The sequence below is a fragment of the Ichthyophthirius multifiliis genome, assembly GCF_000220395.1.
Source record: "Ichthyophthirius multifiliis unplaced genomic scaffold scaff_1120509251349, whole genome shotgun sequence".
Taxonomy (NCBI): Eukaryota; Ciliophora; class Oligohymenophorea; order Hymenostomatida; genus Ichthyophthirius; species Ichthyophthirius multifiliis.
In genome coordinates this window covers 1-70,024 of record NW_004085960.1, presented here as the reverse complement: position 1 = coordinate 70,024, position 70,024 = coordinate 1, and the positions used below count along the sequence as shown (strand labels likewise).

Genomic DNA, 70,024 nt, shown 5'->3' with positions numbered 1-70,024 from the left:
AATTTAATAAATGAAAGATAATTTGAATAAATAAGTATATATAAATAAAATTAAATTAAATTAAAATATATATATATATATATATATATATATATATATATTTATATATATATATATATAATTATTTTTAATAATGTTGTTTAATGAAAATAGTTTTAAATAAATATATAAAATTACCAAAAAGCATTAAAATAACATAAAAAAAATATGGATTGTCTTATAAAATATCGTTTCAACAAAAAGTTGTTTTATGATGTTATATCTTAATCTATATTGAAATCTAACAAAAGGCAAAGTATCTGTAAATTAATTTAAATAAATTATTTAAGAAGTAACGTAAATGAATCATCATATTATTTAAAAATTATAAAAATAGTTAACTTAAGAAAATTATTTGTTCTGGCTGATTTAAATTTTATATAGATATCTTTAAAATACAATATTTTAAAAGAAAAAAAAGTTTAATTATTAGAAATTGTAAAACTAATAAAAATATTTTCAATAACTAATAAATAAATTAAAATAATTATCTTAAAGTATAATTGAAAAAAATATAAAAATTGAAAATCGATTATAATATTTAAAAATTGTTTTCATATAAATTATAAATGTTTACAAATAATTTAATAAAATAAAATACACATTTATAAAAATTAATTATTAAAACCATTTTTTAGGCAAAAGTCTAAAAAAAATACAATATTATTAATTATTTAAGTTATTTAATATGTTTAAATAAAAAAGGTCATAATTAATATTAAATTAAAAATATTAATTAACAAAATTATTTTTTCTTGTTTAAATTATTTAAAATTCAAAATATACAATAAAAAATTACTTAAAAAAAATAATAAAAAAAAATTATTTATGACCTCCTTTATTATATTAAATACTGTTATATAGAAATTTTAGGTTTTTTATATGTAATTTTTATTCTATTTAAATCATTATTTTCTTCGAAAAATTAATTTATCTTTATTTTTTTAAATAAATATATTTAAAATATTTAGTTTAAATTTATATTATAATATTAAAACAAATGGATGAATAATTTAATGAGAACGATTTAATAAATTAAGAATTTCAAAAATTTTCAAATAATTTCAAAAATAATTTGTTTGAACTAACATCTAGGATTATTAAGGAAAAATAATTAAGTTAATATATGCGTACAATACTTTTATTAATAGAAACAATACAAATATTAAATTTTTAGTTTAGTGTCTAGTTTAAATCATCATGGAAAAAAATAGATACATTTGAAATCATTTAAAAAATATTAGGATATTCATTAATATATTAGTATTTTAAACTTGATACTTTTTAATATGATTAATTTAGATAATATTAAAGTTTATTTTATACAATAGTATTATTTTTTGCTTTATTTTTTTTAATATTGTTATTTACTCTTTTTAGTTTTACGAAAAAAGGAAATGAAAATTTATCAGTTTAAATAAAGATAATTCATATAATAACTGAATTATTATTATCTATTTTATATTTGCCTTTTCTTTAATTATTTTTAAGCCCTTTTAATTGCATTTATATTAAAAATGCAGGAAAAAATGTGCTTGTTCACTCAGTTTTTTAAACAGTAGAATGCTTTACAGAAAGTTAATTAGTATAAGTTTTTCTTGGAATAACATCCGCAATTTTAATTTCTATTTATGTTGGTGTAATGACTCTAATTTATGTTAATTCTAATGACAAAATGCATACATTCAATTCTAAAACTACAGGAAGAGGAGATTTTATATTTTTTTTATACAAATTATTAATATAAGTTTTTTATATAATATTTTAAGACAGTTAAAGATTATAAATCTTATCAATTATTCTTATTTTTATAGGTTCTTTTTTGTTAATAGAAATATATTAACTGAATCTAATCAATAAAAATTATTTCATTAATAAAGCAGTAACAGCTTAACATTCAATTAATATGTGACTACTCTAATTCTTATTTTAGCTAAATTTACTGATTAATATGAATTCGAAGGTGCTATTCCTATATGGCTTTTAGGAATACCATTTATATTTTTAATTATATATACTAAAAATGAAAATAGGTTATATTTTTTTTTTTAAAATATATTTTTTAATAAATAAATGAAATTACAAAGATTTGATATTTTACTTATAAATAGTAATAATTATGAAATTTTATAAGATAGTATAAACTAAATTTAATATTTAACGATTCTTTTACCTCAATATAATACAAATAAGCATGTTTAAATCATTTTAGATGGTTTTTTAGAACATCATAGACATACTTGTAACAAATAGGAATGTCCTTCGAAATTTAGATTTGCAAAGACAAACAAATTCACTAAATAATTACGTAATGAAAATGTGAGTGAATAGCTAATTCTATTGTATTAAGTAATTTAAAATATGTACTATTTAGCTTTGTAAAAGTTTCCTAATAATACAAAATTACGTATTATGTATGCAATTTTTTTGTTTGATATAATTTGCTCTCCTTAATAAGCATAATAAGAACTTTTAAATGCAAAAAAAGAAAAACCCAGTTTTGATGAAGAGTTTTAAATTTATTTTTTTAAAAATGAAGTTGAAAATGAACTTTATGAAAAATCGCTCCTATAAAAAAATCAAGAATAATCAGCAAACAATGATATATTTAATGAAATTACAGTTTAAAATTATTAAAAGTATATATATAAATATAAATTTAAATATATTTATATGTATTTATATATATTATATTTATATATATATTATATATATATATATATATTTATTTTATTTATTATATATATAATAAAATAAATTTAGAATTTGTTAAACTCATATTGAAAAAAGTTCTTTTCTTTATGCTGAATTTTGGTCTCATTTAAATGAATATAATCCTGATTTGGGAAAATTGAGTGATATTGGTTATAAAATATACATTTGCAAATAAAACATAGAAAACTATTGGAACAGATTAATGAAAATGAATGTTTTTATACCTAATTTGATTCTTTTGTATTCAAAATTTTTAAAGGAAATTATGAACGATAATGAAAGTTCATTATAAATACTAAATAAATTAATAGAAGTTAATTTTAACAATTAAGCTTCTAAATCAACAAATAATATAGATATATAAACTTGTATAAAAAAATTAAAAAATAAATATATATTTATTTAATAAAATTATAGATTCTTAACCAACTATTATAATAAGTGCTGATGATGATTCTTTTTGTCATATAATTAATTTAAATTTATCAGTATGTTAATTAAGTTTATATTAAAAAAAAGAATTGTTAAGTAAGAACATATCAATTTTAATGCCTTAAATGTATGCTAAAAATCATGATAATTTTATTTAAAGATATTTGACAACTTTAGAGCCTCGTGTGTTAAATGTAGACAATCTAGTTCCTTTTAAGACTAAATTAGGATATATTTATATTTCAAAAATATTAATAAAGCACGTTTCATCATTAATAAACGGTCTATAATTTATAGCGTATTTTAAATAGAGTAAATTTTTAAAAGAATAATGCAGTTTAATTATAAATAAGAATGGTATTATATAAGATATAAGTTCTTCATGTATAACAATGTTAGGTTTAGATATAAAAAAGCTTTCGAAAAAGGAAAACTTAATAACTGATTGTATAGAAAATTTTTGGAATCATCTAAAGGAATTTTAACAAAAATAAGGACTTACTGTAACTGTGTAGAATTTTAAAAAAGAATGTAGTAAATTTTAAGCTAATGTTACTTGTACTGAAATAAATTTTAAAATTTCTGGAAATTTAGGATAAATTATCTAAATATCAAAACAATTTACAGGTTTATTAAAAGAAAAAAATAATTAAAAAACATCTTAATAATTACCCAATTTTCACCTTTATATGTATTATAATGTTGAACTAAATAGTTTTGTTGGTTATTAAAGTTTTGGAAAAACTTGTCATATAAATGAAAATTCTAATACAGAGACTTATTAAACGCATATTATTTAGTCTCAAAGAAATGAAGATGATCATTATTAAAGTTCTTTTAAAAGTAGAAGTTCTTTAAAAGATACATAATAAAGGTAAAATATTAATTATTAGTAAGGAATTAAAACCCTTGTATTAGTAAATAATTAGTTAATAGATCTAGAAATTATAAAAAAAAATGAATAATAAATAGAAGATATATTAGATTCCTAAAATGAATATTAGGAAGATTTAAATAACTACGATGGTAATAATCTCTCAAAAAACATATAAAATAATGAAAATAAGTGTTATTAAAATAATGTATTCAAAAATAAAAAAAAATTTATAGAATTTATTGAATAAACTGATTTCCTAAATATTCCACTTTTTTAATATTTCAAAATTATTTCATTTGTATTCATTCTAGTTATAGTTGGATTAAGTTCTCTTAATAATATTGTTAGTTCAAAAGAATTATCTTAAGTAACAAGTTTATTTAATTAAATTTAATATTCAAACGAGTTGAATTCAGATATGCAAAGAATTGTTCTCAAACTACTTTGTTTGCATTTAGTGGAAACTGGCGTTTTTATTTAAAATGATACTTTGATAAATGATATATCAGAAATTTTCGAAAACATTAAGGTTTTATCAGATATCATAATTTAAAATGAAAATCAAATGCTTTCATTAGAAAGAAAAAATTTAATATCTAATAATGTAGTAAAAATGACTTTTTTTTAAAATGAAAAATCTACTTTTATAAAATATTTTGATTTATACGAAGCAACATAATAAATAATTAGCAAAATAAATGAAATTGTTGGTTAAAAATAAAATAAGTAATCTATTATATTTAATTATTAAAATCCAACATTCTATTTTCTTGTAAATAACCTTTTAAATGATTATTATGAAAAGCTCATCTAATAATCTCAGTATTTAGTTTTGGAGCTAGAAACTTGGTGCATGATAAAAAAAGATTCTTAAATAGCTTTGCTTATAATATCAATTGCAATTATTATTTCTTTTTTTTTTATTCTGATATTTTATTATTTCATAATAAATAAATATTAAACATAAATATTAGATGTTTTTCTTGAAATTCCAGCTGAAAAAGTTAAGTAATATATTAATTATAATTATTATAATTAATTTTATTTAAATTTTTAGGAAGCTTTTTTTAAAAAGTGAGTTGTTTTTAATGAATTTATAAAACATAGATTTAGATGAAAATACTTCTTAAGAAATAAATTAAACTTAGCAATAATAAGAGGAGTAATAAAATCTTATAGTTAAAAATAAATAGAAACGAAAAATATCAAAAACAAATTTTAATAAGAAAAATTAAATGTTTTTTTTACCTTTTTTTAGTTATTGTTATTATTAGTGAATTATACTTTGGATATTCTTATTATATTTCTATTAATACAATATCTCACTTATCTTAATTAATTCCAGAATTTAATGTTACTTCGTCAGCAGAGTAGTTTTATAGCTTTTCTTGTAATTCTCTTACTTAACTTCTTATAAATCCTAATTTTTAGGTTAAAGAATAAAACTCTTATGAATAAGTATTAAATTCGATTCCAGAAATTTACTAGCTAAATAATAATATATAAAAATAGCATTCACTTAATATAAATATACATTAAGATGAATATAACTAATAATACAATCTTATTATGATGGAACAAAGTTGTAATTATTTATCAGAGCAAAAACTACTAAGTCAACTTGGATGCTAAAATTTTGCTAATAAGATTCTATTATAAGGACTTTCAATAGGTCTATCACATTTCGCATAAAATTATATTATAGTTAAGTCTTAATATGACTAAAAAATCAATAATATTGAATTAATTAAAGGATAAGAAATATAAGATCTTTAAAAAATGTAAGATATATATCTAAGAGTAATGTATAGATTTCTTATATAATAATTTTCTAAAGATATATAAAATATTATTTCATAAATTCAAATTATTAAAATTATTTTGGTTATTATAAATAATTGTATTGTTTTTGCATTGTATTTTGTCTTATGGATGCCTATCTTAAATAATTTATAAAGGTAAATTTAAAGAATTAGAAGCATGATATCCATGGTTCCTCTTGATATAATTATTTAAATTAAGAAATTTAGATATATATTATAACCTTATATTTCAAAATCCTATAGCTTCAAATGAATTTTTTATTTAATTAGTGTATATATAAGTCTTTTCTTTTATTATTATAAAATTATTTGATTAAAGAAAATTTTTTTCATTTAGTATTTTTAATATAAAATATAAATTTATTTTTTGTAATTTATTTTCTAAAAATTTAATATTATATTATTTTATAAAAATTAACATCTTTAAACTATTAAAAAAATTAAATATTGTAATTTATCTTTTTTCAATCAATAAATAAATTAAATTGTTAGTTTATTTATAATATTTTAATAATAAAAAAAACCTTTACAAATTTTATAATAAAAAAAAATCATAAAATAGTATAAATTTATTATTAAAGCTAAATTTAGATTAATTAACTTTTTATATCATAAATAATTTATTAGTTTTAATAATTAATTAAATAAAATAAAAACATTGAAATTTTGAATTATTTATTGTTATTAAAGATTTAAAAATAATAAGTAATTATTGTAAAAAAGCATATACAAAATAATAAAATAAAAATAAATAATTACTTAAATTTATATTTGTATTATATGTATAAAAATATAATTTTATATATTCTAATCATATTATATTCTTAACAAAATATAAGCAATTATTAGTTTTTCAACTTTTTTCTTAAATACTTATACTATTATTAATTTTTTATGTATATTATTCTGATAAATAAATAATTACAAATATAATATTTTGTTTTATATAATAATAATAAAACTAAAACTCATTAGTTTATGGTTATGTTTTTTAAAAAAGTAATATTATATTTTTATCGATTTTTTTAATATTTCAATAATTTTTTTTAATAAACTTAATCAACTAAAATAAATAAGGGTTTTTCATTATCTATTTTTTATCGCTTTTTTTTGATAATTGATTATTTAACAAAAAAAAAATACAGAAATATATAATAATTTATAAGCAAGTCATATAATAAATTAAATATCTTTTTTTGTTTTTAAAAATAAAATTAAACATTTAAAAAGAAAATAATAAAATAATAAAAGCAAATAAATAAATGAAAGCCCTTATTTTAGTAGGAGGATTTGGAACAAGATTAAGACCTTTAACATTCTCTTGCCCTAAGTCAATAGTTGAGTTTGCAAATAAACCAATAGTAACTCACTAGATAAAAGCACTTGTAGATGTAGGAGTCAAGGAAATAATATTAGCAGTTGGTTTCCAACCTAAATCAATGATTGAAAAAATATAATAATTTGAAAAAGAAGTAAATTTTTAAATATTTTTGTTAACTATATTGTAATTTTATTTTATTTTTAGTTTGGAGTTAAAATTATTTGTTCTTAAGAAACAGAACCTTTAGGAACTGCGGGACCTATTAGACTTGCAAAAGAAATTTTAGAAAAAGATAATTAATCTGAACTTTTTTTGTTTTTAATAGTGATATTATTTGCGAATTCCCTCTCGAAAAAATGCTTAAATTCCATAAAAAACATGGGAAAGAAGGTACTATTTTACTTACTTAAGTAAAAGATCCTTCAAAATATGGTGTTATATTATCTGATTAAGATGGTAAAATTTAAAAGTTTGTTGAAAAACCAAAAGAATTTATTGGTGATAGAATTAATGCTGGTTTATATTTATTTAACACTTCTATGATTAACAGAATACCGGTTTAATTTATAAAACAAAATTATTAATATTTATATATATAAAATAAAGCTTGAACCAAAATCATTAGAAAGAGATATATTCCCAAAAATGTCTTCTGATGGTTAATTATATTCATAAGATTTAGAAGGATTTTGGATGGATGTTGGTTAACCCGAAGACTTTATTATTGGAACATAATTAATATTAGATTCTTATAAAAAAAATACTCCTGAAAAATTATCAACAGGTTAAAATATTATTGGTAACGTTTTAATTGTAAAACTATATATATTATTTTTATTAAAATTTTTATAAAATTAAATTATAGGAATCGAGTTCTAAGATATCTGCAAACTGTCTTATTGGACCTAATGTTACTATAGGTTCTAATTGTGTTATAGAGGACGGTGTTAGACTATAAAATGTTATTGTTCTTAGTAATTGTACAATTAAAGCATATACATGGGTTAAAGATTCTATAATTGGATGGGATTGTAGTGTTGGAAAATGGGTAAATATATTTGTGTTATTTATTTTCTAAATTTATTTTATTATATTTAGGTGAGAATTGAAGGATTATCTGTTTTAGGAGAAGATGTTCATATTAAAGATGAATTATTTATTAATCAAGCTAAGATATTGCCTCATAAAGCTATAACATCGAATATTAGTGAGAAAGGATAAATCTTAATGTGAAAAAAGTGAAAAAATTAAATATTAATTTAAAAATTTTAAATGTTTTTATTTTATATATTATCAAAGAGTTATTTAAATATGAATTATATACTTATAATAAAAATAATAATATTTAAATATATTTTATATATATGAATTAAAATTATAATTTTAATAAAATATTAATATATATATTTATAATATATTAAACTTTTATTTAGTAATATATATTTTATATAAATATGTAATAATATACCTTTAATATTTAAATTAATTAAAATGTGAATATATATAAAAATTTGAACTATTTAACCTTTATTTGCTTAAAATTTTAACCTAAAACAATCAAAATTTAAAATAAATATTTACTTTAAATAAAAATTCAATTTATTGAATATAAGCATAATTTATATTATTTTAAAAAAATAAAAATAAATTTAAATTTTAAAAAATTTTCTTTTTAAATTAGAAAATAAATTTATAATTTTATTTTTTTATGACACTCATTTTCTTAAAATCATATTACAAAAAATTTATAAATAATAAAAATCAATTTCTAAATTAAAATGATTAGAAGAGTTAATCCAACAAATTTAATTGATTTTAATTAATAACATTTGAAACCTTAAATTGTAACATATTTAGAGTCTCCTAGATAATAGACTACTCAAGTTTCTACATATAAATTATTTCGAAAATCTTATGATAGTAATTGCTAAAATATAAACGTAATTTAAAGATATAAATAAAATTCAACTATGATGGAATAAAAAAAAAATCATAGCATTGTAAATGCTCGAAATGAATATTTTTAAACCACTAATAAAATAAATCAAAGTTAATTAAATTAATAATAATATATTAATTATGCAAAAATATAATAAAGTTAAGAAAGACATAAGTTTTAGAAATCATAAAGTAATTCATAAAAAACCAAAATTTCGCAAAAACCAAATTAGGATTTTACATATAATTAATAATAAATGAATTTAACATTAAATGATAATAACTCACTTAATAATAATTAAAATTCAATTTATTCGGATAAATCACCATAGCCAAATAAAAACTAATACCAACATAATAATGCAATATCTGTATAGGTTAAATATAATATTTTATTTGGCAAAAAAATAATTATTAATATAGAGTAGTGCAATCAGCTTTAAATGCAATAAATAAGGATATAGTTAATTCTAAACTGAAAACAAAACTTAATTATAAGGTAATTATTATATAAATAAAAAATATTAAAATCAAATAACTATATACTATATAAATTTATAAATTAAAGATCAAATTATATACATAATATTATATTAAATTTTATAATAAATTTTAAATTTATATATTTAATAATGGCAAGTTATTTTATAACAAAAATATATAATTCTATTATTTTCATTAAGTTATATTTATATTTATATTCATAATTAGAAACTTATTAATTTACTGAATTTAATGATTCTTAATTAACTTAAAAAAAAATTAATAGTAGTAACGTATTAAACTCTACTAGAATATCAAATTAGATAAATACTTGTAAAAATTCTGATGCTGATGCAAATAAAATTATAAAGAATTTTATGTAAAATTAAGATTTACAACATATGAGCTAATAAAAAGGTATTTATGATAATTTAAATTATTTTTTATTAAAAAAATTTAGGAAACATATAAAAAGTTGAAAGAGGTGTAGTTAAATCTAGAATATACTATAAAGATGGATAATTATATGAAGGGTAATTAAAATGCATAAATGTACGCTCAGGAAAAGGTAGATTAGTTGAAATAGATGGAAGCTACTATGAAGGTGAATTTATAAACGATAAGAAATAAGGGAAAGGATCATTATTCGCTTAAAATAAGATAATAATATATGATGGAGAATGGGTCAATGATTTATATCATGGTAGAGGGGTTCTTTATAACTAAATATATGATAATAATTAAATTTACTATAAAAATTTTTCTTATAATCAAAACTCGTGGGTTTCTTATCAAGGATTTTTTTAAAATGGTAAAAAACATGGGACTGGATTATTAAAATTTCATGATAATTCTTCTTTTTTTGGTACCTTTTCAAATGATTTTATAGAAGGAGCAGGAGTTTTTAAACCAAATCCTAAATTAAAAATAGAATAAGTTGCAGGATAATGGATTTAAAATTAATTAAAAGAAGTTATATGAATTAATATATTGTATAATTAAAATATTTATTATATAAAGTTAATTTTTATATTACTAAATAAATATTATTAAATATATATATATATATATATATATATATATATATATATATATATATATATAATAATAATACCTAAATCTTTTCCGAATATTTTTTTAAAAAAAATTAAAATTAAAAGAATTTTTTATTAATAAAACTATTATATACACACCGAATAAATATTATATATATATATATATATATATATATATATATATATATATATATATAAAATAAATATATCCATATATATATTTATAATATATATATAATAATATATTTTTTTTGATTTTAACTTTTTTGATTTTAAATTTTTAAACTTTTTCATTCTTTCAATAATTATTTTAACTTTTTTTTACTTTTTATACACTGAAATCTTATAATTATTATTTTTAAGTTCATTTTTTTTTCCTATTTTTTATTTTTTTTATTTTCTTCTAATAATTTATAAAATCATCTATATATATATATTAATTTTCAATGTAATTTTTTTAGTAATACTATTTTATTTTTTTATTTATATGTATTTTTTAAATAAATATTTTTATAGATTTTTTTATTATTTTTTTTAAATATTGCTATTATTTTTTATTATTTATCTAATTATTTTATATATTTATTTATAGAACAAATATTTTTTTTCGTTTGATTTTTCATTCTTTTTTATTTATTTTTAAAACTTTATTTATTTTATTTTTTTCATATTATAACCCTATTAATAATACTATAATATATGATAAAGCTTTTTCGACATATAATTTCATCTACTTTTTTTATCGAATATTATATTTATTGCAATAAATCATTCTTATTATCCAATCTATTTATTCCAATATCTTTTTTTATTATATTCTAAATTAGTTCAATTGGATTGTATTACGGTGAATATATCGGCGAGTATAAATAATGAATTTTATTTTTAATTTTTTTTTAAAATTCTTTTGAATTATGGCATCCTGCTTAATCATATATAAAAATATGTTTTTTAAAATTACTTTATAAAGAAATTATTTATAACAAATAAGTTAAAAATCCCATAAATATCTTTTTATTAACCCAACCTTCAACTATTATATATTCAATAAATTTCTAATTAGACATAGCACCTAATAATGTTAAATGTTTAATTTTCTAAAATTGTTTTTCCTATCTATTCATTCCTTTTGTAATCCACATATAATTGTTTTAAATATTTATATTAAGTCCATTTTCATCAATGAAAATCGGAATAAAATTGTGAATTAAAATGTAAGTCATTTCCAAAACAAATTGCTTTATTTAAATTAATTTCAGGTTTGTATTACCCTTTCCTTTTAAAATTTAATTTACATTTTTTTTTTCAATAATTATGTAAAACCTTATAGTTACATAAATTTTCTTTTAAGATTAAATTAACTTTCTGTTTTTTTCATAATTTATTTTGAATTGTTAAATTTTTAATCAGGGTTCATTGATAATTATTTGATCGAATTAGCTATGTTATCATTAAACAAAACATTATTATTTTTATTATTAAAGATATTTGGATGTAAACCAGAATTAATTTTCATTTTTACATAATTTATTTAATTAAGTTTTTAATATTATTTATTAATTACTATAATTTTATTAAATCATTTCTTATGCCAAACATATTTTTTTATTTCTTTCATTAAGTTTTTATTGTTATTTGTTTTCTTTTTTTACTATATCATTTTAAGTTTCAAAAAGATTGCCATACATATTAAACAACATATAAAGATAAATTTGAGCTTATTTTTTTTATAATTATTTTAAAATTTTATATTAAAATTTATCATTAAAATAATATTCTTAATATTATTTTAATTATATTTCTTCAAAAGTATATTTATTATTTGCATTTATAAAATCGCTTATTTTTTATTTTACTTTCCATTTATTTTACTCCATTATATTTTTATTTTATTTTATATATAATAATATTTTAATTATTACAAAATATTTAAACCTATTTAATGTACTTAATTTAAATTTATAAAAGCCTTAACTGAGGACTTTTTCAATTTTATCTAAATTAAATTATTATGTTTTTATATTTATTAAAATGTTAAAAAAATAATTTTAATCATATGTAATTTTGGAATAAAATAATATATAAAAAAAAATACATGAATAATTTTTATTTTAATTTTTAATTACCAAAAAACAAAAAAAACAGTAAAATAAAAATAGAAAAATATATTTTGTATTATTTAAAGTAAAGTAAAATTATTTATTTGATATTATTAAATTAATGTCGATAATAAATAAATTAATAAAAAAAATATAATTTTAAAAATAAAATAATAAAAAATGTAAAAAATAAATGTGGAAAATATTGGGAGAAGTTTAAGAAATATCTCTTTAAGATATTAATGCAAAATTTGGATGCAAATATAACTTTTATTATTTGTTAGTATAATTAGGGTATTATTTACTTAAATTATAAGATAGATGTGTTACTGCTAATTATTTGCCTGAAGTATCTCTTGCTAGAAATTATTGCACTTAAAATTATTAAATGGAGGAGATTTTCTAGTAAAAAAAAAAAACTAAAATCTAACTATATGAAATTCTGCTCGAGTTAGTTAAAAAAAAAGCTTATAATATTTAGGTTTTGATAATCTCAGTCTCACAAACAAATAATTTATTACTGATCTAGTCTATATTTTAAACAAAGATAATTATATATTTAAATTTTTTAAAAATGGTGATGAACAAATAACAATTGAATTTCCACATTTCAATTATATATATATAAATAAATATATTAAAATTAAAATATAAAATTATTTTATATAATATTAAAGGATTTTTTATAATATAAATAATAATATTATATAGCAGAAGAAAAGAAAAATAATAAGTGTATTTAAGTGAAATCAAAATTAGAGAAAATAACTTTTAGAATAAAAAATAAAAAAGATCTTAATCTATAAAAAATTCACAAGAAAAACAAACAGAGAAGGAAAATAAAATAAAAGAAGAAATTATAAGATTATAATCAGAATGATTATTTAAAGATTAAGTATAAACCATAAAAATAATTATTATATAATAGAAATTATATAAAAATATTATCACATAGAATTAATAATCATATATATATATTTTACTTGTACTTACTAAACAAATAAATATAATAAAAAAATATATCATATTTTATTAATTTTAATAATGTCTTAGAAAATTATAAAATTAAAAAAAATAAAAAAATATTTTGAATTAAACAAAGAAAATTAAAAGTTCATATCTTTTATTAAATTGATTAAATATAGAAAATGTTATATAGATAAAAAAATATTTAAGAAAAAAGTAATACAAAATTTTATTAAATAAATTAAACTAAGAAAATAAATTAAAAAATTAATAATATTTAATAATTAAGTTAAGAAAAATAAAATTATATAATAAATAGAAATAATGCAAATATATGTTAAATAAATAATAAAGATATTTATTAAAAAAAATATTTTAGGATATAATAAATATAAAAAATACGTTTGAAAAATACTAATTTTTTATATAAATAATATTTGATTAATTTTAAATATATATTTTTGTTTTTCAAATTGTAACGTAATATATTGCATGATTATATAATATTTTATTTTATAATTAATACAATTTTTTTTATTTTAAATTATTATTAATATTTTTTTTTTTTTCTGAATAATTTTTAATTTTTTTTATTAAAAATTATATAAAATAAATAAAAAGTTAAATTAAAGACAAAAATAATTGTTTTAAAATTAAAAAAAAATATATTATATAAATAATTATACTTTAAAATTATTATAATTTTATATTTTTTTAAGTATTTACACATTCATATTTCAATATTAATTATTTTTAAATTATAATTAAAATACATTATATAAAATTAAGAAAAAATGAATTCTTAAGATAGTAAAGGTGATTCTGATTTATTAACAGATTCAGCTAAATCATTTACTTCAAATGTTGTTTAAAATAAAAAACTCTTCCAAAGTTTAAGTATGCCATTAGCTTATAAAGTATTTAAATAAGGATAAACAATTGCTGTAAAAAGTAAATAATTACAAGAACTAAAGGTTGATTCTTAATATTACTTAAAGATAATAAATTAATTAATTGATTTTTTAGAAAACAAAAACGTTGAAACAAAGTAAATAAAGAAAATAATACTGAATGAATAAGAAAATAAACGAGATTCTTAATGTTAATAAATACTAAAAGAAATAGTAGATGAATAGAAAATATTATATATAATAAATAATTCTGGGTATGAATAGGATAAACTATTAGACATTATCGATTTGCTAATAAGTGTATTCGATGAATATATAAATAAAGATAATTATTATGATTAAAAATCTATATTAAAGGATATTTTTAAATATTTTTCTTTAGTATCTATGAAGCATAATGTTTAATTGTTTTTTACAATTCAGATTATTTTTATTAAGTTTGTGTTAATTTTGTCAAAAAACTTATTAAAGACAAGAATTTTTGGGAGCGGGATATTCTTTTTTTATAAACACTAGGCAATATAATCTCAAATAAAGATTTTATACATTTTACTGAAAAGAAATTTTTGAAATTCTGTTCTTTAATTATATAAATATACGAATATACATAATTAGATCATACAAAGGAATTAGAAGCTTACAAAAAAGTTAAAAGAAAAGATCTTGTAAATACTCCTCCAGTCGAATTTCAATAATATAGTATATAATGTAATGAAGTACTGGCACTTTTACCTGCTTTTTTGGCTGAATTTGTGCCTTAAATAAAACTTAAATTAGCTAAAAATTACGAAAAAGAAGAAAATTTACTTTCATAGTTTATAGGAATTAATATACTAATAAAAATGTGTCTTGATGTAATCGAAAAAAATGAAATTTATTAATAATAAACCTATATAATACCAAAAATTTTGTAATATATTAATAACTCATAGCCAATAATATAATTATAATCTATTTAATTCATTATTAAATATCTAAAAATAGTTGACATGAGATTTTGGTTAAAATTAGATAATCGTTATATGGGTTTTGATGCTTCTAATACCATTCAAAATATACTTGTAAAGGGATAACCTCTTTTTTTAGACGAATAGCTTGGATTATATAATGATTGGGGCGGATATTTTGATGAAGATGATCTTATTTATATATAAAATGGTATATAGTTAGATCAAAATTCTTAGGTTCCTTAATATACTATTAGTTTATGGTTTATATACCCTTTTAAATAAAAATCAGATTTTATATAATAAGATATAGATTTTCGGGCTGAATAAAAAGCAGAAAAATAGCCAAAAAAGCCTTTCAGAACTTTTATTTAATGTGAAAAAGGAGTAGGATGTATTTTGGGAATTCAAAATGATGAAAATTTAATATTTTTTGATGACGATTTTTAAATGCATATTTATAAATTGAAATACATGTAAACTGGATGGAATAGTCTTATAATGAAAATAGATAATATAGCCTAAAATGTTAAGATTTATATTAATAGAAAAATGGTTGTAGATTAGAGTAAAGTTACTATATAAAGAAATATTTACTTTTTTGGAAATTGTGTCAATAAAAATGAACCTTGTGGAGCTGTTTGTGATATTAGAGTATATGAGTCTATTATTCCAGATGAATTGGTATATATATATATGAAATTTTATATTTAATTTTATTTTAATTTTTAAAGTTGGAAAAAATAGTACATTATCATTATTCTTTTGAGAATATGCCTGATTTCTTGCATAGAGAATTACAAGAAAAGTAAATTGTTGATGTAGTTATTAGTTTATTACCTAAAGCTATTGATAGTATTATTTTAGCGGAATTATTACAATTAATTATTTGTTTATGTTCTTTTAGACCATTAAAAATTGAATTTATTTCTAAATAATTATTTGATTTAATATTACCATTAACATATAATTAATCTTTCTAAATATAGTTACTTAGTTAAAAAATTTTATTGTTTTTATGGTGATATTGTTATTTTTTTTATTGTTTTCAAATTTTATTTTAAAATTAATTAAATTAAATAAATTAAATTTATATATTTTGTATTGTTTATTTATATTTTTCGAGCTATCTTTTATTAGAAATTCTATGTAAAAAAAAAAAAATATTTATTTATTTAGGTATTTTTTTATGTTAATTAAGTTTTTATAAATAGTTTACAGAAAAAATAAACGAATGGAAAAACAGTATATTTAATTATGTATATATTATCTTATTCTATATATAAAATTCTTTTAGTATTTTTGTAATATTTTTAGGTTTATATTAAACTTTTTTTTGTAATTTTACTTAATAAGAGTATTTATAACACAAACTTTTTTTTTTTTAAATATAAAGTTTTAAAACTTATAATATTTAATATAATTAATCAAAAATAAAATATAAATTAATTATTTTAAATAAATTTTCATATTAATTTATTATTTTTATCATATTAATTTCTACTTGATTTATATCTTTGTTAATATTAAAATCTTTAATAAAATTTATATTTTTGCTTTATTATAAATAATTTATTTCAGTATTATATTATTTTGTTAACTATTAATCGTTATAAAAAGAAAAAATTTAAATTTAAATTTGATTTCTTTAAATATTTATGACAATAAATAATAAAATTTTCATAGATAAATTATAAAAAAAAAAAAATTACAAAAAATTAATTAAAAATGAATTATTAATATGAGAAAATTTGTTAGTATTAAAATATACTTTTTATAATTTTATTAATTAATAATGTAAATTAAAAAGGACATAAAATAATGATGCAATACAAAATATTTATTCTTAAAAACCTTAATCAAACTAATAGATACCTTTATAAAACTTATAATACAATAATAATTAAATTAATATTTAACATTAATAAATGAATTAATTATAAGTCTAAGGAAACTAAATGAATATAAATAAAAATAATTTTTAAAAGAATGATAAAGAAAACAGTAAGAAATATTATAGTATTCATAATAAAACTATAATTTAAAATATAAAAAGTACCTATAGAAGAGCAAAATTTTAATTATTATCACGAATACTGTAGATTATTTACTGCAAATATAGTTTTAACGAATTAAGTATTTATTAAATAAATTAACGAAAAAAAAATATTATTTTTCTTATTAATTTATAACAGATGAAAGAATTGATTTATTAGAAATAAGAATTTTTATAAAAATTTGCTAAGTTAGAAGTAAATCAATTATAAAATATTTTTAAAAATATTAAATTCAATTTAATAGAAAAAAACTGATGAGTTAAATGAAAATGAAGAAGATAAGAAAAAAAGACATCGAAGAGTTGCCGCTTAAATAAATAGATTTTATAGATGTCCACATCCTTCATGCCAAAAATCATATGGGTTTAATATTTTATTCTATTATAATTACATAATTCGTATATTATTTATTAAATAAAAGATCAGAGGGAAGTTTGAATTAACATTTAAAAATAAAACATCCAGATATTTATTAAGGAGGAGAAATAACTAATAGTAATATAGTGATTATAATAGTGAGGATTTATAAAAATGAGTTAAAAATAAATATATAAATATAATTTTAAATAAATGTAAAATATAAATATAATTAAAGAAAATCTTCGCTAAAAATTTTATATAAAAATTAAAATAATAAATTTTTAATATTTTTAAATAATTATTAATTTGTCAGAAATGAATAATTATTAATATCAAATTAATTTTTTGTTTTTACATTTAAATAGATAATAAATTAATATGATTTTTTTTTTTATTAATATTATTATTAATGTTTTTAAAAATTTATAATATTAATTTGTTTTTTCTGACTATATTATTTTTATACATATTTTAATTTAAAAATAAAAAATATATATAATATTATTTTAATTAATTAAATTTATAAAAATATAAAATAATTTAGAAAAAACTATATAAAAGCTTACTTCTATTAAACTTCACTAATGTAATATGTCTATATTAAATCTGCTTATTATTGGATTACTTTATTTATACTAATTGCTATTGATATTTTTTCTATAAGTTTATGTTTTGTTTCTTATTAAAATTTTGAATAATTTCCTCAATAAATTAGCCCTTTTATAGAATAAATATCAAATATTAAATATGTAAAAGACTTGATTATAAAAAAACAATAAGAAAATAAATCCTGCCCATTCCCTTATTAAGATTTATCAGTTTAAAATCAAAATTTTTTTTGTAAAATTTTTCAAAAATAAAATAATATTATAGTTTCAAATATAAATAAAAAAGAATAGGAATTAATTTAAGTTTGCATTTTATATGAGTATGGATATATAAAATATAGAGAAAAATGTTAAATAGATGAAGCACAATGCTCATTCCTAATATAAAATTAAATATATGTCTGTGCTAATTCAATTCTAGAATGTCCAATAAATAATATTGCTTTAATCGAAAAGAACTCTGAAATTAAAGATCTTTAATATTTCAAAAAAATATATTTAAATGAACGTTACGATTTATTAATATCAAATCAATATCCAAACAAAAGACCTATTTATAGTATAGAATTAAAAGATGAATATAATGAAAATACTATATTAGTGGAAAAAATAATTACTTTAGATCAAAATCAAATTATATAATATACTAAGTAAATTTATTGGTCTAAAAGAAATCAGAAATATGAAAATGAATTATTAAAATGGTGGTAACATGGAAGATTTTACCAAAAGCAAGTAGTTTTTTAGTTTATTCTAGCATTTATATTCGGATTAATAGTTCAAATTTGCCATAGTTTAACTTCTTTGAGAATGTGTGAAGATGTTAAAATTTACTAAAGAGTAATACAAATGGTAATTATTTGGTTTTAATATATAATTACTACTGTTAAATATAGAAGAATGTTTGTAAATATTATTTTATATTCGACAGCTGAGCTTTTTATTTAAAATATAATTGCAGAGCTTCATTATTTTTATAAATATAATATTGATATTCCTCTTTCTCTTGCTATTGCTTTTGAATCTTTAAGCATTCTTTTATTTGTTATGTAAAAATGGTACTTTAGAAAAAAAATGAATGTTCATAATAATAATTTTTAAATATTAAATAATACATATTAAATTTGAAAATTTTCTTTTTTTACTTAAGATTAAAAATTTTAAAAAAATGTTTAGTAATGTTAAATAATAAAAAATTATAATTTTTTTATACAAATATTGTATTTATTAAATATGTTTTATATTTATAAAAATTATTTATATCTAACTTTATTTCATTATTAATTACAAACAAAGTTGATATTAGTAAAATAAAATATAATAAAAAAATAGAAAAAATTTTATATATTCTTCAAATAAATTAAATAAAGGAAAAAAAAGTAATATTTTTAATAATTTTTATATGCAATATATTTATCTTATAATATAATAAAAGATTAATATTCATTTTTTTCATACTATTTTTATTTTTATTTTTTAAATATTTTAAAAAAATAAAAAAAATAATAATAAACAAAAATTATGGGAATATACTTGGCATAACCAATAACAACTAAAAAAGTTGTAAATGGGTAAAATCAAAGATTGGAGTTCTGCGCAGCATCAATGCAAGGCTGGAGAGCATAAATGGAAGACGCTCATATCTCTTGTTTAGACTTTGATGGAGAAGGCAAGCATATATTTGGTGTTTTTGACGGACATGGTGGTAAAGTAGTTGCAGAGTTTGTAGAAAAATATTTTATAAAATAATTAGTTGAAAATTAGAGTTATAAAAATGGTTAATATGTTTAAGCCCTAGAAGAGACGTTTTTGTGTATGGATTAATTAATTACAAGCCCTTTAGGAAGAGAAGAACTATAAAATACAAATGCAGGATGCACAGCGAATGTTTGTCTTATAGTAAACAATAAATTATATTGCGCTAATAGTGGAGATTCTAGATCAGTAATATGTGTTGGAGGAAAAGCAGTAGAATTAAGTGAAGATCATAAACCTGAAAATTAAATTGAAAAATAAAGGATACATAAGGCAGGAGGAGAAATTTATAATGGAAGGGTTAATGGAAATTTAAATCTTTCAAGGGCTCTTGGAGATATGGAGTATAAAAGAAATTTAGCAGATGAAAATAATAAAGATCCTAAGTCTTTCCTGATTAGTGCATTTCCTGATGTGAAAGAATTTGAAATTAATACAGATGCAAATTTAATTGTATTAGGTTGTGATGGAATTTGGGAATGTAAAACAAATTAATAAATTGTAGAATATTTTAATGATAAAAGTTAAGTCCTTTAAAATTAGGTTGAATAATTCTTAGATTCTATTCTTGCTCCTTGCACTTAAGGAAATATGGTTGGGCTTGATAATATGAGTATTATTGTTGTTAGAATTAAACATTGAAAATTGATTTTATCACATTTTTATATTTTTTTTTTCTTCTTTATATTTGTATAAAGAAAAAAAAAAAAATATATATATATAAATATATATAATATTTTTAGTATTTACTTTATAAATAATTTTAAATTATTTTAGCTTTTCAAGTTTCTTTTTTTTCGTTTTTATCTATATAATTTAAAACTTTTTTGAATTAAATTAACCTTATTATCATATTTTTTATTATATAAAATATACTATTTTATATTCATTTTTAAAAAACGATTGAAATATTTACGACATTAATATTTAATTTGTTTGCAAACAAAAATATATAATCATTTAAATTTATATAATAACTCATAAGTTATTGAAACATTTAGTTAAATGTTTGCATATATAGTTATTTAAAAAAAATCGAATATTTTTACAATATAAAAAACATAATTTCAAAATATATGTATATATAGTTTTTATTTTTCACGGTTTACCAGTATTATATTTGATAAAGACATATTGATTTTTATCGTTTTAAAGTTCTATTTCTATTTCTTTTTAGTTTAAAGGTTTTTTCTATTTTTTAAGTTTATCCATTAAAGTCATTTTTTTCTTAAAAGTTTGTTTCCAATTTTTATTTTTAGTTGAAAATTTCTTAAAAGAAATTATTTTATGAAAAATAAATATAAAACAGTATAAAATGTAAACTATCAATGAAAAAATTAAATAAACATAATTTTCATTTTATTTCTATATAAAATATAAAGCAATAATAGCAGTAGAAATAAGAATATCCTAAAAGAGGTTTAAATAATTTACAAAATTAGAACTATATGGTTTTATTATAAAAAAACAATCGAAACAAATGAATATATACATAAAAAAGATATAAATTAATAGATGCTATCAAGAAATACAAGTAGTGCAAAAAGGACAATTTTAAATAGATAATTTAAAAGAGGAAACATTCTTCTTATAAAAGGAGATTATTTAAATTCAGCGACTAGAGGAAAATAGTGAGAAGGGATATATTCTGCAGGTATAAGCAAAGTATTTTTGTAAATAATATAAAAAAAAATAATATAATAAAATACAAGTAATACAGCAAAAATACTAGCTATTGAAAGAATCGAAGTTTAAAGGGAAAATTACTAAAACTATAAAAAAATGTAAAATATAATAGGCATAAAGAAAACTTCATTCATTTTTAGAAAAATATAATTACAAATTAAGCTTTTTTAAAATATTGATTTAAATAAAATTGAAAGGGATAATAGTATTAAATAATATAGGCTATTTACGATAAAGTTGTCTTCGTTTTCCATAATTTTAAAATTCTCAAAAAATCCAAAAACATATATTTTAAATAATTAATTGAGAATTTTTTCGTATATATTATGGTTAGCAAAATAACTTAAATGGCTCAAATAGTAAATAAACTAAAATCGCTAAAATGCAGCCCAAAATATACTCAAATCTGAATCAAAAATATAACATAACAATCCTACAAGTAAAAAAATAGCAGTCAAACTATAAAAAAGTCCTTCTTAAAGTTCTTTAATTTTAATCTAACCTTGAGGAATTATATTAACTTAATCAACTTCAACTAGAATTATTTAATTATTTTCTGACATAGGTGATTGGTCTTAAGCATAAATTTCTGAAAAATCAAAACTAACATTAAATTTAGGATGAGATTGCTAATAGAATATTTTTGCTATAAAAGTTGTATTACCATCTACTGATTATATAAAATTTTAAGAAACCAAAACTTAATTATATGAATATATTTTTAAATTTTGTCTCAAATCAAAAATATTAACTTCCTTATTGAAATTAAGTAAAAAATTTTCTTCGATATCATTAGATTTAGGTGCTTTTTAGATAATACAATAAAGATATTCTGTACACTAACGGGAAAACGCATTTGCATATTAATTTTTAGGGCAATTATTTTCACATTTTTGATCAATTTTGTAAAATCCAATAGCACATTATATACAATTATTATCATTTCTTTTTTATTTTAAAAATAGAAAAATTAAAAAAATTACTTATCATAACATGAATCACAATTATCATGACATTTTTCACAAATATTATTATTAGGGTAATATTTAGGAGGACAGTTTTTTTCGCAGTATTTTTTTTCACTACTTGCATTATAAAGTCCTTTACATTTTTTTACACATTCTCTTTCAAAGAACTTGGATTAGTCATCACTTATAAAGTAAAAATAATTTTCTGGACATGTTTCTACACAAATTTTGCTTATTTTTACATTTCCATCTGCCTCTTATTCCTCTCTTTCAAGCCTAAAATAAGGTTTTGGGCAATATTAATAACATTCGTTTTTTATTTCTAAAAAATAATTTTAGTCAGTGCATTCATTGCAAGCATGCATTCTTTCATTTTAGCATTTCGAACATCTAAAATAACATTGTTGGCACTTTCTTTAAATTTAATTATTAAAAACTGCATTATTTGTCTATGAGCAATTAGGATAACATTTATTTAAGAAAAAAAAATTATTTTCTCGGCATGAAGTGCAATTTTTATCTGTTTCAGAGCATGAAAGACATTCCAAAGAACAAGATTAGCATATTCCTGCAGCAGAATTGTATCTTTATATATCACATTAAGGTACACAAGAATTATCTTATAACAGTAAATTTTATAAGCATGATGTACATTAAAGAGATGATAATTAGCATGTTTTACATGGAAAATCACATTTTTAACATATTTTTAGTTCATAATTTTATGATTCGATAAAAAGTGTTTATGGATCATCTTCATTTAGAATTATTATTGAATTAAAATAACTTTTATTTTTTTTATTTTTTTTTTTTAAAAAAAAAAAAAAAACCCAAAAGAACATTCTGATTTACAGATAGAATTTTCTAAAAAATATTGATTCTAACATCTTTTACAAATATTTTTTTGATAACTTTTTAATAAAATAAATAAATATTATAGTTATTCAATTTTTTTAGAATTTTAAATATACCATTCAATACAAGGCTCTTAGCAAGGCTAACAAGAAAAAGAAGGTTTTTAAATATAAAAGCCACATGGGCATTAAGGAATACATAATTAATTATATTTCTATAAATCTTAAAGATTACAATCTTAATTTTTGGTATTATTTTAAATTTTGAATGAATACATTTGATAAGTTTGGCAATTTTACACACAAAATTTTTATATTTCGACAATAAATAGATTTAATATTATACATTCTTACTTAGAAATGCATTAATCTTTGAATTAGTATTTATCTAATGAACAAGTTTTTACACAAAAATATATATTTTCAGTCTCATTTTTTTCCAATAACTAATCCAAATTACATTTTTTTACACATTTATTTACTTGGATATCTAATAAATAGTTTTAAGGGCATTTATTTATACATATAGGCCCTTTTTAAAGATCTTCATATCCAAACAAATTATTAGGACAGTTATCAATACATTAGTTTTTGAATTTGAACGTGTTATTTTAGCATATTTTAACTTAAGCAATTTTTAAAATAGAATCTTTAATTAAATTTTCGTTCAACAATTTTTCCGAAATGCATTTTTATTAAAAACCGTAAAAATTCGAAGGACATTTTACAAAGCATAAATTATTCAGCTCAAAATAACCTTGAGGACATTCTTAAAGACATAAGTTTATTCCATCATTAGATAAAACTTATTTTTTATATTTTAAGCAAGCTTTTTGGCATTAGTTTTCTTCCAAAAAATAATCAGGAAAACATTTTTATGTAAAAAATTGTTTGCTAGTTTCATCTAAAGTACATTCTTGATAACCTTCAGGACATTTCTAACATTATTGATATGTCTTTTATATATAAAAACCTTAGGGGCAGGTTTAAATACATGAAAAATTACAATTCAGGTAATAATTTTCCTAACATTAAATACATTATGATTAATTTGTACATATTTTACAATTTACAGAGCATTTTTGACATTAATTATTTATGTCAGAATAATAATAGTCTGGACATTAAGAGAGACATTAATCAATATTATTTTTGTTTAATAAATAATAAGATTCGTCACAAAGTGTGCATTTTTTCGGGTCTTAATTACAATTTGAGCAATTAGAAACTTCACATGAAATCATTATTCTTATTTTAAAAGGCTAATTGTTGTTTTAAATTTCTTATTGTTATAATTATAAGGCTTTTTTTTATTTAAAAAAAAAAAAAATGCAAATTTATTTATAAAATATTTTAAATTTATAATATAAATTTTACGTTTATTTTTAATAATTTTTTTTGAAAAATATCTAAGAAAACGAAATTTAAAATGAACTTTTTCCAGACAATTAACTTATTAAAAAAAAAAATCAAAAAAACATGAAAAAAAACAAAAATCGGGACAAGAAATACACTAATTATATTAATTTAAGTATTAATTTATTTCACATTTTTATATTTCTTTTAGAGTTTGCTAAAATATCAATCTATTATAACATTTAAAATTTTATAAAAAAAAGCCTTCTTAGCATTCTAAGCATATACTTAATTAACATTATATACATCCTAATTCACATTTTAAACATTATTTTATTTTATTTTATAAGAAAAAGCCCTTTGGACATTAAGAAATACATTATTTTTATTCAAATAAATATAAGTTCTCTTCACATTATAAGCATGAAGTAGCTTATGTACATATTAAACATCCTTATAAGCATTAAAGGCAAGTATTTTTATAATTAAAAAAACTTTGCGGACAATTTTAAATAAACTTTTCGGTAATAATTAAGAATCTATTTTCATATTAAATAAATGTTTTTTTATTTTCACATTTAAATGGAGAATTTTGACAATATTTTCTGTTTTTTTTTAAAAAATATTACTAAGGACACCATTCTTATTTTAAAATTATAGTATCATTTGATTAATATAGTAATTTTTCCTATTAATAGTAAAATAAAAGACTTGAATAAACTTAGTTTCTTTATTTAAAGTCCTTACTACATTTTTATTAAGAATCTAAAATGAAACCTTATTTACATTTAATGCAAATTTGATAAGAAATGCATTCCAAACAATAAAAATGACATCTTTAACATACTTTGTTATTCTAATAATATGTAAAACTACATTTTGTTCTGCAATATCCGTTCTAATATAAAAATTAACCTTTAGAACATTCTTTTAAGCTATATTTTTAGTATTTATTTGGATATTTATCACATGTTTAAGTTTTAAGATTTGAAAATGTAGTTTATGGACATTAATTTATACATTTATTATTATAAAGAAAGAAACCCTTGTGGCATTTTATACATTGAGATGTTTTTTTTCGCATTATAAACATATTTTTTGGCATTAAGTCTCAGTTTATATATTTTTTGATTACAAAATGCATTATTAGTTAATTAATATATATCCTTTTTACTGTTTGTTTTTATTTTATTTATTTTTATATATAAAAAATAATATTTACACATTATAAGCATGAGTTTTCAGTTTAATCAAAACATTATAAACAATTAATATGGCATTTTTTACAATAGTCTAAGTATTAAAAATATTTTTAAGGACAAAATTTAACACAAGTATTTTTAAATTAAATAAAATTAGGTTAGCATTTTTTACATAATTGTATTTTTTAATTTTTAGAATTTTATTTACATCTTAAACAATTTTCTATATAACATTTTTCACATTTATTTTATATTTAAAAATAATTTAAAGGACAATTTTTCACACATAATTTTTCAAATAAAAAATATTAACTTAAGCATTCTAAACAAATCTAAAAATTAATACACTTTTTACAATTTTAAGGACATTTATAATACATATTATTAAAAATATAGTAACTTTCTAATTATGTATTTTATTCATAACATTTATTTTCTTCTATATTTAATATTTAATGCGAATCACATTCAATGCATTTAATACTGCTTTCAATACAATTTTTACAGTTTTGATTACATTTATTACATGTATTATTATTTAAAAAATATCCTTGATTCTTTTTTGATTAAAATAATAATTATATTTAAAAATAAAACAAAACAAAAAAGTTTTTTTTAATACGCATTTACAGCATTAATCATATAAGCAATATTAACATTAAAAAATATATTTTTGACATATATTTAAACATTTTTAAAATTTAAATTTCTTTAAAAATAAAAATAAGTTTAAAATAGCTAAAATAAATTTTATTTTTTACATTTTTAAATTATTTTAATTTTTTTTTTGTAAATAATTAATATTAAATAATTTTTTTATTTTTTTTTATAAAATTATAAATAAAGATTTATTTCAAATTTAAGATGAGAAAACTTTTCAAATACCATTTTATTAAAATAATATATTAGTTTATAAAACATTTATTTATAGTTAATATATATAGAATTAAATACTTAAAACATTTTTATACAAATATGTATTAACAAAAAATTAAATTATATTTAAAAATTATAGATGGATGGTCTAATGAGAGAACAAGACTTGAATTAAAATTTAAGAGTTAGAATAACTAATTATGTAAAATATAAATTAATTAATAAATTATAGTTAGGATTAAAAGAAATCTAATGTTATATTAAAATAACTAGAAAATGAATTTATAAATAAGCTTTATAAATAATTATAATGTACCTTAATAGGAGAAATATAAGGTAAATTTTTATTTTAGAATATATATTTGTAATATCTAAACTAAATTCAAAAAATTAAATAATTTAAATTATAAAGAAATCCCTATTTTCTCCTGGAGAATTTATTTTTTAAGAAAATGATAATGATAATTCTTCTATATATTACATACTTAAAGAATGTGTTTAAATTCAACTAAGCAAACTCCATTTCATAAAATTTCCAGAAAATAATATTCGGAGAAATACATTTTATTACTGGTAATTTGAGGACTTCAGTTGCTAAAGCTACAGGCTTTTGTAGAGTATATAGGATAAAAAGAGAATAGTTTATAGATATCATAAAAAATAATAAATAAGATTATGGGATTTTATAAATAATTAAAGAAGTATTAATAATAAAAAAAGAATTTAAAATTTGCATAAATAAGATTTTATTAATATAATTAAGCAAATTATATTGAAATAGAATACCCGAAAACGCATTTAATCTATCAAGGCATGTTTTTATTTATAAAAATAATCAAAAGAAAAAAAAAATTCAGGTATAATACTATTTATTATCGAAAAAAATGCAGATATTCTATATTTGAAATTATTAATTGCAAAGTATTTTAATATAAATTACAAATTATATGAATTATAGTGAATACTAATAATTATTTAAAGGCTTTGCGGAAGAAAGGAGCGTAAAAGTGAAGAAGAATAGGAAATTCAAGAATAGAAATAATATTTTAGTAATGATAGTAAAATATCAAAATAAAATAAAAATTAATAAGGAAATAATCTAATTAAAATTAAATAATAAATTTATCAAACTAATAATTTTCCTTTTGATTCTTTAATTTCTAATAAATTAAATATTGAAGCTAAGAAACAATAATAATAAAAAAAAACATTCTATTTTTAAAATAAATTCTATAGAATATAATTGTAGTAATTCTTCTAATGCTAAATTTAAACACAAAAATGAAAACACTAAAAGTTATTAAAAATAATAAGCAATTAGAAATAGAAAATCTTCAATAAATTAGCGAAAATCTAATTTACCATATTACATTTAAATCCAAATTCGTAAAAAATCAATTTTAGGTTTAATTAACAATTCTGAAAATCAAATTGTTTATAATACATGTGCTTTTAATCATTTATTAAATAATCAAAATATAAAGATAAATTGGCTAAAATGGAAATTTTAAATCTTAATAATAATCGCAATAATATTAATATTAATAATTATTAAATTATAATCCGTTCTAATTATTCAAATAAAAATTAACTCTCTTAAAGTAATTTATAAAGTCTGGAGTATTTTATTATCACATTATTTGATAAAATTAAGTTTTTTAATTATTATTATCCTCATAATAATTATGAAATTGTAATTGATAATGTTAGATATAGGCTTTTTATTGATAGAAACGCAGGAGGATATAAAAGAAAATAATAAAAAAAATCAGAATGTATTAAAAACTATTATCATAAAGCAACAAAATTTTAAAAGAGTTAAAAACTTAAACATGTATAATTTTTTTCTTATGTTATTTTATTATTTAAATATTCCAATATTTTTAGATACTTAATATTAAATTTTAAATTAATTAAAGTAAATATAATAAAATTTAATATAAAAAATCTTTATTTAAATTTGGTAGTTAATAATATTCTAAAAATTTAAAATAAAAATAATTAAAATAAATGCTTAAAATATAAAATTTTATAGTTTTGAGTTATTATAAATAAATCTATGATTACAATTATTTTATTATTGTTTTTTTTTTTTTAAATAAAAAAAACCATTGTATTAATTTAAATTAAGAATTTATTAAAAAAATAAAAATATTATACACATATTTTGTAATAATATATTATATTGTATTAAAAAAAAAAAAAAACTATTTTGTCTTTATTTTTTTCAAATATTAATTTTAAATAAATATTATTTTTTTATTTGATAATATTTTATTTTTAAATTAATTTGATAATAATAAAAATTTAATATCTAGATGTCAGGTTATCTTTAATATCTAATTTAAAATTTTAAAATATTTTAAATTCGTTAAAAAAGAGGAATCATAATATTCTGATGTTTAAGGTGGTTGGATTAGTTGGTTTTGCGCACTAGAAGATCATTAATTTTTATGTGAAGTTGATGAAAATTATATAAGAGATAGTTTTAATTTATATGGAATCAAATAAAAATTTAATCATTACAAGTTATTATTATATAATTATAATAAGCAATATAAAGATATTTATATATTTAATTTTAGTGATGCCATCGAAATGATTTTATCTTAAGAAACTCCTGATGATGATGATTTAGAAGATGAAAGGTTTTTTAAAAAAAGTATTTAAATAATAATTAAGTTTTTAGATTTCTTGAAGTCTATTAAGAAGCTACAGACGTTTATGGACTTATCCATGCCAGATTTATCACCTCTCCAAAAGGCATATAAGCATAAAAATAATAATATAAAATAAAAAAATATAAATGCAAATAATAATAATAATAATTTTTTTTTTTTTTAAACAACAACAAAAAAGGGCTTGCAATGATGAGAGAAAAGTTTTTAATGGGAGCATTTGGAATATGTCCACGAGTTCTTTGTGAAAGATAAAACGCTTTACCTTTAGGGATGAGTGAAGAATTAAAAACCTCAAGAGTTAAAGTATAATTATTATTATTTCACTTAAATATTTTTTTCTTATTTTTACTTTTCTAAAATAGCTATTTTGTCCTAAATGTGAAGATGTTTATATTCCAAAAAAGAAGTAACTTTATATTATTATTATTATTATTATTTTATTAATATTTTTCTAAATTATAGATGGTAAAATTTAGAATTGAAAATATTATAATGCATTTTTTTTATTTTTTTTTTAAGTTCTGATATTGATGGCTGCTATTTTGGTGTTTCTTTCCCTTATGTTTTACTTATGGTTTTTATTTTATTTTTTAAATAAAATTAATTATTTATTTTAAACAAATACATTTAATAAAGACTTATTAAGATTTAGTTCCACAAAAAAATACATCTGTTTACATTCCAAGATTGTATGGATTTAAAATATATAAAAAAAAAGGCTCAAAATATGCTGAAAATTAAAAACCTAACTAAGAAATAACTCATTACAGTGAGGAATATTTAAAATAAATTAGAGGAAAAGCAAGTATTGTAAATTCTGATGATGCATAGAAAAAACATTGATAAATATAAAATTATAAAAAGATATATTTTAAATAAATAAATAAATAAAATAAAATTAAATTAAATTTTGAAAATAAAAAATTTATTATAATAGCTTATCTTAATTTTATTTTTAAAAATAAAATAATTTCTTAATAATTATTATAAAAGATTGTTAATATTTAATATAAGAATTTCAACATTTAAATGATATAAATATATTTAAATATAAATCATATTTAAAAAATATTATATTTAATATTTACTATAAATAATTTTATTATTAAAATATTATGAATATATATATATTATTAATATATATTATTTCATATTTATTGAAGAAATTAAAATATTTCATTAATGTAATTATTACTATTTTGAATTTTCTTAATTTAATTGATTTTTTTATTATGCTTCTTAATAATTCTACGATTAATTATTTAAACTAGTATTCTAATTATAAGTTTCATTATAAGTATCTTCTTATATACTTTATTAAATTAACGAATAATTTTAGGCTTTTTTAAAACAAAAAATATTTTTAATTTTGTAAAAAAAAAAAAATATAATAATTTACCCTTTTTATATTTTTTCTTTTCATAATCTTTTAATTATTATTCTCTTTTTTCGTCCATTTATTTTTTTATTTATTGAGCCATTTTAATCATTAATAACCTTTCTTATCTTTAATTATTTTATAATTTCTTTTTATACAAAATAAATATATATTAAAAAACTCAATAATTTAGCATTTTAAAATATCTTATTGAATTTTTTCTTATAATTTTTATTTTTTAAGCTCTTATACAGCTTCCATTCTGCGAATATTTTCATCTTTATCAAATTCTTTTAAAATATTTTTGTTATGTTTTTCTTTTATTTCATTAAGCTTTTTTTGATTTGCTCTTTCAACTTTTTCATCTGTTTATGCAAATACTTTCAATAATGCATTTTTTTTTTATTCGACTAAATTTTCATTAATAGAAATAATCTTAATTATATATATATATATATTAAAATAATTAAATTATATTACTTGTTAAATTTTATTTTCTTTTTCTTAAAAATACTTAATTTTTTCTTATTATTACTTTTTAATGATTTATTCCATTTCTTTTTTTTTCTTTTCATATAGGAATGTTTTGTTCAAATATTTTTATTTTTTTTATTCTTCTTTTTCTTCGTTTTTCAATAAAACATTATTAATTTTTTATTGTCTTTCTTCGGCATATTTATGTAAATTAAACAAATGTTATTATTTTTATTTTTCGAATTATTTTTTTTTTCTTTTTTTTATTTATTGATAAGAAATAAAAATTATTTATTAATAAATAAATACTTTTCCGTAATAAATTGTTTTTATTCAAAACCCTATTTTAATTTTTTTTTAAAGTAAAAAAGTATATTTAAAATAACTTTAAAAATATGTGTACTGTCCTTTTATTAGCTATTATTAAATCATTTAGTGTTTTGCATTATTCTAATTTCTTTTCATGATTATATCTTTTAATATCTGCTAACTCTCTTCTTTTTTTTGCTTGAAAATCCATTTATTATATCCTTTTTTCATCTAATTCTTTCATTTTTTTTCTTCTTTCATCCAATAATTATTATTATTTATTTAAAATTATTTCTGTTTATTATCTCATTTTTTCTTGTTTTTCTTTATCTTGTTCATCTTTTAAACGAATTTCCTTTCTTTTTTCTTCTTCCCTTTATTATTATAATTTTATTCTTTCTTATTCTTTTTCAAATGCTTGTAATTATTTTTTTTTATCATCAGCTTCTGATTCTTGTTCTTTTTTAAGCCTTTCCTATTCTTATTTTACTCTTTTTTTTTCAGTCTATTTTTTTTTTTTAAATATTTTAATGTTTCTTTACTTCTATTTTTAACTATTTATTTTCTAATTATCTTTTTTATTCCCTTTCATAAGCTTTTTACATTTTTATTTCATTTTATTATCTTATTGCTTAAGTTATTTTTTCAAACTCTATCATTTTTTCTATTTCAATTTCCTATCTTTTCTTCATTTTTTCAAACATATTTTTTTCTTTTTCTACTAACGATATTGAGCCCATTTACGAAGTTGTATATATTGATTAATCAAATCCAAATCCCTTTTTTAAATAAAATACTTTTTTTTTATTTTTATTATTTTTAGAACTTAAGAAGTTTTAAGCATTTTTGACTATGAATTATTTGGAAATAGCCCATTTTTTCTTCAATTTCAATTTTATTTCTTTCTTCTTTCATCTTTTTTTATTTGCTTACAAAAATATTTATATATTATTATTTTAAACTTGTATAATTTTTTATCCTCTTCTTTCTTCTAAATGAGCTTAGAACATTTATAATGTCTCTTAGTCAGGATTTGCTTAATTGTCTTTTTATCTCATCATTTAAATTATATCTTAATTACTCTTTTTTTTCAATTCATAAGCTCTAAAGCCTAAACGACGACATGCTTCAATAGATTTAGGGGACATTTCTCTTATATTTATTTCATCTACTTAAGGTATTATATATTCTTTTTTAAATAAGATTAACTATGAATTTTTTTATAAACTCATAATACTTTTTTAATTATTTTATTCTTAATTTTCATCTAGTTATTATGTTTACTAATCATTTTAATTTTAATTATTATTATATTATTCAAACTTAATTTAGTCTTATTGATTTGTATTTTCTGCGTTTTCTTAGTACATTTTATTTTTAATTTTTTTGATTTTATAAATATATAACTTTAATAAAGCATATCTAAATATAAAAATATATTTAAATAGTTCATCTGTTATTATATAAAGGTTTTTTAATTATTTATCTATAATAAAATTCGTTTTTTATAATTATGATATTTTTTTTTAAAAAAATAATAATATAATATAAAAATTTGAGAAATATTAAAAAAATTAATAATAATAATGAAATGATTACATATATTTGAATATTTTTATTATTTTAGTTTCAAAAAATTATGATATTCTCAAAACAAAATTTAAAAAAATATTAATTAAAAAAATACCAAAACTATTTATAAATTTTTTAGTCAAAAATAAAAATGAAAATTCTTATTTAAAAATATTAAAAAAAAATAATTATTAATTATAAGTTTAATAATAAAAATTTATTATATATTTTATAATATAATTCTATTTAATAAATAAAAATTTATTAAATAATTAATATATTAACAATTTTAATATTTATAATAATTTAATTTAAAATTTTAAAACAAATATTATTTTATACAATGCATAATGAAGATAGAAAATAGAAAAATAAAATAAAAAATTATTATATAATTATATAGAAAAAAAAAAATATATAATAACTAATTACATTTATATTTTATAAACTGCCTTTTTCTTTTATTAATTAATATAAGTAAGACAGAAGAATAAGAGAGTAAAAATTATATTTTTTTATATGAAAAAAATTAAAGGAAATCAAGTTCTAATAATAAGCATTTATTGTTATTAATTGTTATATAAATTTTCTTCATCATTTGTCACATCTTTATTACCAATTTTTTAAATTATTTATTCATAATATTAAATAAAAATACTATCAAGTTATGTAGTTTGTTCTTCTATTAAAATAAAAATATAATGACTCATAAAAATCGCAGTGCTAATATCTATCATATAATGAATTCTAAAAATTAACATAACAAGAGCCATATATACATTTATAAACTAAACAATTTTAAAATGATTTACTTTTCCTATTCTAAGCCATTCTAAAGCGCACAAATTTAAAAACCCGCAATGTCCGCTATAAAAAAAATCACTTGTATGTCCATAAGGAACAACAATGCTTGGAAACTAAGGATCTTTCCAATAATAACCGTTAGGAAATCTCAATGTTACTAATAATTATGTAAAAGCTCTTACTGAATAATATACTGCTGTCGAATATATTATTCTGCCTGTTTATATGTGGAAAATCCAATAAATATAAAGTGTTAAGAATACTATATCCATTAATAATGAACTTGAAATTTATAAAAATTTGGCTAAATAAACATTAGTGTTCACTAATTAATTCATTTGCGACAATGCTTCTTATATTGGGTCATGTATGCATTCTACATCTTTACTTGGAATTGCATATTTTTTGCCTAAATACACGGAACATATAAATACTACTACTACAAGTGTTTTAAAAGCTATTTTTTTTCGATTTCTGTACATATAATTCTATTTATATTTTTTTTTAATTTATTGTTTATTTGTTTTTTTTTATAATTTTTTTTATTATGTCTTTTTTTTGATATTTTTATTTTCTATAATTTTTGTTTTCTTTTTTTTTCTTTATTTAATATAAATGAGTAAATTTTTCGTTTGTGTTTTTTTTTTTTTTATATATTTTAATTGTAATAAACAACATAATAGAGAATATATTAAATACTATTCTTAATATAGATAATTATTTATAATTTTTTTTATTTATATTTTTTATTAATTATATTTGCATGAATTATACAAATTTATATTTTTTAAAAATTTAATAAAAACTTATAAAAGTTTTAATAAATTTACTAATATTTTTCATAATAATAAAATTCAAAAAAAATAATGTTAAATTATTTAGTAAAATTAAAAAAACATTTAAAATAAAATAAAAATAATTTTAATAACAAATACACTTAAAAATATATTTAAAAAATAAAAAAAAATATGGGAAATTAATGTTGTACAACAGGCCCAAATGGGGAAAATATTGAAGAAGTACATTTTAAGCCTTAAAGTCCTGATTCTCCCTTATATTTAGAAGCAAAAGAAGAAGAATAAAATATAAATATAACAAATAAAAATACGAATTTAAATGTTCAAAATGCAAATGTAAGTGATACATCAATAGGAAAATTTGAAAAACAAGTAAAAGAATAAAGCATTTAGTAAGTTTAAAAAAAACTAAGTTTGAAACCTGTAATTACATAAAATAATCAACAAAATGAATAATAATAAGAAGAAAACGATGTTTAATAAACTCATTGTCCAAACGACAGTTTAGCAAAAAAAATTTCATAAATTCCAGTTTATGATAATCCTGCAACAAAAAAATCATATGAAAAATGCGGATAATTCATTTATGATGAAGACACTCAAGAAGATGAATTTTTGCCTAAATTAGGTCCTTATGAATTTGATAATTCTGCAGTTTACCTTGGTTAATGGAAAAATGGCTAAAGGTTGCTTTTATTTTTAATTTTTAAAAAAATATAAATAGACATGGTAAAGGTAAATAATATTGGCAAGATGGATCTTTTTATGAAGGTATTTATTTTTCTTAAAAAATATAAAATATTATATATAAATAATAGGTTATTGGAGAAATAATATGGCAAATGGAAAAGGTAGACTGATCCATGCAGATGGAGATATTTATGAAGGAGAATGGTAAAATGATAAAGCACATGGAAAAGGATTTTATGATCATACAGATGGGGCTAAATATGAAGGATATTGGTATGAAGATAAATAGCATGGGGCTGGAATCGAGACATGGCCTGATGCGGCTAAGTATGAAGGAGAATATGATATGGGAAAAAAACATGGAAAAGGTATTTTTCATTGGGCTGATGGATCAGTTTATAATGGCTAATTTAATAATAATAATGTATTTTTTATATTTTATTCTTTTTTTAAAAAAAACTATATGTATTCGGGTTTTTAGATACATGGATATGGAACTTATGAATGGGCAGATGGAAGAAAATATATTGGAGAATGGAAAAATAATAAGATGTATATATTTATTGTATTCTTTATTAACTTTTTTTTATTTAAAAAAATAAAATAAAAATAAAAAAGGGATGGTAAAGGATAATTTTAATGGGCTGATGGACGAAAATATAACGGAGATTATTTAGATGATAAGTTGAATAATTTATATTAATTTTATTTTATTTATTTATACAAAGAAAACATGGATATGGTGTCTTTGAATGGCCTGATGGAAGAAAATATTAAGGATATTGGGAAAACGGTAAATAACATGGAGTTGGAGTATATATAGGTTCAAATGGATAAGAAAGAGAAGGAGAGTGGATAGATGGAAAACGCATAAAATGGACAAAAAAAACTGAAGAAGAAGAACATGAGTGATATTAAGGAAAAAGATGATGAAATTACAATATTAAAATTATATAACTATCTGTATTTATTAATATATATGAAAAAAAAAAAAAATTATTATATAAAACTAGTTTTTTATTTTTTTTTTTTCTTAAAAATAATACGTAAAAATAATAAAAAAAATAAAATAAGATAAAAAAAACATAAGTTTCTATGGATTTTATATCAACATTAAATTGGCCAGGTATATAAAGTTCTAAGTTTCATTTAGGAAATCGGAAACATATACATCCCGTAGATTAATTAAATTCGAATATAGAAGGAGGACCAATAGAATTATAAGGAAAAAAACATTTTGAATGGCATCCATCAGATGTATTAGAATATAGACCATAATTTAAAGTGTTTCCGTAGAAAAGTAATAAATAATTCTCAGAAGAGGGTTCGAAAGTCCGATAAGGTTTAAAAAAAATACCTTTTAATGTTAAAGAGAAAAAGCCAAGGGCATAATTGCTTCATTTCGAAGAAAAAATATCAGGGCATATAGAAGATATTCCTAATGGAATTCGAACTTTTTAATAAGCAAATAAAACTACTTAAAAATAATATTTATTAGAAAATTAAATGCAATCTAAAACTAGAGTTGAAAGTCTAATGAGCGCACGAAATTTATTGCCTGTAAATAGTTTGGGTGATAAACCTTATAGGTTTCCGGAATATTAGGCTGATTTTTTCAAACCTGGGGGACTTATTCCAGGTTCTACTAATGCAGATAGAAGATAAAAAAAAGCGAGCGAAAAATAACTCCAAAGCGTTAGAGTTCCTGGAAAACTTACGTGGAAGGAAAGGGAACATTTGGAAATTATTAATGAAGATAAAAGATAGTTTAATGAATTGGATAATTGGGAAAATACTATATTTAAAGAGGCCAATCCAAATTGGAAAGACCCAGATAAATTTTTTGAAAATGATGATATTTTTAATAATTAGACTAATGCTAAAGGGGGGGTCGCTAAAGATAGCAAAAAGCCAGCAAAAAAAAAATGATTTTTTTATTATTATTATTATTATTTTATTTCTAATAAAAAAATTTTGTAACTAATTTTTTTTTTAAATTAAATATAATTTTATTAAAACTTTATTTAATTATATTATTTAAATACATAATATTGATATAAATATAGGACATAACTATATATATAATAATTTCAAAACTTTATTTTATAATTAATATTTTGATTGATATTTTAAAGTATATTATTATAATTAATTTTATTAACTTCTATTTTATGGTAAAAACATTGATATTTTGTTTTTTGTGTTTGATAATAGTTAAACTAAATAATAATTAAAAAATTCCATTAATCTAAATTTTATATTATATATGAGTAATTTTATCCATGAAAACTAAAAACATTAAAATATGTAATGGTTTTTAAAATATTAGTATAAATTTTAATAAATTAATTTTTAAAGTTATTAGATAAGTTGACTTTTCAGTAAAAAGTTTATATTTTTATTTATTTTTAGGAACTTTAGAATTAACTTTTTTTCTGTTAGTGTTTATAATTTTGTTACTAAAGCTGACTAATTAATACTAATTAGTCTTTACCTATTTATTTGTTTCCAAGGAATAAATATGAAGATTTTTTTTATCTTTTTCTTTTTAGAATACTAAGAATACAATAATTATCTTATTTTTTTATATTTTATAATATAAAAATATTTTAATCTATATATTAATTATTATAATATTTTCTTCTTTTTAATTTTTTTGTTTTTTTTTAAATATATTTAAATAAAGTGAGAAATATATTAAAAAAACTATTTTATTGAAATAAAAAAACAATAATATTTGAAATAATAGAAATAAATAAAATTAGTTTATATAGTAATAAATAATGGAATAAGAATAAAACTCATAAAATATAATGAAAATATAATTTTCAAATAAAGAAAATATTTAATATTTTGATGATTTTGATTACAATAAAATAATAACACCCCCGGAAATGTAAAAAGCAGTTATTGAAGCTCATTAAAATTTATATTATAATATTGAAGTAAAAAAATACATAAATAGAAAAAAAATATAAATAAAAAAAAGTAAGTACATAATAAAATAGAAAATACATTAAAATAAAGAGAAGATGAATTTTTGTATGTTTATAAAGAATAAATGACAAAAGTATTAGCAGAATTAAAAATATTAAATAAAAGAATGGACGAAGAGATTTTAAGGTAAAAATCAAACGATAAAATTAATAATTTAATAGAAGAAAAAAATTATTTTAAAGAAAAATCTTTAAGGCTAGATAAATTATGTAAAGAATATGAACGAGAAATAGAAGAATAATAATTCAAAATAAGAATTTTAACAGAAGATAAAAATTATTATGAAGGATTTGTTATTGAATCTCGTAAAGAAAATAACTCTTTAAAAAAAGAGCTTTTGCATCTTTATAAATAGTAATAATAAGAATTACCTATCAGTTCTTAAAATAAAAACAGTAATAATCCTTTAAATAATAACGATTAAGAAAATAGTCCTTAAGATGAAATATTTTTAAGTGAAATTAATAATGTTAATTAAGTAGTTAAAAAAAGTAATTCTTAGATAATATATTCTACACGACCTTAAACATAAAAAACTAAACCGGAAAAAGATTTATACACTGAAGTTACAAATTTAAAAGAAAATGAGGCGAAATATATAGAAACTCTAAAATAATTAAGAATATTTTTGGAAAAAGAAAAGGAAACGACAAAAAAGTTAAGATCAGAAATTGTATAAGTAAATAGTTTGAGATCAGAACTTGAAGTTATTTTATTAGATTGTATTAATGAAACAAAAAAAAATATTGCAAAAAGGAAATAATTAAATCCCTATATAGATGAAATTTCATATAATTAATTTAATTAATCTGATAAAATGTAATTTTTTATTATTCGAAATATATATGTAAAAATATATATAAATACATATTTATTTATTTAAGATAAACATTAAGAAATTTCATTAATAAAAAATCTTTCCTAAATGAAATTTATTAAATAGTATTCGGAAATAACAAAGCTTTTCAAACTTAATAACCTGCATTGATACTAGATGAAAAAATAAATTAATAATAAAAAGATTAATATAGAGTATCAGAGAATTGGAAAATCAACTGTGCTTAAGCAAAAGATATTTATAAAAAATTCAAAAGTTTTAAACTAACAGTAAAACCTTAATAAATTTCAGGAAGTAAATATTTACTTTAAAAAGTATTAAAATCTACTAAATTTAATTTTTCTGAAAAAACAAATACAACAATTAGTAAAATATATTAAATGCCTAATCAAAAGTAAGAAATATCTAAAAAAAAATTATATAGATAAACATGCGAAGAATTTTAGTAAAGTTAAAATTATAATATATGAAAGTTAAAAAATAATATTTAAATAATTTAAAATAATATTAATATTTATATTTATATTTATATATATATTTTTATTTAATATTAATTTATATTTAATTAATATTTTTTTAATATTATCTATAAATTTTTTGATTTATTTAATTATAATATCTAATAAATATTATTTATTTATTTATATAAAGTTATATTATAAATATATTTTTTTTTTTTCTAATTTTTTTTTTATTATTATTTATCATTTATTTTTAATTAAAATATATACTGATATTAAAAAGATTATATATTGATCATTTTATTTCATTTTTATACTTAAATTTTTAGAAAATATATTTTTATTTTAATTAATTTTTAAAAGAAATTATCAAATTATTTTTTTTTTGTCTGGATTTAATCAACAATTTTTTTATTAAAGTTTAATATAATAATTAACTTTCAATAATTTGCCTATTTTTAAATTATATTTAATTTTTTTTTTTTAAATAAATTATTCTTTTGAGGTTAGAATTTTATATTCATAATTACAAACAAAAATATATGTCGAAATATAAAAAAATAAAATATTAATATTATATAGAAGAAATTTATTATTAATTAGTATTTTACTATTTTTTTTAAAAAAAATATAGGGATAACAAAATAAATAAAAATAAAAAATAAATAAACTAATTTAATAAATATGTGTTAATAATATTACAAATAAATTTTTTAATAAAAATATACAAAGTATTAAAAGATAATGTATTTTTTTATATTCATAATATTACTATACTTAATATAAATGAATTAAAATAATTAAATTTTTGAATTATTAAGTATAATTGATAAACTAAAAAAATCAAATTTATTTATATATACTAATGTAATTATCTTATTTAAATTATTATTAAAAAAAAGGATAATTTATAAGAATATATATATAAAGATTTTCTAAGAAGTTAAGAAAAACAAAATAACAAAAATAAATTTAATAATTAGAATATATGTAATTTTTAAATGAGAACGAATACTGAGCGTGAAATATAAAACGAAGGAAATTATAAAAAAGTAAAATCATATAAATTAATATACATACATATAATTCTATAAATAAAAAAAGTTTTATAAAAATAATCATCATAAAATTAATAAAATTTATAAAATATTTACAATAATTATTAAAAGGTATTAAATTAAAAGTTTAATATCTAGAATAAAAAATTAATAATGATATAAATGAAGATTAAAGGAAATTTTCGAAAAGGAACAAACAATATTATAACAATAACAATAAGTAAAATATAAATTTATTTATATTTTTGTAAATAAATAAAAGTAAAGCTATTACTTAAAACAGAAAAATTAAACTATAATATAATTTTATAAAAAGAAGACTTAATAATTATAAAATTAAATAAAAAAATAGTGGGAGAAGTAATATATTTATAAGTAAAAATATCCATATATCTTTTTTTATTTAATATTAAGATAAAGTTGAATAGTTTAATATAAAAAGAAAAAGAAAAATATTTATAATAATTGGTTTAATAAATTATTTAAAAATAAGAATTAGAAGAAAGAAAGGCTTAAGTATGATCGGAAATAAAAAAGCTTCAAATGAATTAGAATTAGAAGTAAAGCTTCAAATAAATTAGATTTAGAAATAATAAATTAATACGATTTTTTTTTATTAATTTTTGTTTAAAATTTATTTAAATTACAAAACAATATATAAAGGTTTAATGATTTATACTCTATGATACCTATATGGTTTCCTTAAATTGGCTAAATTCATCCTAAATAAAATTAATTATATTAAAATATATAAATTAATAAAAATAATAATGAGAAAAAAATAAATTATAAGCATAAAGTTTTATCATTTTTTTAAATATTAAATATAATTCAATTAATAATTTTGATAATAATAGAAATATGTGAAATTATTATAATTATTCAATTTCTTATATAAATTAAAATAATATTATGTATTTAACTGATAAATAATAAAGTTTCCTAGGATGTTCTAATATTAATTTAAAATTAATAAGAAAAAATATAAGTTTTAATGAAATAAAAAATATTATGAATAATAATTTATAGAGTATATTAAAAATAATAAATATTATTTTAATAAATATATATCATATACACAAATAATATATAATAAGAATTTTTTTCGAAATCATTTATATTACTGAAATAAGATAAAATTTTATAAATTAATCGCTCTTTAAATATTAGTAAAAAATTAATGAATACTTTGAATTTAAAAAAACTTAAAATTGGGAACTATAATAAAAGAAAATGTACACCAATTAATTTAAAAATATAGAAAAATTTAATTTTCTAAATTAAAGATATCCGGGAAGTTAAAAACCATCTATTTCTGAAATGTGGAACAGTTAAGCAGATTAGTAAAATCAAAATAATGATGAAAATAAAAATGGATAAAATGATAGGATTATTTATAAATAAAAAATAGTAAATGAATGTAATGTACGAACTTATTAAATTTAAATAATTATTTAAAAATTGGATAATATATAAGAATTTATTGTCTAATTTAACCTATAGTATAAACAAAAATATGAAATAATAGCAAATAGATAATAGTCACTAACTTGTTTAATTAAGAAATAAAATAACTATTTAACACAATAATTAATGGCATGAAATTAAGATTTAATGCTGAGGATCTTTTATAATAATTGATTAAAATAATTAAAAAGGAAGTAAAAAAAACTGGAGATAAAAATTAAAGATTTAAAACTGAAGGAAGATATTGTATATATTGTAAGATGATATTTTTTTTATATATATATTTATTTAAAAAAAATTATTCTATTTTTTTTATTAAAGTTGGCTATGTATCAATTATTAAGAATAAATCTTAATACTTCATGCAGGTTCATATATCTACGAATATCTATGTTTTCTTTGGGAAACCAAAATTCATATATAAATATTAACTTTAATGATTATTATAAAAAATATATATTTTAATATATTTAAATAAAATATTTAAATCAATGCATATTTTATATTTTTTTTCTTTTTTAAGTAAATTAATTAAATTTATGTGAATAATCTTTAAAAAAAACTGCATATTAATAAAGTTATTATAAGTAATTAAAGTTAAGGAATTTTCCCTAAACTTACATAAGCAAAATTTAAGGAAAAAAAAAATACACATTAATTAATAATTTATATTTGTAAATTCTTTAATATAAATGAATCTATAGTAAATTTTTAGAAGTAAAAGTATCATAAATATAATAAAAATATATATATAAAAAAAAAATGTATTTAATAAATAAATGCAAAAGATATTTTAATTCTATTTTATTTTAAATTATTTATTTTTTTATAAAAAAAAAATAAAATAAAAGTATATACTTTAATATACTTTAATGTTTATATTCCATTTATTTATTTTTGGTAACATTTCCTCAACTCTTAATAACAATATTAGTAGGTTTACTAATAGTTGGGTCTATTTATTCGAATTAAGGTACAGGTCTAGCATATCCTGAACTAACGAACTATTCTGGATAATATTTTTTTAATTTTCCATAAGCAGCATTTAATTCTACACAACTTTTAAAATAATGTGCTGAATCCTTTTATTTAAATGGTTGAAAAAATTAATAATTAAAAAACAATAATTTTTTTGCTTACTAAACATTCAGGTCTATAAAAATCTTTAAATAAACCATATTAATTCATGCAATGTAATGTCATTCTTTCATATAAATGGCAGGCTATAAGTGAATGAGCCTTTTTATTTAGTTATAATTAGTTTATAAAATAATAATTTTTTTTACTTTGTATTCAACAAAATCGAACTTTAAATCTTTTAATTTTTCAACGTGGTTCTTAGGTAATGAAGTCAAGTTTAATTTATTTCTAAACATATAGTCTGAAAATAAATTTAATATTAGTTTTCAAAAAAAAAATTTAAATTTATAAATATTATTTATATACCGTTTTCACTCCAAGTTTCGTCAAAAATAGTCATTTTTAATAATATTTTTATTTTTTATAATTTTTTTTCCTTATATAATTTTAATATTTTATTTATCTTAAATATTATATTTAATTCTTAAAAAATTTTTATAATTACATATAAATAAAATAAATATATATGTATAATTACATAAAAATAAATATGTATATATATTTATATATATTATTATTAATATATATAATTATTTATTATTAAAATATTATATTTATTTATTTTTAAAAATAAAATTTAAACAATAATATTATTTATTTATAAATTATAAATTTTTATTTTATAATACAATATTTATTAGCTAATATTTAATACCATTTTTATAAAATTATTCTTATAAAGATTTATAAGAATAAAATTAAAGAATAATCTTTCAAATTTATTTTATAATTTTACTATTAAAATTATTTTTTTTAATTTTTTAAATGGAGTTTTATTTATATATACTTTATAATGGAGAATTAGATATTTATTTATTTAAATTAAGAAATTTTTACTCTTTATTAATAGTATTCGCGTTTTTTTATTAATAATTTTAAATATAAAAAGTGATTTTTTTTTTTTTATTTTGTTAAATACATGCAATATCACTTTTATTATATTTGTGTTTTTCACTTATTTATTTTTAAATTACACTTTAATAGTTTTCATGAGATTATAATTTTTAAATGCTTCTCTTTTAAGAGTTCGATAGCGTATTTAATCTATCACTTTATTATTATAATTATTTTACATGAAAATATTAATTAAGTTTTGGGTTATGGCAATGTACAGAATTAGATGCTGTTTTAATTAACTAAAGTATATTATTTTGACATTGTTTATATATTTAATTTATCGTATTTATTTTAAGTTTACTGTTTTATGTTTTCAATTTTAGTTTTTCTTTAGAGTTTTCCTAACTGTTTTAATTTCTGCTGGTTAAAAAAGTTGACTTATATACATCTTTTATTAACTTATTTTTTTTATTTTTTTTATTTTTTTTTTTAAAAAAAAATTACATTTTATTAGCTATTTTTTTATTTAGATTTAAAATTTTTACAAAAAACTTAATTTTAGATATTTCTTTAATAAAGATTATATATTTATGTTTATTTATTAATATGATTGATTTTTTTTTACATACTATCATTAGATTTTTTATTTTTTTATATATAATCAAAGTTTAAATATTCACTAGGATTTTCTTTTGATATTTCACAAGATTTATATTTATCATATTCCATATTATTGGATTTAAAAAAATAATTAAAATATATTTAAGGAGAACTTGGTTTTCTACTGGAAATATTAGATACTGATATTTATTATAAATTATTGTGCATCTAATAAAAATCAAGCTTTGATTTTTTTTTTTATAGAAGTATTTTATAATTTTAAGAAGGAGTAGTTTGAAGTTTTTAATAATCTTGTTTATTTTATATTTATTTTCTTAGTGGAGTAAATTGAGTATTTTAAATATTTGATTGACTTTATTTTTTACTTTTGCTAAAAAATATATTTAAATCTAAAGTGTTTTTTTAATTATTATTTATATTTGTAAATTTTTATTATTGTTATTATTATATTTGATATTATGATTATTATTATTATTATAATTATTATTATTATTATTATTATTATTATTATTATTATTATTATTATTATTGTTATTACTATTGTTATTATTATAGTTATTATTATAGTTATTATTATTGTTATATTAATTTTTATTATTACTATAATTTTTTCTAATAATTATATTATTCTTTTTTATAATATTAATATTAATATTAATATTATTACTTGTATTTATTTATTATACATTTTTATATTTATATTGTATTATTTTTTTTCTTTAGTTTTAAATATAATTACATTATATTTTATCTGATTTATCAGTATATTATTATTGATTATTTATATCTTTTATTGTATTTTTTTAATTTCTTATATATTTTAACTTTTCAATTATGTATTACATTATATTTCTTTAGTTTTATTAGTATCTTCATTATTAATTTCATTATTTTATTTTTATTAAATCTCATTAAAATTTGTTTTTTCATTTTCTTATTATATCATATTTTTCAAATTTTATTCTTATTCTATTTTTTAAAAACTAATTATTTTTTATACTGTTTTTTTTTACTAATATCTATAAATTACTTTATTTAAATATCGATTTTTTTTTATTTAAGGAATTTCTAAAAAGAATTTAATGATTTTTTTTAATTATCATCATCTTCCAACATTGTAAAACTACTATAATATGATTCTTTGGTTTAATTTAAGATTTATTTTAATTTTTAATTTATTTATTCTATTGTTACACTCTTAAAACTATTTTAACTTTCAAGTTCTCTTAACATATTTTATTATTATACGTATAAACTTTCCTTCATTTATTTAATTTCTTCCTTTTACTAAATTTCATAACATATAATTTTATTTATTTTTTAATATATATATTTTCTTTTTTAATTATGAAATTTGTTTAAAGGCATTGTTATTGGTAACATAAATAATCTAGGAATATCTGTATGATATTTATAATATTCGACAATTAATTCCATTTTATTTTAATACTCTTTTTATTGATAAAACCTTTTAAAATAATTTTAATCGTCATCATATGTGTAAAAATCAATAATTTTTATTGTATTCTTAGTTATTTAATTATATAATAAGTCATGTATATCTTTCGTATAATAATAAATTTAAGATGCTGAATATTTTTAATATAAAGCTTTCTGTATAATCAATTAATAATATTAATGACTTTTAGATAAATTACGATGTTAATAATAATTATACATATTTTTATTTATTTTATAAATTAAAATAAATAATTTTAGTTAATATGTATTTTAGATTTAAAAAAAAATAAAAGACTCTAATAAAAATTTATTGAAAGATAAAAATAAAGAATACAGATAAATGAATAAAATATATTATAAAGTAATTATTAAAAATATAAATAATTTTTTTTACTTATTTATTTGTAAAAAGATTATTTATATACTTTAATTTAAAAATAAAATAAATTTAATAAAATAATTTAAATTTTAATAATTAAATTTTTAATAATAAAATAATATGTCTAAAATAATAATAAGAAAAACATAATCATATTAAATAAATAAAAATGAGAATAAAAATATTATTAAAAGAAAATGAAAAAATCAATATAAACAAACAAGAATAAATTTAAAAAATATAAAAAATAATAATAATATGAATAAATATAATAATTTTAAAAATATTAAATATTATTTACGAAGACAAAATTAGAAAAAAATAAAAAAAATAAAAATATACATGATTTTTTAATAAAATAAAATATAAATATAAATATAAATATAAAAAATAAATATAAAATTTTTACTAAACATATATTAAATTTAAAAATTTATATTAAATAAATATCTTTAATAATATTTAAACTATTGTGATAAAATTCCAAAGTTAATATAGAATATACCGATTTTTCTTAAAAGGTAATAAAAAGTCTATTTTAAGTATATATATATTTATAGTCTAAAATTTTTTAAAAATACATCAAATAAAAATAATTTTTTAAAATATAAATAAGAATATATTTTATAATAATGACAAAATGTAAATTTATAAAAAAAAAAACATATATACTTACATATATCAAAACAAAAATAAAATTACTAAAACTAATATCATAATGCATTTTTTGTTTATATATATATTTTTTTATTTTATTTTATTTTATTTTATAAAACTCAATCAAAAAAAATGCAAAACAGCCTCTTTATTTTGATTCATTTATATAAAAAAATACAAACAAGTAATGCATAATGTATATATAAATAGAAAATCAAACAAAAACAAAATTATTTAAAAAGTTTTCTAATGATTAACTAATTAGTTAAATGAAATTTCCTTAATGAATATTTTCAATACATTTATTAAAGCTTTTTTCCAAAAAAGTGTTCATTTTATCCCCTCTAACTCCATTAATATTTAAAAATTTTTATTAAATACCTTCATTAATTTCAAAATCTTCCAAAGACCAAACCGATAATTCAAAAGTGATACAAAACCCCTTTATTCTTTAATCATTTTAGGCAGTTTAAACTGCTATTTTAGCACTTTCTTAGAATCCAATAATTGAAAGATTACATGAGAAATCAATTTTTTACAAAAATTAAGAACTTAATATAAAATTTAGAAAATTTTAAACTTCATAAAAATCTTAAGGGCAAATCGAAAATACAATAAACCCTCTTTAAGCAAAAAAAGAAGAAAACAAGTTGAAAAAAAGGTCTGTTTTTGACTAATTTTATAAAAGAATAACGATATTATATTATTTGAAAGGAATAAACATTTATGTTTTAGAATTAAAATAGAATAATTTTTGGATTTGTTTAATATTTTTTCCTTCATTTTTTTTCGGCAAGGAAAAAAAACATCGTATTTGGAATTTTAATCCTCTTCTTTTTAAATACGGTATATTTTTTGAATTTTTTTTTACTATTTTTTTCCAAATAGTGAATATATTAAAAATATGAAAGAAATAAAAATTATTTTTTTGGATATTTTTATATTCTACATTTTTAAAAATAAAACAATTTCATTTTAAATTAAAAGCATTATTTAAAATCTTGAATAGGTCTTTTTTTGGAAAAAAAATGCAGCAAATCCTATTAATAATGAAGCTTTTTAAGACTTAAAAAATTATTTATTTTCATACATTTTTATGGCAAATAATTAGAATAGTTAATATAAAATAAACAGCATGTTTGTTTTTTTTAATATTTTATTCATTTTTTTAATTTAGTTATTTTTATTTAAAAAAAAATAAAAAAATAAAAAAAATACTTTTGTTTATTTATATATTTTATAGATATATTTGTTCACAAAATTAAGTTATTGAATTGTTTTTTTTTTTAATTGTTATTTGCTTTTAATATTAATTATTATTAATACTAATGTTATTGTTATTGTTATAATTATAACTATTATATCTATTATTATTAATATTACATATATTATTATTATTAAAATTATAAATATTAATATTATTATTAATCTTTGTATTATTATTTTTATTATTATTATAATTATTATTATTATTATTATTATTATTATTATTATATATATTCTTATTATTATTATTATTATTAATGTTATTTATATATATTTTATTAATTTTTTTATTATTATTATATGTTTATGTAATCCTGTAAATCATTATTCTTAAATTTAATTTTATCTAATATTTAGTATTTTTATATTATTTATTAATTATATGGTTAATATTATTAAATTTCGTATATATTTTTATTTTAAATTTAACTTTTTTCAAAGCTTTTTTATTTTTCAATTTTCATTTTTTCTATACTTTTTCCAGAAATATTGTATTATTACAATAAATTATTATTTTCTTTTTCTTTTGCTGTTTCATATTGATATATAATATTTTTATCTTAAGTTTTACTTTTTTTATTCATATAAACTTTACTGTTATCTTATGTTTCATTCCTTTTGATGAAAGTTTTTTAAAAATTACCCATCATTTCTATATATTTTGAATTAACAAATTAAAATGAATCATAAATTTTAGTTTAGATTTGATTTTTTTAGTGATCTTAATTTATTTTATTAGAAAAAGTTCTGTTTTATTAATAATTTTATTAATATCATCAATTTAATGTTTTATAATTTTATTTTTTCAATCATATTTAAAAATTCTTTATAATCTTCTTAAATTTCATCTTGATTTTTGATATTCTTTTAAACATTTATTGACTCATGGAGAATATTAATCTATATTTATTTTATTTATATATATATATAAACATATTTTTTACTTATATGTTTTAGTTATTATTTTATATTTAAGGGTTTATATTTGCTTACTAGTTATCATAAAAATTTGTTATTTTGTTTTAAGAATAGTAATTTTAACGATTTCTTGTACTTTTTTGTTTATATTTTTCTAATGAATATAAGCTTTTTTATTATTTTATTTTAGTTTCATTTAATAATATGTTTTAATAATGTGTCATTTTATTATTATTAATAGTAGTTTAATTTCCTTAATTATTTTTATCTTTTGCTGTGCATTTACTTTCTATTCTTTAAGATAAAGGAGGCCTATCTATTACCATTTTTTATTATTATTAGTTTTTGGTTTAAATTACTGTTTTTTAATTACGAGAATCATCTATATTTAAAAAGCATAATAAACGTTCACTATAACTGGTGTCTAAAATTCTTTAATTTATTTCTAAAATCTGGGAAAATTCTTCTTATTGTTCGCCATATGTTATTATGTCGGTTTCTTTGAAATTTGGTATAGAGTCATCTATATTTTAATAATTCATTTTTTTATTATTTATTTATTTTATTTAAGAGTATGTGTTTTTTTTATTTGAATATATTAATATATTTTAATTATTTTTAGTGAGTATATATGTTTTTTTTGTTTTAATTTAAAATATATATAATAATTATTTTTCAACGAATATATAAAGAATTTTTTATTAATTATTTAAAATTATATATATATATATGCTTTTTTTGTTTTTTTTTGAAATCATTAGTTTTTTACTAAAAAAATGTAATTATGTAAATATTATCTTAAATTATTAATGTTTTTAATTAAAATTTATTTTAAATATAATTTACTTTGTTATAAAAATAATAATAATTCATTCTTTTTTAGATAATTATATATTTAATATATTCATTTATATTAAGATCACATAAATATAATTGAAATAAATTTTATATTATTATAGTTAAAATTTAAGAAAAAAAATTCTTAAATTTTTTTTTTTTTTTAAAAAAAAAGAATAAAATTATTTTATATATATTTTTATCTTAAATTTTATATTTTAAAAAATAATATAAATTAATAAATGAATGAAAATTGCTATTTTTGCTATAAAAACTAAGTATGCTATTTATAAATTAAACATGGGTTAACTGTAAATAAAGCCTGTGAAAAATGCATTTTAATATTAGAAGACAAAAACTTATATTGTCATAAATAAATATATTTAAAATAATAGTCACATTAAATAAACTAAGATCTTTATAAGTAATAATATTAATAATAATAAGAAATGTAAAAAGCTATTATTAATGAAGATAATTACGAAGATGTAAATATATATAAAAAATTATTATATTGTCCGAAAGTAGAGTTTAAAATGAAGGGAATCAAATGCTTTGAAGGGTATATATAAATATTAAAAATAAAAAAATATTAAATAAATAAAAATAGATTTAATAAAGAGTTTTTAAATCTGATAAAAAATAAGTATATAATTGTATAGTTAGATGAACTTTCAATAGAAAATTATTAAAATTTAAAAAACTTAATTTTAAATTATGCGAATTAATTAAATGTTCTATATGAGTAATTATTATAATTTTATTTATTAAATGCAAAATTATAAAAAGATTTAAAAATAATTTAGATATTTTTTAAAATATTATATGTTTAGAATATGAATATTATTAATTATATTAAAATGGGCTTAATATATAAAAATAATTTCCAAAATTATAATAAATATCACTTTCTTATATTATTTCAAAATTTACTGGTATATAATAAATATACCTGTTTGTTTTTTTTTTAAAAAAAAATAGGAAAATGTCTTGAAAATTTTAATTAATATTTATTTAATAATATTTTAAAAAAAAGGACTTTATAAAAAATATCTATTAATATTATAGAGTAATATATTTTTGTTAAAAAAATAATATTAATAATATAAAAAAAAAGTGAACAAGAAGAAGATGATGCAAATTTAAATTAAGAAAACTTTTGTTTATAAAAAGGCTAATAAATTATTCAAAAATTTTAAAATATAAATTTGAACAATTTAACTAATATTTCTTTGTAATGTGAAAACTAAATTATAAGTTAATGCGTTTTTAATAAATAATTTTTTAATATAATATCTTCAAACACAACAAATATAGTTTCTTTAAATTTAGATATTAATATAAATGATGATAATTATTAACAGATTTTAAAAGTTCTTAAAAATAATAAAAATATTAATTAATTAGAAATAAATATAGATTAAATTTAAATAGAATACAACTAATAATAAAAAATATTTCATTAATTATTTAATTATAAGCTTCAGATATTAAAAATAATGTACAAAAAAATAAAAAAAAAAAAATATATATAAATATATAAATATATAAATATATAAATATATATATATATATTTATATTTTTATTTGTATTAAATTATTTATATTTTTATATAATTTTTTATTAGTTCTTAAAATAATATTAACGATTAATAACTTTTCATCATAATAAAATTAATTTAAATAAATAATTAGAATTTAATAGATTTACACATTTATTTAATAAGAAAAAAGTTTTTTTAAAAAAATTAAAAACATTAATAATTAATAATTTTATATTAAATTTAACAATAGGATTTGCTTAGAACTTTAAAATTGTTTCTATGAAACTTTTCAACATTATAAATTTGAAAATTTAAAAACATTAATTTTATTTACAAATATATATAAAATTAAAGATAAAAGCTAATTTTTACACTATATACTTACTAATAGTAAATAATTAAAACATTTAGACGTAGATAACTATATAAATAGATACTTTAAATCTTTTTTATTGTTAAAATAACAATTAATATATATAATACAAGCTATTTATAAACTTAAAAAATTCAGAAAAGATATAATAAGCGATATAGTAGAATTATACATATAAATATATAAAAATAATTATAATGTAATTTGAAGATTTTATAATATTATATTTAAATTATTTTTTATTTATTAATAAAGAAAAAAATATTTATATATAAATACAATAATAAAATATTATTTTTTTTCATTTTAAAAATAATTCGTTAATTAAATCATATGGATTTTAAAAATTTGAAAATTTAGTTAAATTTAAGAATTTATTATTTACAATTCTAAAATCTTTTTCATGTTAAATATTTTTCAAATAATGATATAAATGAATTAATTCTTTATCACTTTAATCATCATAAAAAGGGACTATAGGTAGTCCATTTTCTAATTAAAATGAAAATGAATAACAAGCATTATCAACTATTATCATATCTTCAATTTTTCTATATTTAAATAAAATATAATAAATACATAAATTCTAAAAAATTAAACCTATTTTAAATTATACTTAGATCTTTTATATAGACTCCTTCTACATATACACAATGCTCTCTAAAAAATCTATGTTAAATTATTTTTTTTTCAGGATCAAGATAATCAAGAACAACATTAGCATAACAACTATGGCTTGCTGTAAAAACTTTAATTTTTTTTATTTATTTTTTTAAATAAAATAAATAAATAAAATAATTTAAAAAATATATGCCTATGATTTCATATATTTAATTTAATTCTTTTAATATATGTATAGCATAAGGTCTTATATTTATTCCTGCATTAATAATTTCTCCTGTAGGAAAAGTAACAGATATAGGAACTTGAAAATTTGCAGTTTCGGTACAATGTATTAGTGTTTCGTCTAAATCAAAAATTATTGTCTTTTTATTTGTATTTGGTAGATAAACTTTTTTCTAATCTAAAATATCTTAGGGAAGGGGTTTTAATAATTTGGCTAATTATACACAATTTATGCTTTGGATTAGATGATTTCGTGCCAAAATATATGTTGCTTTTTAGTTGGTGTGATTTTAGAAAGCCTCTACTATTGTACTTTTATAGTAATGTTATTTATGTAGCTATAATTAATTTGGCTTAGGAATGTTTTCCTCTCTTTTTTAGGTGTTTTCACTTAAATATATTGTTGTTTGGGTTAAAGGAGTATTTTTTACTTATGTAACATATAATTAAAGCTGATTTTGATTATTTGTTTCGTTTTATTAAGACTTTAAATAATCAAGAGCATTTTATTAATCTTCTTGTAAAATGTTATTATTATTTTTGATGTTAATATTATATTAAGAATTTTAATTATATTAATTTTGAGAGATTTAAACATTTTAAGGATATTAAATAGCCTATTAGCTTTAATTAGTTTATGAATTTTCATGTATTTATAAATTTAAAATGCTTTAAGTAATTGGAATATAATTATATTGAGAATTTTAATTTTTTTATTAATTTGTAAATTTTTATTAATCTTAAATATTTGAAGAAATATTTATATTTTATGAATTCTAAATATTTTAAGAAATTTAATTATTTTATTTATTAATGATATTTTAAGAAGACTAAATATTTTAAGAATTAAAAACATTTTAAATAGTTTATTAGCTTTAAATATTTATATTATTTTATATATTTTAAGAAGAGTTTAGAATATTTTAAGAACTTTGAGTTTTTTCGTGTTTTTGAGTTGACTTTTACTTACTAGAAAATTTTGAATCTGTTTATTTTTTAAAAAAAAATTTTTTAAATTTAATTGTTTAGAGGCTTAAAAAAGTTCTTTTAGGTCTAATATTGTCTTTAATTTTTTTTCAAGGTGTTTTTCGCTTTAAATTTAAGTTTTTTTATAGAGGAAATTTAATATGATCTATTTTATAAGTAGTTTTCTACTTAAATAAATTTTTTCAAAGAATTTTATTTTTTATTTGTTTGACTTTAATCCTATTTATATATTATTTTTTTATTGTGTTTAATATATATTTTTTTTATCTTACTTTTTCTTCTATTGTTTTTTATAATATATTTTTCATATTTGTTAAATCATATGTTTATAATTAAATTCTTTTCTTTTGTTAAATATATTTTTAGTTAAGAATTAATGTTTAGAATTTTTTTTCAAATGAGGAAGTTGATCTATTTTCTTTATTGTTTTAATTTTTTTTAGTTAAAATATGCGATTTTTCTGAAATTTTCGAATCTTTCAGCTAACTATCGTTTGATTTTTTATTTTTTTTTATAATTAGTTTATCTTTACTTTTATTGTTATTATTATTTGTTGATTAAAATAAAGATAAACTATTTTTTAGTTATAAACATTTTTTTTTATAGTTTGTTTTTTTTATTTTATATATACTATATTTTTTTGCTTAAAGATTATTTATGAATCGTCTAATTTTAATGCTTTGCTGTTTCTTGTAAAAAATTAAGCTTTTCTTTAGACTTATTTTATAAATTAATACTACGATTCATTTTAATTTATTTTTTTATTCTTTTTCTTATTTTTGTAATAATTTATAATTTGAATAAATAAAAAAATAATTGTATATATTTATATATAAATAAATTTTTCTTATAACTATAAATTTTATAATTTTATTGAAAAATTGAAATTATATAAATATTTAGTTATAGCAGATATGATAGTTAATTTTTTTATGTTTTTTGACTAGTTTAAATTTTTTACAATATTTTAATTTAAATATATGCATATATATATATATATATTTATTTATATATATATTTATTTATTATAATACTTTATTACTATTGTATAAAGTTTGAAATTTTTATTTTTACTTTAAATTTTTTTAAGATAATTAATATTTTTTGTTTTAAATAAAATTATATCTAATTTTTTTTTTATTTTAAATAAAAAAAAATATTATTTTCAAATTAAATTTTATATTAAAAAAATTGTGTTTAATATATAATTTTTTTATTTAAATATCTAAAATAATCAAAAGTTTGTAAATTTTTTTATTTAATTACAAAAATAAATTTAAACTAAGAAAATATATTTTTAAAAAATATTATTTTTTATTTATTTTCAAAAAAGTTTTTTTTAAAATAAGTTTAATATTAAAAACTATTTTTTTAAAATATTACCAATAAAAATAAATCTCAAAATTATATTTAAAATAATATACATATGATTATATCATTTCTCATTTAACAAAATATAATCAAAAAATTTACTTAATCTATTTTACTGCATCAAATTTTTTTATTATTTTTTTAATTAATTATAGATTTAAAATTTTTATAAGAAATTAATATTATTTCTTTAAAGACTATTTTGTATAGGTATTACTAATAAAGCGACTTATTTCGATGTTTTTTTTATTATTTAGATTCTTCAGTAATAACTAATTATTTTTAACTAAAGCTTTATTTATTTTTCTAATTTTTCAACTTTTGAAGTTATTTGATTTAATAACTCTTAAGTAAGTATTTTTATATCTGATGTTAACCTTTTTAATTTAGTTATAAAAAAGAGTCATTATAAAAATATTTACATTTTAATATTTTTTCACAAATAAAATATCTTTATTTAATGTTTTGTTTTAAAATAATAGATTATATTGTCAAAAAATTTATTATATTTCAAAATCTTCTTTGTTATATTAATTTTACAATATATAATTTTAATGTTCTTTCTGCTTTTTTTGTATTTTAAAGTAATTTAGGTTTTAAATTTAATATTTCTATAAACATTTTTATTCTATATAAAATATAGCTATTCATAATTATTTTAGTTTGGAGTATTTTTTTTTAATAAAAATTATTTTTATATAAATATAAATATATTTAATTTACATAGTATATATAATATATTACTTAATATTATATGACATAATTAAATAATATATATATATATGATTACATTTAAATTTATAAAAATTTATTAAATTATTAATAAATTTTATTTAATAAAATAAAGTAAATTATTTATATAATTTTATTTTAAGAGTTATTTTTTCCTAATTTAAATATATATTTTATTACTCATTTTTATTTTTTAAAATATTTTTTTTATATAAAAATAAGAGAATGAATACATTTTTAATAATAATATAACTTTAATATTGTTCAAAAATAATAATAAAATAAAATATAATATTAATAATAAAAAATAAAAAATAAACAATATAATTATTATTTATAAAAGTAAAATATAAAAATGAATGAAATAAAAAAATCAAAAACTTTTAATCAATGAATAATTGTGTTTTATTTACTTCTTATTGAGCAAAATTAGAATATACTTTGTCCATTATTATTTAATTCTGTATTTGCTCTAATCCTATTATATTCAATAAGATTATTAATAACATTATACTCTTTAGGAAGTTAGTCAATTGGAAAAATAGGCAAATTGCTATTATCTTCTCTATCAACGTCATTATCATCATAATCTTCTTCCTAATCTTCATTAATAACTTTTTATTCATAATTAGATTTTAAGCTACTTTTTCCACTCAAAAAAAAAGGTTTCATAGGCATACTCTAAGAATAACAACGACTTTTTAAAATTTTAAAAAAATAAAAAAAACATTTAAATTAAATTTACATATTATAATCATCATCTAATTATTATTATGGTTCTTCTAAGAAAAAATTATTATCTTATCCTGATAAAACTTTTTATGGTCTATTTTTATAATAATTTTTAATTTTTTTAATTATTTTACAGAAGTTTAGGGCAAGCAGGAGGTTTATCAAATTAATAAACATATTCTTAATAATTCATTGAAGAAAAATATCTTGAACGGTTTGGTGTATTTTAATCATGTTCATTTAGACTTTTACGCTAATTATTTTATAAATCTAACAGATTTTAATCATGAAGTTAAAATTGGTTTGTATTTTAATTATCCATTTTACTTTTTTATTTTATTTTTGTTTGTTTATATTTATTTATTTAATTATAATTTTTAATATTAATATAAAATATATATAAACATATAAACATATAAATATATAAATATATAAATATACATTTATTTATTTTTCATATGATTTTTTTATAATTTAATACTACTATTTTTTCTTTTTAAAGTTTGACATAACAAGTTTTAATATGAATTATTATATTATATTATTTTTATTATATTAAAATTATTTTTTTCATTTACCCATTAAATTTTTTTTATTATAAAAATTATAAATATATATATGTAAATGTAACATTTATTTTAATTTGTTAAAATAAATATAAGAAATTTAATTAGAAAAAAAGAATTAAAATTAAATTTTAATTTGTATTTCTATATTTTTTTTTTTTTAATATTTATAAATTTAATTTTTAATTTTATATTTTTATATTTTAATATTCCTTCTTTTATTTGGTTTATATCTTTAATTTTATATGTATTATTTTTTCAGCTTATAACTTAATTCTCTTTTTATATTTAATTTTTTTTTAAAAAAATCAATATATAGTAATTTAAATAAATAAATTAAAAAACAAGAATTTATAATTTATGAATAATATCGTATTATCATTTTTTATTAAAAAATTTTCAATAGAAAAATTTAAAAAATTATTTTATAAAAAATATATTTGAAAATTTTTAATTTATTAAAAATCAAAATTATAATATATAATAAATTTACATTCTTCCATTAATTATAAAATAAAATATTTTGATATGTATGTTTATATATATTTAATTAAAATATTATAATAATTAATAACTATTATTAATTTCTAAATAAATTTATTATGATTTATTTTAAAATAAAATATTTTTTTAAAAGTTAATTTTTATTTATTAAAAATTTTAAATTATAAAATAATTATAAAGTTTTTTAATAATTTATATATATTTTTATAGTTTTTATTTTTATATAGAGAATAATTTTTTTAAATTTTTAAATAAATATTTTAGTTTAATTTTATATAAAAATTTAATTAATTATTTAAATTAAATAATTATATATATATAATATAAATATAAATAAATTTTAAAATAAAAAGAAATAATATATTTCTAAATCAATAAATCTATGTTATTATTTTAGAATATATTTTATTTAGATTGGTAAATACATATCTGCCTTTAATAAAATATTTAAAAAAATAATTTTTAGTAAAGTTAAAAAAATAAATAAATATAAAATATTTTCTCATAATTTTAAAAATGGTAAAAAATAATTAAAAATCAATTAAATATAATATAAATATATAAAGGACATTCCAGAATAAATTATAATTAAGAATTTAAAAAATCTATAAAAATAAATAAATGAAGAAGAATAAGATGATTAAATTTTTATATAAAATTTAAATGAGGAGGAATTGATTTTGTAAAACATATAATTATGGAAGGAATATATTAAAGAAAATAATACAAAAACAAATAAAAATTAATTAAATTAAAAATAATTGAATAAATAAATTAGAAATTAAAAGCGATATGAAGAGTTTTTAGAAAAAATAATTAATTTTTAATGCAAAAGAGTATTAAAATAGAACAATAGAAAATTATTCAAGAAAAAAATTTTGGAAAGCATATATTCTAAACCATAAATAAATAATGTTTCGAAATTAATTTGTTAATAGAATTAATATTAAAAGAATAATTTGTATGATAGAAATATAGAATACAAAAAAAAATAGAAAAGTAAAATAATTATTTTAATTATTTAAAATATTTAAATGAACTTGAATAATGTACTTATATGCCTAACTTAAATATATAATCACAAGAATATAGAAGTGCAGATGATTTTTTTAATTAATAAATATAATGGAAATAAAAAGTATAATCTAAAATATAAATATAAGCTGAAGAAAAAAAGATAGAAAATAATCAAGTTCTTTCAATTAATAAAAAAACTAAATCAAAAATACATTCTTAATAAAATTTTGTGGATAGATTTTCGGATGATATGAAATCTAGAGTAATTAAACTCAAGAAAATTTAAGAAGAAAATACCCCTTCTTTTAAACCTTTTTGTTATGAAAGTGTAAGATATAAAGGATAGACTAAATGAAACAAAAAAAAATATAATGCTTTTATTTATTATATAAAATAATTTTAATTAAAAATATATTTAACTGTTTTAAATAATTATATTTATATATTAAATTTAATATTTTTAAATAATTTTATCAATAATTTATTAATAAAATAATTAATTTAAATAATTTAATTATTTTAATTTTAAATATTTAATTTTTTTTTTTTTTAACAAAAAAACAAAAACAAAAACCAAAACATCATACAAATTTGTATTTTTAAAAATAATAATAATATTTAAAATAGACTATTTTATATAAAATAACATTTGATTTTTAAAAATTATATAACTATTGTATTATTTACATAATAAATTTAATAAAAAAATCAAATATAGATGTATGTTTATAAAAAGCATTTGTAATATAAAATATAATATAAATAAAATAAATAAAAAGAAATCAAAGCAACATATAGTAATTTATTTAATTATATATATTTATATCTATATCTATTTCTATGTAACATTTATGCACAATCAATTTCCTTCATTAGCATAACCAGAACATAATAATTAATAAAACTCTGAATACTCAATTTCGCCTGATCCATCTTCATCAACTTCTTTAATAAGTCCTTCAATGTCAATAGTCATCTAAAATTTTTAAAGTTATTTTTTAAATTTTTTAAATTTTTTTTTTTTTTTTTTTTTTACTAACTTAAAATTCTTCTTTAACGATTCTTATTAGTTCAACTGCATCTACTTTTCCGGATTTATCTGCGTTTCCTCCCATAGCTACAAATGCATCTAATGTATCTTAGTCGTCTTAACTTAAATTTTTATATTTTAATTTATAATATATAGCTAGAAAATCTGAAAATTTTATTTAACCAGTATTTTATTCATCAACTTCACTTATCATTTTAAATAATTCTTCTTCCTTTAATTAGCATCCTATATTATCCAAAGCTAATTTTAAGTCGGAAACATTTATAGATCCTAAACCATCTTCATCATAATCAGAAAATGCTTTTTGACAAAATTAAATGTCATCTTCGGATAAATTCATTGTTTATATTTTTTGTTTATGCTTTTGGTTTTTTTTTTTTTTTTTTTTTTTTATTGAATTTTATTGAATGAATTATGTTTTTTGTTAAACAATGAAAATTAATTAATTTATATATAACAATAATTTTTTTATTATAGAATAAATATAGAAATTTAATTTAAAGCTTACTCTAATTAGATATACAATATAACATAACTTTTAAATAAATATACGCATATATTATATATTTAATATAGATATTAATATCTAATATATTGAATTTAATTCTTAGTATTATAAAATTATTTATATTTAAAGTAGATAATATCAGGTAATTTTATAATTTAAAAAAATATAAAATATTATAAATTAAATCTATAATAAAAATATATTTATAATTATATACTCTATTATTTTATTATAAATTTTTTAAAATATATAACTAAAATAAATCAAAAAATAATTTTATATATAATCATTTTTCTATGATAAATCATTTTTCTTTATATGATGAATAAATATTTAAGCCAACAAAAAACATGGCGAAATCCTTAAAAAATAATTAGAGAAAATGACCTAAATAAGTAAAGAAATTATTTTTAAAAATCTAGAATTCTGTAAAAGCATAAAATATCGTTATTATTATATAATATAAAAGAAAAATAAATTTGAAATTCTTAATAAGCATAAAAAGCATAATTTTATAAGTTTTTAGAATAAAATAATATTGAAAAATACTCGATATATATATATAGTATATCTAAAAAACATCTAAAGTTTGGAAAATATATATTGATATAATATGGAATACAAAGGGCATTCCATGAATATTTTATTGCCTAAAAAATGATATTAAGAGGTCTTTTTGCAAAAATATATATAGGAATAAATTATACACATATTTTTTAATAACAATTTCATAAAATTTATAAGAAGTTAGTATAAAAGAAAAAAAATGTTAAACAAAATTTCTATAATAAGAAATATTTAAAATGAACATTTAGTAAATCAATATGAAATTTATGAAACTTGAGATTCTATTTATTTAAAATATATATATTGTCAATGGGCTAGTGTGCTAATAAATTATTATTGTTCCTGAGATTTTATTTTATTAAGCCTTAAACAGTTATGAGAAAATTATTTTCTTAAAAAACTAATAATTTATATGATTTTAGTGAATGAGGGGAGGGGATATTAATTGAATTCCGATAAAAAAATTGGAAAATTTTATAAAATTTAGAAAGGGTTTAAAAATCCAGAAATAAAAATATAGATAAAATAAATTACGAGAAAATTGGTTTAAGCAAAAAATATTAAATAAAAAATTAAAAAAATAATTTTTCTTTGGAGAAAATTTTTTTTATTAAGATTTTTCTTTTTTATTAATAAATATTGCTAATTTTTTTTTTTTTTTTTTTTTAAAAAAAAAAATCAATAATATATATTTTCCGGATGAGCAGGAAGTATTTTTCCACTACATTCACCAAATCCAATTCTTACACTTTTTATTTAAAATAAAATATAAATAAAAATTAAATTAATTAAAAACCCGTTTTTTTCAGCCCAACCTTTCATAGTAATAGTATCTCCATCTTAAATAAAAGTTCTTTCTTATCCATTAGAAAGTTATATTTTTTCTTAACCTGACCAAGATAATTCAATCATTGAACCAAATTCATGCTTTTCAGTTCCTGAAATAGTTCCTGAACCTAAAAGATCTCCAGGATTCATAATACATCCAGTAACACTATGATGTGCCAATTATTAAGTAATACTCCAATAAAGGTATCTTTTTTTAATTGATAAAAAAATGAAAATATATATATATTTAAACTTAAAATTGCTTCTAGTAATTCTATCTTAATTTTAAGCATTTTCAGGTTATAAATAAACATCTAAGAAAATATCATAAGAGCAATGTTTTTTTTCATTCAAATAAGGAAAGGTTCGGGATCTTATTTAGGCAAATCAATTTTGAAAGATTCTAAAGCATCCAAAGTAACTACCCAAGGGGAAATTGTAGTTCCGAAGTTTTCAGCTAAAAATGGACCTAAAGGTACATATTCCCAATTTTAAATATCCCTTGCACTCCAATCATTCATAAGGACAATACCGAAAATGCGATTTTCAGCTTCATTAACATTAATAGGTTCCCCCAGCTATTTTATTTTTATTTTATGATTTTTTAAAACTAAAAATTATTTTATTTTATATTTTTTACTTTATTAGGTTTTCCTCCAATAAAAGCTCCTATTTCAAGTTCAAAATCTAGTCTTTTGCATTCTGTAAAAGAAGGCTTTTCTGCTGTTGGAGCTTTAGTTTGACCTCTAGGACGATGAATTGAAGTTCCTGAAACTACAACAGTGGATGCTCTTCCATGATATCCAACCTAATTTTAATATTTATATCTTTTAAAAATAAAAATATATATAAAGTAACAGGTAAATGGGTCCAATTAGGTTACAAAGCATTATCTTTTCCTCTAAACATAACTCCGATATTATATGCATGATTTTTAGATGAATAAAAATCTGTATAATCTTAAATGTGTGCTGGTAAATGCATAATAATATCATTTATGTGGAAAAAAAGCTTTTTTCTTAATTCGAGATTCTTATCTAATTCTGAACCTAAATGTAATAATTATTAGATTGTTTTACGAACTTCTCTCCAATCAGATCTTGTCAATGACATGAAGTCGTTTAGAGTTCTTGATTAAAATATTTTTCGGTTTAAAGATTTATATTGTTCGCCAATTAATAAATTGTTTATTTCCAATTCCCTTAAGTCTATTAAATAATCACCTTTTTTTTTTATGTTTTTTTTTTTATTTTTTGTGGTGGTTTCTTTTTTTTTACCTACTCGGGTTGCAGGACGGGCATCTTCAGGGTCTTTTTTAGTTGAAAATACTCCAAAAGGTATATTATGATATGTAAAATCAGTATCTGAAGGAAATTAGAACCAGGTTTAGTTTATATTTTCCATTTTCTTATTTATTTGATTTTTATTTTATTTTTTTTTGGTTTAATAAAGAAAAAAATTATGTAATTTTTTTTTTTTTATAATTTTTTTTTTTACTTCTTAACAAGTTTTTATATTATTATTTTTACATTAATTTGCTTTTATTTTTAATAAAAGATGACAAACTATAATTATTTGGACATATATATATAGCATTTTTTTTATTTATATTTTTTGGTTAATTAAATATATTATCTTTCCTTTTATATATAATTAAAATAAAATATCTAAATTAATATATTTAATAAAAATATATATTCAAAAAAAAAAAATGGAATCAAGAATTTTTTAAGAGAAAATTCATTTTTTTGAACATTTTGCAATTTAATAATTTCAAGAGTAAAAAATTAAACCAAAAAAAACAAAAGTAATATATTTATTTATTTTTTTAAAAAAAAGATATTTAAAAGGCGCTTATTATTATTTAGTAAACATAATATTTGATAAATTTTTAAGTCTAGTAAATTTTCGTTACTTCAAAGATGAAATTTTATTAATATTTGAAAATATTATATAAATATATTACCTTAAGAAACATAATGCGACATATGCAGAGTTCTTTTATAATTACAAACGTGAAGATATAAAAAATAATTTAACATTTAAAAACAAAAAAGCTTTAGTTTTATTTTTTACAACAATATTTCCATATATAATCAATAAACTAGAAAAAAAATACCTATAATTGAAAACTTTATTATAAAATTAGGAATAAATATCATTTTCATAATAAATATATTTAAAAATGTATCCACTTTTCCATTTATTTTTAAATTTAGTGAATTTCATTTACAATACAAAATACTTGCTTGATCCAAATTTTAATTATTATACATTTGATTTTCATGTTTTAAATTAAAAATTAGTGCGTTTACAAGAATAAAAATAAAATAATTAAAATATAATTTATTTTAATGAATTTTTAAAAAAATATTTCATTTTTGGTTTATTTTTATCCACAAAAGCCCTTGAATGGTATTATAGGGGAAATAATAATTAAAATAATTAAAATTTTAATAATAATGTTTTGGTAAAACCACCTTTTTTGAATAATACAAATTCTATTGCAAGTTAATATTGTCCTATTTGTAAATCTTTGATTAAAAATCCTGCTGTTTTAGCTTCTAGTGGATTTGTTTTTTGTTATACTTGTGTATTTGAACATGTTAAAGATAATAATTGTTGTCCAGTTACATAAGTTAATTCAAATATTAAATAAATTCATAAAATATTCATATAATAATGATTATTATAATATAATAAAATGAAATTAATTTATTTTATATTTTTTTTGTAAATAATATTAATTTTTTATTTTAATATAAATATTTATGATTTGATTTTTTTTTTGATTAAAAAATATATATATATTCTTTATTTTATAAAACTTTTTTTTTTTTTTTTTTCAATTAAATTTTTTATCAATTTTAATATAAATTAAATTAAATTAAATATGAAATATATTATATTTAAATTAGCAAAAAAATCGTATTTTCATTTCTAATATAATTAAAATTAATTTTTTTAGTAAATTAAACAAAATAAAAATCAAATATAAATTATTTTTTAATATAATTTAGTAAAATTTATCATTTTTATTAATATTTATTTTTATATATATATATTTTTTTTAAAAAATTTAAAAAGAAATAATATTAATTAATCATTCAAGAGATATGAAAAAACAATCATTAAATTCATTTGTTATATCTTTTACGATTCTGATAATATTCCTTATTATTTAATCATCACTCTAGTTAGCCATTTATATTAGTTTAGGCAAGAAATCTTGTTTTATTTATTTCTATATATAAAAATTTAATCTTTTAATTAAAAAATAAGTTTTGCCCTTAAAAATAGTTTAAAAGGGATGGTCATATATAGTATAATTTATATATTATAGTTTAAGATCATCTTTTAAAATATTATCATAAAATAATATTTTTTGGTTATAATTTTCTTTAAAATAATTTAAATTGCTCTATTATATTTTATAATAACTTAAATTATCTCTTTTTACTAAAAATAATATTTAATTATTAGTAATACAAAATCCATGCTTTTTTTATCCAAAAAAATTACTATTTTTTTAATAATATATATGATGTCCTGGTTTTATACCTTTTAAATTTTATTTTTTTAATATATAAAGATTTATATTATATATACATTCCAGCTTATCTTCTAAAGGCCAAAAAAGATTTATCTAACTTTTAAATTCTATATTATTATCCCAAAAGTTATGTATTTAAATTTTATAATTTTATTTAATCGATTATATAATAGAGCTATTGTATAAAAATAAATAGAATTAATTTTTATTTTTTTTACTATAAAGTTTAATAGCAATCTAAATTCTAAAAATCCTGCCATAAATGCTATATTTTATAAATGAACTTCTAGAACTTAATATTAAAAAGAATTTCGTTATTAATTAGAATAATAAATTTCAATCTATTTATTATTATTAAGGCTTTCCTAAACTATCTTTATCCTTTTAGTTCTACTTCTGTTATTAATGTAACTTCTAGTAATTCTAATAATATTATTTTTTATTTGTCTTGTAATATTAGTTTATTTTAATTTTTTTCTTCAATTTGCAATTCTTCATCATTGTATTATTAATTTAGTTTTTGTAAATTTGTTAGAATTACTTTTGGTTCTTATATGTAATGTTAAAGTAAAGCATCGTATTAATCATATTCTATTTAGGTAAAAAAGAAGTAGTTTTCATCTATATTTTCTGTATTGATGTTTATAAAAAGAGTTTTTTATTAATAATCTTCATATTAAACTAAATGAGAAATGTCAAAACTAAATAAAACTTCGTTTTCTTTTTCAAAATTATTTACTGTAAATAAATATAGTTTTTCCATTATTATTTCTAAAAGTAATTATTTTTATTTATATATATCCATTTCTATTTTATTGGTTGTTTTTATATTTATTTATTTAATTATTTTTTTTTTTTTAAATTATATATTATATTATTATTAATTTTTGTTTATTTTGTGGATTATTAAGAGAATATTTTAAAATTATAAATTCATTAGTAAGAAAATATATTTAGTATTAAAACACATTATTATACAAAATAAATATGTATTATTTTAATTTATAAATATTACATTTTTCAATTTATAGTAACTATAACTTTTTTAACTATATAAAAAAAATATAATTCAATAATTTAAACGTTTTATAGTGAAAAACATTTATAATTTATAAATGCTTATTTTATAAATTTTTATATACAAATAATTTAAATAATATATTTAAAAAAAAAATTATTTATTTTGTTTATTTTTTATAGTAATACTTTATTTTAACAATAATAATAAATAAATGATATTATATCTATTTTTGCATTTTATTGTTGATTTATTTTTTAATATAAATTAAAAAGAAAATGACCAAATAATATTTTAAGTATATTTTTTTCTTATGATTAAAGTAATTATTTTTTTCATATGATTATATTAATTATAATTAATATTTTTAATATAATAAATCTTAATTTTTTTCTTCATTATCTTCAGAAATAATTTTGATTAAATATTATATTTACTGCAATTATTGATGTATTTAAAAATTTTTATAAAAAATTATTTTATGTCAATATTATATAATATACATTATAAAAGATTCATTTTTTTATTTTATATTATTTATTTTATTGATTTTTTAAATTATATTTATTTATCATTTTTTTATATATTTTTTCTTTTTTTTTAAATCTATTTTTTTTGTTGATATTATTGTTTTTAAAAATAAATTACAAAAAAATAGCACTTATCATATTTAAATTTAATATTTAATATATATTTATTTATAGGATTTTAATTTTATATTTTTCTATAAAATATATTTTTTAAATATAATCTTTTTTTCTAATATAAAGTTTAAAATTAACAAAGAATAAAATATAAAATTATTAATATTTTTTATACATAAAATTATATAACTTTATATTTATTATTTAATATTTTATATTATTAATAACATTTATTCTTTATTTTTATAAATTTAATTAATTAAATAATTTTATTATATTTAATTTTTGAAACAATTATATTATATTTAGTTTTGAAAACAATTATATTATATTATATATTATATTATAATTTATTTTACTATTAATTATTTATTATACTTATAAATAATATTTAGCTTTTTAATATTTTTATTTTATTATAACCTTTTGTAAACAAAATATAAATAGATTTAAAAATAATAATATTTTATTAATGGCTATAATAACTACATATAATTCTTAATATAATTTTTAAATAATTAAAAAAAGGATTCACCTTATAAATATTATTCAATTGTAAATACAAGAAAAAAGTTTTTTAAGTATAAAAAAAAATTTATATATAAAAAAGAGTTTATTTTGTATTTTTTTATATAAAAATATTATTATTTTTGATAAAAATTAATACATTTTTTTATTTATACTTAATAATTATATTAATCTATTATATTTTCTTATGTAAATTTTATTTCTATAAATTAAAAATATTGATTCTATGATTTTTCTACTTTTATGTATTAAAATATTAATTAACAAAATTATTATTATTTAAAAAAGTTAATAAATCATAAATATCAAGTTATAATAAAGAAAAAAATATTTTAACTTTTTTCGAATATAATTTAGGATTATATATTCCATTTAGTTATATTAGTGTTTGCTATAATAATAATCAATTTTATCTTTATAATTTACATCAATTTCTTTATATTTATATATTTATTATTACTTATAAAAAATACCTATTGTATAATAATTATAATTGGCTCTTTTTTTATTTCTAGATTATATATTTTACTATAATCTATATGGTTAATATATTAATGAGATATCTACTTAATTAATTTTGAATTAATTTTTATTATCAAAGATTTTTTTATTTATTATTAAAGCATAATATGCCATATTTTTTTATTATAATCAGGAGACTATAATTATAATAATTGTAATGAATTTTTGTTTGCTTATATTTAAATTTTATTTAATAATAATAAATTCAAAGAATTTGATTTGTACCAAAAACTATATTGGAATAATTAATTGATATTGTTTCTTAATATATTTATTAATTTAATAACAATTAAATTATTTACAATTATTTAATACGTTTTGATCTTATCTTTCCTTTATTAAGGCATTGTGAAGTTTTTTAACAATTTTTTAAAAATAATTAGGTTAATTATTAATTATTTTATCATATATAATATTATTTCACATTTTATTTTTAAATTTATTAAAATGATAAAATATAATAAATAAATCAAATATTAATTATTCTTTAATTTTAATAGATTTTTATAAAATATTAATAAATATTAAAATTAATATTTTATATATTTATTTTTATTAATAAAATAAAAAATAAATAAAATATAAAAAATGAATACATAAATAAATAAAAAATAGTATAAATCTAGTAAAGATAAATTATATTTCATATTAGGCACATTTTTAACTGATATTTAACATAACTAAATTTAAAAAAGAGATAATTTATCTAATACTGAAAGATCTTTTATTCCTTTTGTTAATGAAAGGGATAAATTGGGAAGATTAATATCTTAAAATGTAAATACTTCTCCAAAATAAGTAAGTTCTTTTTTATTAAAAAATAAAAATAAACTTAATAAAATAATTATCATTAAAAAAAATCCGGGTTAAATATTTTATTAGAAAATATAAATAATAATAATTTGAGAAAAAAAAATAAAGAAAATAAAGAATCTACAAAAAGCCTAGAATAAAATAAATATAGAGATACAATAAACTTTTAATCATAAAGATTTTTAGAATTTAAAAAAGTAAAATTTGATCATTTTAAATTGAAATCATTAAACAAAAATATTCATAATAATTCTAGCTTAAATTTTGAAAATAATCACATATAAAAAATGTTTTCAAAAAAAAAAAAACACTACATTTAAAGTAAAACAAAAATTGTTTTTTTTNTTTTT

General features: G+C 16.1%; 14 protein-coding genes across 14 annotated transcripts, besides 97 other annotated features; 8 read left to right on the top strand and 6 right to left on the bottom strand. All coding sequences in view use genetic code 6, as the record gives it.

Moving 5' to 3' along the window:
- Positions 1 to 65: 65 nt before the first annotated feature.
- Positions 66 to 120: a microsatellite.
- Positions 121 to 578: 458 nt separating this feature from the next.
- Positions 579 to 631: a microsatellite.
- Positions 632 to 800: 169 nt separating this feature from the next.
- Positions 801 to 868: a microsatellite.
- A 1,583-nt stretch (positions 869 to 2,451) lies between these two features.
- On the top strand, positions 2,452 to 5,340 carry IMG5_186760 (PAS domain S-box family protein; the record flags this gene model as incomplete). Its single annotated transcript, XM_004027220.1, has 4 exons — positions 2,452 to 2,678; positions 2,803 to 3,122; positions 3,172 to 5,071; positions 5,121 to 5,340. The coding sequence occupies 4 exons, from the start codon at positions 2,452 to 2,454 to the stop codon at positions 5,338 to 5,340; spliced, it is 2,667 nt and encodes an 888-aa protein (XP_004027269.1).
- Positions 2,680 to 2,787: a microsatellite.
- Positions 2,697 to 2,784: a microsatellite.
- A 1,808-nt stretch (positions 5,341 to 7,148) lies between the features above and the next one.
- Positions 7,149 to 8,440, top strand: IMG5_186750 (mannose-1-phosphate guanyltransferase mpg1, putative; the record flags this gene model as incomplete). Its single annotated transcript, XM_004027219.1, has 5 exons — positions 7,149 to 7,358; positions 7,412 to 7,597; positions 7,814 to 8,020; positions 8,073 to 8,255; positions 8,306 to 8,440. 5 exons carry the CDS (start codon positions 7,149 to 7,151, stop codon positions 8,438 to 8,440), a joined length of 921 nt encoding a protein of 306 aa, XP_004027268.1.
- A 2,216-nt stretch (positions 8,441 to 10,656) lies between these two features.
- Positions 10,657 to 10,721: a microsatellite.
- Positions 10,682 to 10,732: a microsatellite.
- A 96-nt stretch (positions 10,733 to 10,828) lies between these two features.
- Positions 10,829 to 10,929: a microsatellite.
- Position 10,930: 1 nt separating this feature from the next.
- Positions 10,931 to 10,965: a microsatellite.
- Positions 10,966 to 11,190: 225 nt separating this feature from the next.
- Positions 11,191 to 11,241: a microsatellite.
- A 957-nt stretch (positions 11,242 to 12,198) lies between these two features.
- Positions 12,199 to 12,246: a microsatellite.
- A 170-nt stretch (positions 12,247 to 12,416) lies between these two features.
- Positions 12,417 to 12,454: a microsatellite.
- Positions 12,455 to 12,529: 75 nt separating this feature from the next.
- Positions 12,530 to 12,568: a microsatellite.
- An 861-nt stretch (positions 12,569 to 13,429) lies between these two features.
- Positions 13,430 to 13,477: a microsatellite.
- A 766-nt stretch (positions 13,478 to 14,243) lies between these two features.
- Positions 14,244 to 14,315: a microsatellite.
- Positions 14,255 to 14,317: a microsatellite.
- Positions 14,277 to 14,340: a microsatellite.
- A 1,966-nt stretch (positions 14,341 to 16,306) lies between these two features.
- Positions 16,307 to 16,335: a microsatellite.
- Positions 16,336 to 18,206: 1,871 nt separating this feature from the next.
- Positions 18,207 to 18,257: a microsatellite.
- A 690-nt stretch (positions 18,258 to 18,947) lies between these two features.
- IMG5_186740 (hypothetical protein) lies at positions 18,948 to 19,439 on the top strand (the record flags this gene model as incomplete). The annotated part of the gene is made up of 1 exon (XM_004027218.1): positions 18,948 to 19,439. The coding sequence occupies one exon, from the start codon at positions 18,948 to 18,950 to the stop codon at positions 19,437 to 19,439; it is 492 nt and encodes a 163-aa protein (XP_004027267.1).
- Positions 19,440 to 20,152: 713 nt separating this feature from the next.
- On the top strand, positions 20,153 to 21,028 carry IMG5_186730 (protein phosphatase 2c, putative; the record flags this gene model as incomplete). Its single annotated transcript, XM_004027217.1, has 1 exon — positions 20,153 to 21,028. One exon carries the CDS (start codon positions 20,153 to 20,155, stop codon positions 21,026 to 21,028), a length of 876 nt encoding a protein of 291 aa, XP_004027266.1.
- Positions 21,029 to 22,061: 1,033 nt separating this feature from the next.
- Positions 22,062 to 22,092: a microsatellite.
- Positions 22,093 to 27,467: 5,375 nt separating this feature from the next.
- Positions 27,468 to 29,990, top strand: IMG5_186710 (hypothetical protein; the record flags this gene model as incomplete). Its single annotated transcript, XM_004027216.1, has 3 exons — positions 27,468 to 27,530; positions 29,711 to 29,856; positions 29,914 to 29,990. Coding segments are annotated over 3 exons (286 nt in total), but the record flags the coding sequence as incomplete, so codon positions are not given.
- Positions 27,741 to 28,143, top strand: IMG5_186720 (hypothetical protein; the record flags this gene model as incomplete). The annotated part of the gene is made up of 1 exon (XM_004027215.1): positions 27,741 to 28,143. A coding segment is annotated over one exon (403 nt), but the record flags the coding sequence as incomplete, so codon positions are not given.
- A 103-nt stretch (positions 29,991 to 30,093) lies between the features above and the next one.
- Positions 30,094 to 30,152: a microsatellite.
- A 272-nt stretch (positions 30,153 to 30,424) lies between these two features.
- Positions 30,425 to 30,457: a microsatellite.
- Positions 30,458 to 31,041: 584 nt separating this feature from the next.
- Positions 31,042 to 31,075: a microsatellite.
- Positions 31,042 to 31,090: a microsatellite.
- Positions 31,091 to 31,109: 19 nt separating this feature from the next.
- Positions 31,110 to 31,157: a microsatellite.
- Positions 31,120 to 31,157: a microsatellite.
- Positions 31,158 to 32,670: 1,513 nt separating this feature from the next.
- On the bottom strand, positions 32,671 to 33,318 carry IMG5_186700 (hypothetical protein; the record flags this gene model as incomplete). Its single annotated transcript, XM_004027214.1, has 2 exons — positions 32,671 to 32,995; positions 33,104 to 33,318. The coding sequence occupies 2 exons, from the start codon at positions 33,316 to 33,318 to the stop codon at positions 32,671 to 32,673; spliced, it is 540 nt and encodes a 179-aa protein (XP_004027263.1).
- A 1,717-nt stretch (positions 33,319 to 35,035) lies between these two features.
- Positions 35,036 to 35,119: a microsatellite.
- Positions 35,044 to 35,115: a microsatellite.
- Positions 35,070 to 35,136: a microsatellite.
- Positions 35,137 to 35,262: 126 nt separating this feature from the next.
- Positions 35,263 to 35,307: a microsatellite.
- Positions 35,308 to 35,514: 207 nt separating this feature from the next.
- IMG5_186690 (MORN repeat protein) lies at positions 35,515 to 36,945 on the top strand (the record flags this gene model as incomplete). Its single annotated transcript, XM_004027213.1, has 6 exons — positions 35,515 to 36,029; positions 36,068 to 36,114; positions 36,162 to 36,457; positions 36,515 to 36,585; positions 36,652 to 36,717; positions 36,762 to 36,945. 6 exons carry the CDS (start codon positions 35,515 to 35,517, stop codon positions 36,943 to 36,945), a joined length of 1,179 nt encoding a protein of 392 aa, XP_004027262.1.
- A 594-nt stretch (positions 36,946 to 37,539) lies between these two features.
- On the top strand, positions 37,540 to 37,962 carry IMG5_186680 (hypothetical protein; the record flags this gene model as incomplete). The annotated part of the gene is made up of 1 exon (XM_004027212.1): positions 37,540 to 37,962. The coding sequence occupies one exon, from the start codon at positions 37,540 to 37,542 to the stop codon at positions 37,960 to 37,962; it is 423 nt and encodes a 140-aa protein (XP_004027261.1).
- Positions 37,963 to 38,731: 769 nt separating this feature from the next.
- Positions 38,732 to 38,779: a microsatellite.
- A 201-nt stretch (positions 38,780 to 38,980) lies between these two features.
- Positions 38,981 to 39,021: a microsatellite.
- Positions 39,022 to 40,345: 1,324 nt separating this feature from the next.
- Positions 40,346 to 40,379: a microsatellite.
- Positions 40,373 to 40,442: a microsatellite.
- Positions 40,373 to 40,452: a microsatellite.
- Positions 40,376 to 40,444: a microsatellite.
- Positions 40,376 to 40,452: a microsatellite.
- Positions 40,385 to 40,451: a microsatellite.
- A 513-nt stretch (positions 40,453 to 40,965) lies between the features above and the next one.
- Positions 40,966 to 40,999: a microsatellite.
- Positions 41,000 to 41,920: 921 nt separating this feature from the next.
- Positions 41,921 to 41,976: a microsatellite.
- Positions 41,977 to 43,586: 1,610 nt separating this feature from the next.
- Positions 43,587 to 43,630: a microsatellite.
- A 135-nt stretch (positions 43,631 to 43,765) lies between these two features.
- Positions 43,766 to 44,334, bottom strand: IMG5_186670 (hypothetical protein; the record flags this gene model as incomplete). The annotated part of the gene is made up of 4 exons (XM_004027211.1): positions 43,766 to 43,936; positions 43,995 to 44,093; positions 44,141 to 44,235; positions 44,301 to 44,334. 4 exons carry the CDS (start codon positions 44,332 to 44,334, stop codon positions 43,766 to 43,768), a joined length of 399 nt encoding a protein of 132 aa, XP_004027260.1.
- Positions 44,333 to 44,368: a microsatellite.
- Positions 44,369 to 44,480: 112 nt separating this feature from the next.
- Positions 44,481 to 44,558: a microsatellite.
- Positions 44,488 to 44,532: a microsatellite.
- Positions 44,494 to 44,532: a microsatellite.
- Positions 44,497 to 44,564: a microsatellite.
- Positions 44,498 to 44,553: a microsatellite.
- Positions 44,565 to 45,290: 726 nt separating the features above from the next.
- Positions 45,291 to 45,319: a microsatellite.
- Positions 45,320 to 45,881: 562 nt separating this feature from the next.
- Positions 45,882 to 46,052: a microsatellite.
- Positions 46,053 to 46,089: 37 nt separating this feature from the next.
- Positions 46,090 to 46,115: a microsatellite.
- A 1,234-nt stretch (positions 46,116 to 47,349) lies between these two features.
- Positions 47,350 to 47,378: a microsatellite.
- Positions 47,369 to 47,409: a microsatellite.
- A 107-nt stretch (positions 47,410 to 47,516) lies between these two features.
- Positions 47,517 to 47,567: a microsatellite.
- A 77-nt stretch (positions 47,568 to 47,644) lies between these two features.
- Positions 47,645 to 47,693: a microsatellite.
- Positions 47,646 to 47,693: a microsatellite.
- A 183-nt stretch (positions 47,694 to 47,876) lies between these two features.
- Positions 47,877 to 47,924: a microsatellite.
- A 113-nt stretch (positions 47,925 to 48,037) lies between these two features.
- Positions 48,038 to 48,063: a microsatellite.
- A 1,189-nt stretch (positions 48,064 to 49,252) lies between these two features.
- Positions 49,253 to 49,511: a microsatellite.
- Positions 49,257 to 49,515: a microsatellite.
- Positions 49,384 to 49,514: a microsatellite.
- Positions 49,516 to 50,659: 1,144 nt separating the features above from the next.
- Positions 50,660 to 50,700: a microsatellite.
- An 840-nt stretch (positions 50,701 to 51,540) lies between these two features.
- Positions 51,541 to 51,579: a microsatellite.
- Positions 51,546 to 51,590: a microsatellite.
- Positions 51,591 to 52,495: 905 nt separating this feature from the next.
- Positions 52,496 to 52,551: a microsatellite.
- Positions 52,498 to 52,544: a microsatellite.
- A 574-nt stretch (positions 52,552 to 53,125) lies between the features above and the next one.
- Positions 53,126 to 53,184: a microsatellite.
- A 476-nt stretch (positions 53,185 to 53,660) lies between these two features.
- Positions 53,661 to 53,685: a microsatellite.
- Positions 53,686 to 54,433: 748 nt separating this feature from the next.
- Positions 54,434 to 54,477: a microsatellite.
- Positions 54,463 to 54,541: a microsatellite.
- Positions 54,474 to 54,539: a microsatellite.
- Positions 54,542 to 55,288: 747 nt separating the features above from the next.
- Positions 55,289 to 55,325: a microsatellite.
- A 178-nt stretch (positions 55,326 to 55,503) lies between these two features.
- Positions 55,504 to 55,562: a microsatellite.
- Positions 55,563 to 55,704: 142 nt separating this feature from the next.
- Positions 55,705 to 55,738: a microsatellite.
- Positions 55,705 to 55,742: a microsatellite.
- Positions 55,708 to 55,747: a microsatellite.
- Positions 55,712 to 55,760: a microsatellite.
- A 1,134-nt stretch (positions 55,761 to 56,894) lies between these two features.
- Positions 56,895 to 56,962: a microsatellite.
- A 130-nt stretch (positions 56,963 to 57,092) lies between these two features.
- Positions 57,093 to 57,176: a microsatellite.
- A 759-nt stretch (positions 57,177 to 57,935) lies between these two features.
- Positions 57,936 to 57,995: a microsatellite.
- An 88-nt stretch (positions 57,996 to 58,083) lies between these two features.
- Positions 58,084 to 58,124: a microsatellite.
- Positions 58,125 to 58,260: 136 nt separating this feature from the next.
- Positions 58,261 to 58,332: a microsatellite.
- Positions 58,274 to 58,329: a microsatellite.
- A 177-nt stretch (positions 58,333 to 58,509) lies between the features above and the next one.
- Positions 58,510 to 58,557: a microsatellite.
- A 202-nt stretch (positions 58,558 to 58,759) lies between these two features.
- Positions 58,760 to 58,819: a microsatellite.
- A 1,319-nt stretch (positions 58,820 to 60,138) lies between these two features.
- Positions 60,139 to 60,186: a microsatellite.
- Positions 60,187 to 60,501: 315 nt separating this feature from the next.
- IMG5_186660 (hypothetical protein) lies at positions 60,502 to 61,047 on the bottom strand (the record flags this gene model as incomplete). The annotated part of the gene is made up of 2 exons (XM_004027210.1): positions 60,683 to 61,047; positions 60,502 to 60,618 (listed from the first exon to the last, which is right to left on the bottom strand). Exons 1-2 carry the CDS (start codon positions 61,031 to 61,033, stop codon positions 60,502 to 60,504), a joined length of 468 nt encoding a protein of 155 aa, XP_004027259.1. The 5' UTR covers positions 61,034 to 61,047.
- Positions 60,620 to 60,664: a microsatellite.
- Positions 60,636 to 60,660: a microsatellite.
- Positions 61,048 to 61,249: 202 nt separating the features above from the next.
- Positions 61,250 to 61,287: a microsatellite.
- Positions 61,288 to 62,446: 1,159 nt separating this feature from the next.
- IMG5_186650 (hypothetical protein) lies at positions 62,447 to 62,746 on the bottom strand (the record flags this gene model as incomplete). The annotated part of the gene is made up of 2 exons (XM_004027209.1): positions 62,447 to 62,516; positions 62,565 to 62,746. The coding sequence occupies 2 exons, from the start codon at positions 62,744 to 62,746 to the stop codon at positions 62,447 to 62,449; spliced, it is 252 nt and encodes an 83-aa protein (XP_004027258.1).
- A 200-nt stretch (positions 62,747 to 62,946) lies between these two features.
- IMG5_186640 (hypothetical protein) lies at positions 62,947 to 64,024 on the bottom strand (the record flags this gene model as incomplete). The annotated part of the gene is made up of 4 exons (XM_004027208.1): positions 63,874 to 64,024; positions 63,455 to 63,819; positions 63,237 to 63,404; positions 62,947 to 63,174 (listed from the first exon to the last, which is right to left on the bottom strand). The coding sequence occupies exons 1-4, from the start codon at positions 63,998 to 64,000 to the stop codon at positions 62,947 to 62,949; spliced, it is 888 nt and encodes a 295-aa protein (XP_004027257.1). The 5' UTR covers positions 64,001 to 64,024.
- Positions 63,821 to 63,851: a microsatellite.
- Positions 64,025 to 65,627: 1,603 nt separating the features above from the next.
- Positions 65,628 to 65,670: a microsatellite.
- An 815-nt stretch (positions 65,671 to 66,485) lies between these two features.
- On the bottom strand, positions 66,486 to 66,878 carry IMG5_186630 (hypothetical protein; the record flags this gene model as incomplete). The annotated part of the gene is made up of 1 exon (XM_004027207.1): positions 66,486 to 66,878. Exon 1 carries the CDS (start codon positions 66,822 to 66,824, stop codon positions 66,486 to 66,488), a length of 339 nt encoding a protein of 112 aa, XP_004027256.1. The 5' UTR covers positions 66,825 to 66,878.
- Positions 66,879 to 67,468: 590 nt separating this feature from the next.
- Positions 67,469 to 67,523: a microsatellite.
- A 170-nt stretch (positions 67,524 to 67,693) lies between these two features.
- Positions 67,694 to 67,756: a microsatellite.
- Positions 67,757 to 68,076: 320 nt separating this feature from the next.
- Positions 68,077 to 68,144: a microsatellite.
- Positions 68,134 to 68,194: a microsatellite.
- A 238-nt stretch (positions 68,195 to 68,432) lies between these two features.
- Positions 68,433 to 68,472: a microsatellite.
- Positions 68,473 to 69,422: 950 nt separating this feature from the next.
- Positions 69,423 to 69,475: a microsatellite.
- Positions 69,431 to 69,474: a microsatellite.
- Positions 69,476 to 70,024: the final 549 nt, after the last annotated feature.